The 72,089-nt window shown below is 46.3% G+C and overlaps 3 protein-coding genes across 3 annotated transcripts; all 3 read right to left on the bottom strand.

Annotated features, from left to right (window-relative positions):
• Positions 1 to 19,974: 19,974 nt before the first annotated feature.
• LOC136508973 (uncharacterized) lies at positions 19,975 to 20,744 on the bottom strand. The gene has a single exon (XM_066503754.1). It carries the CDS (start codon positions 20,558 to 20,560, stop codon positions 20,192 to 20,194), a length of 369 nt encoding a protein of 122 aa, XP_066359851.1. The 5' UTR covers positions 20,561 to 20,744; the 3' UTR covers positions 19,975 to 20,191.
• Positions 20,745 to 22,696: 1,952 nt separating this feature from the next.
• LOC136508966 (uncharacterized) lies at positions 22,697 to 24,860 on the bottom strand. Its single transcript, XM_066503746.1, has 3 exons — positions 24,644 to 24,860; positions 23,747 to 23,917; positions 22,697 to 22,937 (listed from the first exon to the last, which is right to left on the bottom strand). Exons 1-3 carry the CDS (start codon positions 24,731 to 24,733, stop codon positions 22,854 to 22,856), a joined length of 345 nt encoding a protein of 114 aa, XP_066359843.1. The 5' UTR covers positions 24,734 to 24,860; the 3' UTR covers positions 22,697 to 22,853.
• An 11,294-nt stretch (positions 24,861 to 36,154) lies between these two features.
• On the bottom strand, positions 36,155 to 43,565 carry LOC136508955 (NAC domain-containing protein 105-like). Its single transcript, XM_066503736.1, has 4 exons — positions 43,454 to 43,565; positions 38,848 to 39,039; positions 38,406 to 38,677; positions 36,155 to 36,835 (listed from the first exon to the last, which is right to left on the bottom strand). Exons 2-4 carry the CDS (start codon positions 39,008 to 39,010, stop codon positions 36,155 to 36,157), a joined length of 1,116 nt encoding a protein of 371 aa, XP_066359833.1. The 5' UTR covers positions 39,011 to 39,039; positions 43,454 to 43,565.
• Positions 43,566 to 72,089: the final 28,524 nt, after the last annotated feature.

Below are 72,089 nucleotides of genomic sequence, written 5' to 3'. Positions count from 1 at the left end.
CGCCACGTGGTCTATCGCTCTAAAGCCTCTAACTTACCCTTCACGCTTGCAACCGGTCCATCAAGCCAAGTCTTGTCTTGATCTTCTCCACCTTAGTCACATGACTCAATGTCATATCTCATATGCAATGAGCTCCTTCATCACATGTGTGAGTCTTGCAATAAATCCAAGCCATCTTCACCGTCATGGCATGAGTTGCTCACACAAGTGTACCTGTGGACTAATCACATGTGTATCTTATATTGAAATACATTAGTCCACCTAGGTTGTCACTCAATTACCAAAACCAAACAAGGACCTTTCACCGAGATGGTGTGGGAGGCTAGAATAGCCGTCTTGAGCTGGGAGACATGGAACACGGGGTGGATTGATGAAGATGTCGGTAATTGGAGCTTGTAAGCAACGGCGCCTATCTTCTCCATGACCTGAAAGGGGCCAAAAAAACTTGAAAGTAAATTTCTGGTTAGATCGTGGTGCCAATGAAGCCTGCACATAAGGCTGTAGCTTCAAGTAGACCCAATCGCCAATGGAGAATTGTCTTTCAGAGCATGACTTGTTTGCCTGAAGTCGCATGCACTCTTGGGCATGAGTAAGATGTTGCTGAATGAGTTCAGCCATCATGGATTTCTATGTACCCATTTAGACAGGTTGGTAGAGGTGACCGTTGTCTCTGCTGTGATCCGAAAGTGATGAGGCTGCTGTCCATACAGAACATAGAAGGGTGAAAATCCTAGAGATGAGTGCCAAGAAGTATTATACCAATACTTGGCCAAGTAGATCCAATCTAGCCATTTGTGAGGACAGGCATTGGCAAAGCATCTCAAGAATGCTTCCATACATTGGTTCACTCTTTTGGTTTGGCCGTCCGTCTACGAGTGATAGGCAGTGGACATCTTGAGAGAGACATCATCTAGATGAAACAGTTCTTGCCATAGCTAGCTGGTAAACACACGATCTTGATCACAAAATGATTGATGTTGGCAACCCATTGTAACATCTCGGGTGTTACGAGCTTGCTTAGCACCTAGGTTAAGGCCTTGGAGAATCTAGCAAAATAAGTTTTTGAGTTTTAAGATTTTAAAACACACGTGAAATGAAAATCCTAACAAAAAGAATAAAATAAGTAGTGTTAATGGTTTGGTATGGAAAACAATTTCTGTAAACAAAAATAAAATATGGCTTGTGTATGGCGCTTATGTAAAGATGCTAAGCAAATAGTGAAGATGGGAATGCAACTTTAATTTTGGAAAGTGAATATTGTTAACTAGTGTTTTTGGGAGCTCAAAAATCGAATCTGAAATTTAAATAGAACTTTTCATAGAATCAGCAAGAAGTTAAAATTGTAGTTAAAGTGTCATTTTTGGTGAATTATATTGAGCAAATTAGTTAAATAGTTCCTAAGCATTTTGCTCCTATGGGTTCGTATGAAGTATGGACTTTTGCGTGAAATACTTGTTGGTTGGAATTGATAGGGTTTAGGCCTCTTAAAAATTATGACAAAAGTGCTAATGGTTGTTTAGTTCTAACTGAACCCTTGCCCTTTTCTGAGTCTGAAAAGGATAGTAGACAATGCTATTTTGGTATTTAATTTCTAAACTAAAATGTTTAAATACTAGCTTCACGTTATTACACTATTGGTTGCATCTAAGTAAGTACTTGGGCATGGTATAGGTTGTAGGGGTGTTGAGTGGCATGTGTTTTCTTAAAAATTTTCCAAACTTCCTTAGAACGCACTGTGACCATGTTGTTGGTGCTCCGTTCATGAACCAGCGCTCAGTGTGACGAACCCATGTTGGCACCTCTCTATCTCCCTCTTTGGTCGCTCTTTGGATGTGAGGTTTGCTTCGCCGGCTAGGTGTTAGTATCGACTTTGGGTTCATGGAGTTGGTTGAGCCTTCATCGAGTTAGTAAGTAGTTTTTGGCTCGCTTTAATAAGCACGCATGTCACTGTTTTGTCTGTTTGGCCCCATAGGCATGGTCGCCTCATGCGCGTGCGCAGCTGGTGCCAAGCTTGGCCCATGGCTAGTCGTGGCCTTTCCCTATAGGCCAGTGCTGCCTGCCGGGACAACACCGCGATGCGCCTCTCACCTCGCCCTGCCCTCTTTCTATCCAAGCCGTGCCGAGCCGCTGTGCCACATGTAGGGCCAAGGCGACGCTACGACTATCGTCGCTCGGTCATCGAGGCGTTTTCCCCCGCCCTCTGATTCACCTCAACACTATAGCGCTCGCCCTCCACCTCTCAACCCACCTACCACGCCCTAATCTTGACGTCGTTGCGTGGCCTACCGTATCACGATGTCGTGCTGCTGCTTGCACGTGGCCACGCGTGGGCACACCTTTATGGCTCCATCCGAGCACTAACCAATGCGCCCCCTACCTCTCACTCGTGTGGTCATGTCCCTGCGCTGCCATGCTCTTGTCGGGTCTTGGCTAGGCCGCTTAAGCCATCACCACTCTCCGCAATGTGGCAGTGGCAATGCACCCTTCCCTCTTCCTTCATATTCACTAGCTCATGGGTTCTTAGCCCAATTCCTTGTGCCAGTGAGTAGCATGGGAAGTTAGCTAGATGCCCCATTCTCATTGGGCCTAGCCATGGTCTATCTGCAGCCAATTTTGTTTTTCCTCGCTACCGGCCACGAGCGCCGCCGTGGCTAGGGGTTTGGGGGTAAGCCACGACCTAAAGGTAAAAACTCAATTGGTTGTGTTTCTGGACTCGTCTTGATCCCCTCTAGCTGGTGCTTGTGTCAGATTGGCTCGGGTTTCCGCCGAAGGTGTGGTATCGCATCGGTGTTTGCCTCAGAGTGCTGCCACACGGTGTGGGCGCATGCGTCCAGGCTTCCTCGGTCTTTTTGAAAGCTCTAGTTTGGTTTTGGTGAATTAATGAAACCCTAACTGCTAACCTAGTTTATCAAAGTGATCATGAGATAGGTAGCACATTCCAAGTGGTGAAGCAAATGAAGATTATGACATGATGATGGTGATGCCATGGTGATGATCAAGTGCTTGGACTTAAAAAGAAGAAAGAGAAAAATAAAAGGCTCAAGATAAAGGTATAAATGGTAGGAGCCATTTTGTTTTGGTGATCGAGACACTTAGTCAGTGTGATCATATTTAGGATCGATAGCCGTACTATTAAGAGAGGTAAAACTCGTATCAAAATACGATTATCAAAGTGCCACTAGATGCTCTAACTCATTGCATATACATTTTGGATCTAGTTGAGTGCTAACACCCTTGAAAATGTTTGTGAAAATTATGCTAACACACATGCATAAAAGTGATACACATTGTGTTTAGAACTTGGGAGCAAAGGTAAGAAACTTCACCGGCGGAGTGTCCGCCCGTAGAGTGCGGACAGTCCAACGGTGCCATTGACACCCTGTATAGAGAAGACAGGGTTTCACAGAGTGGACTGGACGCTGGTCTCAACTGGACCGGCACATCCGGTCAGTGGAAGCAGTGAAGATGCTGGCGTCAGTCTTTGACCGGACGCTGGGTCACTTTATGACTGGACACTGGCAGGGTGCGTTCGGTCCTACTGATGTGGCAGCGCATAGAGTAGACAAAGTGTGACCGGACGCTGGGTGAGTCCGGTCGGGCATGACCAAACATGTCTGGTCGTGAGTGGAGGCTTACTAGAAATGACTGGATGCTGGGGTCCTACGTCCGGTCATGATCAAACTGATGCATCTGGTCGCAGCTGGAACCTTACTGGAAGTGACCGAACGCTGGGGCCCTACGTTTGGTTGTGGCACTATGCTACGTCCGGTCATCACTTGACCATTGGGATCGGGTGCTCAGTATTTGAAGAGAGGGATGATGTGGCAACCATCCGTTGATCGGATGCTGGCAGGGTACGTTTGGTTGATCTGACCAGAGCGTTCGGTCACCCTGAGTAGTGCCCAGTAAAGGGGTATAATGGCTCTATTTTGTGGGGGCTTCTATTTAAGCCCTATGGTCGGCTCTAGCTCACTCTCTTGGCCATTTGCATTGACATAGCAATCATGTGAGCTTAGCCAAAGCCCTCCCACTCATCTCCATCATAGATTCATCATCTTTGTGAGATTGTGAGTGAATCTAAGTGCATTGCTTGAGTGTTTGCATCTAGAGGCACTTGGTGTTCGTGTTTCACTATGGGATTTGTTGTTACCCTTGGTGGTTGCCGCCACCTAGATGGCTTGGAGTAGTGAGGATCGTCGAGCAGAGGTTGGTGATTGTCTCCGGCTCCGATCGTGGTGCTTATAAGGGGTTCTTGACTTTTCCCTAGTGGAGAGCTAAAAAGTACTCTATTAGATTGCTCGTGGCTTGTGTGATCCTCATCTTGTGTTGGTTGTGCGGCACCCTATTAAGGGTTTGTCATGTGATGCCAATTAGCGTGTAAACCTCTAAGTGAGTGAATCCCCACAATAAGGACTAGCTTGCCAGCAAGCAAGTGAACCTCGATAAGAAATCATTGTGTCATTATTTAATTCTGAGGTGATTGGTCTTCATTGATATTCATTCTTGTGATTGATCGGCTCTTTCCTCGACACGGTGGTATAACCATCTTGCTCACTCTCTCTACATTACCGCAAACTAGTTGTTAAGCTCTTTAGTGTAGCTAGTTGTGAGAGCTTGTTAGTTTGGTTAGTGTGGCTCTTTAGTTAGCCTTTGAGAACACACTAACTTAGTGTAGTGACATAGTTATTGTATGGATAGAAACTACATAAACTAGAATTGTGGTTGGTGGCTTGCTTTTTAGTAGGCTAGCGCAACACTTACTTCACCTCATAATTGTCTAATCGGTTTGTTAAGTGTTGTTGTAGAAATTTTTAATAGGCTATTCACCCCCCCTCTAGCCATTAGGACCTTTCACTTTCCTCATCTCAACCGGTGGCGTGGCTGGCTTCATGGTAAGCCCTTTCTGCTTCCCCGTAACCTCTATCATCTCATGAGTCTTTAGGTTCATTGGAACAGCTTTGCCACTGACGTGAGAAGCGCTGACCCAGCTACCGCTGTGGTCGGCTATGCTGAAGTGCCTCTCTAGGTCTCTAACCGCCGTCTCTAGGAGCGCACCGTCGTAACTTAGATGCTCCACCATCATAGGTCACCGGAGACCCTTGCTGGTGGCCAGCGTAATCATGGTTTACCGACGGTCGCCGTGCCGTCGCACGTGGTGGCATCGGGGACCACCCTATTGTGAAGATGGGAGAGTTCGGGGACTTGTTTGCAAAACCGATGTCTGTATGAATAGTGCGCATAGTAGTTGTAGTAATATCTAAAAGCTTAGGGGCCTTTCTACAAAGCCGTCCGGCCTTGGGCCGTGCTGGGCCGTTGCAACGCGCGTGTAGTCACACCCCGTGCTAGGCTTTTGGGCCGAATTAGTTACCACCGGCCCTTTTCTTTTTCTAAAGCGTTTTCTAATTTAGATTTTAAGGTAAACTTGTAAATTCAATATAAATTTGTGTTGTTAACCAAAAATTGTGAAACTAAATTTGTTAGGTTACTAAAATCATGATCTATCTACTAGTATAATTGGTTCGCATAGCTACATAAGTATTTTCAAGAGTAATCTAATTAATTTAAGGTGCTTAATATTGTTAAGATATAAACTTGTAGGAATTGTTGTTATAAAGTGGTGATAGTGTTGTCTCTAAAACTTTCACAGTAAACTCCTAACATTATTAGATGCTCACGGTAATTTTTTTAGCTCCACAATAATCAGTTTGCTAAGGTAGCTAAATGACTTCCAGTTCAAATATATATGTTTGATCGATAAAATGCCTAAACACCCTGGTATTGTAAAACTAGAACATTTTCTGGGAAATGATGCCTTACTCGACAATGTGGATACATACCCTAGTATGTTAGTTGTTAGAGCTAGCTCGTTAGCTTGTGAGGCATAATCGTATTTTTAAGAGTAATGGTTGCCGTTGATTAATTACGCCTTTGTGTTGCATCCACGTATATAATAGGAACAACGACGGATTCCAGAGTCATCTGGAGTAGCAGAAAAGATGGTGTCTTGGTGATCGTGTTGCCACAATGGAATGCTAACTTTTGGTTATATCTTACCCAGACAAGCCTCGATGCACAACCCTTATTATTCTGCACTTTACCTTATGCTTATGCATTAAGTTTTAAGGACTTGAATGAAACCCATTTGCATATATATATATATATATATATATATATATATATATATATATATATATATATATATATATATATATATATATATATATCCTTATCCTATGAGTCCTACTAGTATGTCAGGATCGTGTAGATTCCTATGCTAAAGGATTCTGGTAGAAGTCGAGTGATTACCCGTCACTCGCGAGAGATAGGAAAAAATATTATTGTTACTATTATCATCACATGGAATATGAATGGATAATAATTGGGGACCGGGCAAAACTGTACTTTGGATTTGAAATTGGATTGTGTTGGGCAATCGAGCGAGGCTCTGGTTGCACTCGTTCCACCTATGTCGATTGAGGACCATCCGTTGTTGTGGATGGTAGTTAGGTCATAGACTTATTATTTTGAGCACATACTTACTTATATGAGCGGAAAGACTTGTTACTCTCTTGTCATGGGTTCTGGCTCTTTCCGGACCGACTTTTATGGGTGAATATTAGGTGGAGGTCTAAGCACCATATTGAGACCGAGTCTTAGCTATTGGGGGCTTGGAGTCCAAGTCTGGATGGGGACCTAGACCCCTTGACAGGAGTGTGTAAGAAAAATAGACCCTAGGCCCATTTACTTTTGGACTTTGGTGTTTGATGACCAACACGACCAAATTGGACTAATGAATTTGCAAGTGATTGTTTTGTAGTTCAATAGGGTGCAAGATGTGACTTGGACAAATGAGACGTGATGATCCGATGATCAACACCATGAGCAAGACCTTAGAATCACAAAAGAAGACTCAAGATATCAAGCAAAGTCCAAGCATGAAGATAGGAACCAAGCCTGGCGCAAGATCGCGAAGATATGAGCTCACAGAGGTGACCGGACGCTGGACCAGATGCTAGAAGGCGATCGACTGGAAGCTCCGATCAGTGACTCAACTACAATAGGCGTCAGCAGCAGTGACCAGATGCTGGACCAGACGCTGATGACAAATCAACCGGACGCAGAACTACAGCGTCCGATCGAGTAGAGAAAGGTTCCAGAGCGGTGAAATTGCGACCAGACGCTGGTAGCGTCCGATCAGTTGATCGCGGCTCTAATGGTTGGGATGACCAGACACGTCCGATTAGAACGTGATCAGCATCTGGTCAGTAGTAGAAAAGTGGGATTTCATCCCCGATGGCTACTTTCTTAGTGGGGCTTATAAATAAACCCCTAACCAGCCATTTGAAGTGTGTGGAGCTGAGGAAACATATCAAGGGTGTTGATACACCATTTTAGCAATCTCCACTTGTATAGTGCTTAGTGATTCATTAGGTGATTAGCGTAGGTGCTTTACGAAGTGCTTAGGTTGATTAGACCACCGTTTATGCGCTTGCTCTAGGTTTAGGCCTAGTGTTTAATGAGGTTTGCATACCTTTTACCGCTAGGTACTTGCGCGCACCATTGTTGTACATTAGAGGGGCTTGTAGTCTTATGAGATCACACCAACTACGTTTGTGGTGTGGCCGCCACCATGTACCGGAGGAAACAAGGCCCATGGCATTTTGGCCGGAAGCTTGATAGTGAAGATGATTGGGAGCATCTAGGAGAGGCTTGTCGGAAGGCACGTCAGCGACCCACTTGCTCATAGGGAAGGCCCAAGGCTATCCATGGAGTTACCTAACTAGGAGCTTGGCCCTTACGAGGGATTCCTTGCGAGGGGCTCCAACGAGGACTAGGAAGAAGCTTGGGTGCTTCTCGATACCTCGGTAAAAATACTGAAGTCATCAACGGGAGTTTGCATATCTCTACCTTGCTCTTTAGCTTCCACATTTACATTGATTGTATTACTCCTTTTGCGATAGAGATAGCAACACACTAGCAAACCGTAGTTGCACATTTAGATGGTTTATCTTTTGTATAGGTTTTGCTAAGGTTAGAAAAAGAGGCCAAAGTTTAGAAGTAGAATTTTAATTTGCCTAATTCACCCCCCTCTTAGACGTCATGGTCCCCAACAAGTGGTATCAGAGCCAGGTTTGCTCATTTTGGACCTTTGGCTTAACCACCGTTGAGCTGACGCTATTTAGAGTAATTGGGATGGATACCTCTAGGCCTCCATAGTTTGATGGCACTAACTTTCCCTATTATAAAGCTAGAATGGCTTGCTACCTTGAGACGGTTGATTTGAGAGTTTGGAGAGTCACTCGTGATGGGATGAAACCCATTAAGAATCTCGATAAATCCACAAAGAGTGAAGAAAAGGAAATATATTTCAATGCTAGAGCTAAGAATTGCTTGTTTGAATCTTTTAGCATGGATGTGTTTAACCAAGTGTTCACTTTAAATACGACACATAAAATTTGGTTAAAACTCCGAGAGCTCCATGACGACACATCTAATATCCGTGAGTAAAAATATTGTCTAGCTAAACAAAATTATGATTCATTTACAATGAATGATGATAAGCTTGTTCGTGATATGTATTCTTGTTTGAATCTAATTATCGATGAGCTCCATTCAATAGGACTAACAAAGCTAGATGATGCGGACATCATGAGGAAGATTATCTCTGTGCTACCACAAAAGAAATATGCAAGCATCATCACCATCCTTCACAACACGGAGGACTTGAGCACCATGACCCCGGCCATAATCATTGGCATGATAGTGGCATTTGAAATGTCATACAATATGGGTCAAGAAGAAGCCTCTTCATCAAGCAAAGGCAAAGCTCTTGCATGTAGCGAGAAAAAAAAAAGATGAAGGGCAAGCAAGTTGAGACAAGCTCAAGCTCAAGCTCCTCAAGTGAAGATGAAGAAGAAGATGATGAAGATGACGATGATGATGAAGATTCAAGTGATGATAATCAATCTTCCTCCTCCACCTCTGACCTTGATGAATAATCTATCAAACTTATCAACAAGGTGGAGAAGATGATCCAAAGGCTCAATGTCAAGGGTGTGCCCATCCAAATTCAAGATATCATCTTCACCAATCAAAGAAATGTGCAAAGAAAGAGAGGATGCTATGGATGCGGCGAGTTGGGACACTTTATGGAAGTTTGTCCAAACAAGCCCACACCCAAGATAAAGGAGAAGGTATGCAAGAACTAAGCCCTCACATCAATAAGGTCATGGGATGATTCTTCAAGTGAAGAAGAACACCATCACAAGAGGCGAGGACGCAAGCACTCATCATCAAGCTCTTCTTGTATGTGCCTTATGGTATAAGGTAACGAAAGCTCATCCTCTAGTGAGTAATAGTGATGATGAAATGCCTTCTTATGATGAAACTGTGCAACAAAATCTTAATTATGCTAAAGTTTGCACTAGTCAACAAAAGAAGCTTGAAAAATTAAAAGAAAAGCTAGATAGTTCATAAGAAGCATACAAAACTTTGCTTAAACAATATGAGAACTTTGCTAATCTCAATGTTGAACTATCACTAAAATTGAGCGACTTGAGGCTAGTGCAACAACAAATGCATGCACAATCAATGATGAGCAACTTGTAAAGAAAAATAAAAAATTAAAAGAAAAGTTAGCTAGCTCACAAGATGCTTATAAAAGTTTGCTTGCTAAAATGGAAACCATGTGCAAACATTGTGATGAGCTAACTAATAAAGTTGCTAATCTTAAAGCCGTTAGTACAACCCCCACAAAGGCATCTAAAAAGAAAAGTTCTATCTTTAATATGCCTAAAAAGGATGCCTCTACTTCTTGTAATGATTTATATTTAGACTCATCTTTGTGCAACTAAGTTTATGTTGAGAAAGTTGTTGTAGATACATGCACACAAGAGGTTGCAAAGGAGAATGAGCAACTCAAGCAAGAAGTAGCTTGCCTCACCAAGGACTTGACTCAAGTAAAAGGCAAGGCGAAGCAAGCCCAACTTCATCAAGATAACACTGTCAAGGGAGTGAAGAAGCTTGATGAAGGACAAACTGTGGTTTGCTACGTATGCCACAAGGAACAAGTCCTATAAGTGCAAGGTGAACAATGGGGGAGGAGCAAAGAAGAAAGAGAAGAAGCAAACAAGCAAGCTCTCCAACACCTACACCAACAAGGTGGACAAGAAGGCTTCCACACCATACTTGTTAAAGAAGAAGAAAAATAACAAGGTGGTGGCCATCAAGGTGAACAAGCAAGCCATCAATGGGGTCAAACACTTTTGGGTGTTAAAGGAAATCATTTTCAACATGAAGAGCACCAAGAAGGTTTGGATCCCGAAAGGGAAGTGAGAAGTCCAATGGACTTCGAGGAATTTGGAGACTTACCAAAGTATGGGTGCATTTCATGAGGTGCATCATGATGGACAAAATTATTGCCAAGTGGGTTAGTGAATACTATGGACCCAAATTCCCCTTCCCATGTTAGGTAACTAGATTTAATTTCCTTCAAGTAGTATCAATTTGCATTTTCTACAAGTGGTATTTCTTACAAATTGGTATCTTTAAGCATCTAGTTACTTTTCATGCCTATGTTTGTATTTGCATGCTTATATCTTTTGTCATGCATACACTAGGTATATCTTATGGTAGGCTTGCTCGGTTTCATTCTTAACCCTTGGAGCAAAACTATATAGTTTAAAATTGTTTAGGAGTACGACACATAGATTGTCTTACAATTGTTCATCTAATATGTGTCAAAGTTCAAATTATAGATAACTTTTCCTGAATATCGCCTTTGAAAATGACTCTCACATTCATGTGATATCATTTTTCAAGTGGTATTTTTTATTCTAAAATCAATGTGCATGTTTCCTACAAGTATTCTATACTTGTGTGCACAAATTTAGGAGGAGATTACTCTACAAGTTGGATGTTTTGAGACTAACACATTTTTAAGCTTATCATATGTGTAGTAGTCTTATTGCAAGAAAAATGGAGTCCCCAGAGTTAAGCATCATACTTCAAATATCCACCACCTATTGTAAGTGGTAGAAATCAAATTGATTTCCACATGTGGTATTTCTAAACCGATATCATCCTGTTGACTTTATTTTGATATTTATATGCTTTCTCCATGCATTATATAGATTAAATTCCCTTGAGTAATAATTTACTAATTATGCATGTGCTTTGCCTTCTACCAGCATATATTTAGGGGGAGCTTAGTCTATATAATGTAAGAGTTAAATTTTGTGACCTATTCCAATCCACATACAAAGGATCACAAAGTTTGACCCTCCCTTGTGCTACTAATGTCTTCCTTTTTGGTGTTTGATTCCAAAAGGGGAGAATTTAGAGGACCAAAAGCAAACATTAATTTGTAGTACCAAAAGGACCAAAAGCTAGATCATAATAATTTGCAAGTGGTAATGGTCTTCAAGTGGTAATGGTTCGAGAAAGGGATGATAGTGGATTATGGATTAGCTTATGTAATGGGGAGAATTTGTAGAATGCAAGGCTTAAATCCATAATGCCACATAGGGACATTTGCAAGGGCAAGTTAAATTTTTATGTAGTATATTTTTAGTCTGATAGGTAGTATCTTTTAGCATCATATAACCTTGCCCCTTGTATTGCATCCTAGCTAGTAGGTAGTTTTCAAATTTCAAAATGATATTATTTGCCTGCTTTGGTCGTGTTGTCATCAATCATCAAAAAGGGGGAGATTGTAAGGAAAATAGACCCTAGGCCCATTTACTTTTGGATTTTGGTGTTTGATGACCAACACGACCAAAGGAGTCATCTGGAGTAGCAGAAAAGATGGTGTCTTGGTGATTGTGTTGCCACGATGGAATGCTAATTTTTGGTTATATCTTACCTAGATAAGCATCGGTGCACAACCCTTATTATTCTGCACTTTACCTTATGCTTGTGCATTAAGTTTTAAGGAGTTGAATAAAACCCATTTGCATATATATATCCTTATCCTATGAGTCCTACTAGTATGTCAGGATCGTGTAGATTGCTATGCTAAAGGATTCTGGTAGAAGTCGAGTGATTACCCGTCAGGATCGTGTAGATTGCTATGCTAAAGGATTCTGGTAGAAGTCCAAGCATGAAGATAGGAACCAAGCCCGACGCAAGATCGTGAAGATACGAGCTCACAGAGGTGACCGGACGCTGGAAGGCGATCGACTGGATGTTCCGATCAGTGACTCAACTACAATAGGCGTCAGCAGTAGTGACCGGACGCTGGACCGAACGCTGGCGGCAAATTGACCGGACATAGAACTACAGCGTCCGATCGAGTAGATAAAGGTTCCAGAGCGGTAAAATTACGTCCGGACGCGTCTGGTGGCATGTGACCGGACGCTGGCAGCGTCCGATCAGTTGATCGCGGCTCTAACGGTCAGGACGACCGGACGCGTCCGATTAGGACGTGATCAGCGTCCGGTCAGTAGTAGAAAAGCGGGTTTTCGTCCCCAACGGCTACTTTCTCAGTAGGGCTTATAAATAGACCCCAACCGGCCATTTGAAGTGTGTGGAGCTGAGAAAACATATCAAGGGTGTTGATACACCATTTTAGCGATCTCCACTTGTATAGTGCTTAGTGATTCATTAGGTGATTAGCGTAGGTGCTTTGCGAAGTGCTTAGGTTGATTAGACCACCGCTTATACGCTTGCTCTAGGTTTAGGCCTAGTGTTTAGTGAGGTTTGCATACCTTTTACCACTAGGTGCTTACGCGCACCATTGTTGTACATTGGAGGGGCTTGTAGTCTTGTGAGATCACACCAACCATGTTTGTGGTGTGGCTGCCACCGTGTACCAGAGGGAACAAGGCCCGTGGTGTTTCGGTCGGAAGCTTGATAGTGAAGACGGCGGGGAGCATCCAGGAGAGACTTGTCGAAAGGCATGTCGGAGACCCACTTGCTCGTAGGGAAGGCCCGAGGCTATCCACGGAGTTACCTGACTAGGAGCTTGGCCCTTGCGAGGGGCTCCAACGAGGAATAGGGGGAAGCTTGGGTGCTTCTCGATATCTCGGTAAAAATACTGAAGTCGTTGATGGGAGTTTGCATATCTCTACCTTGCTCTTTAGCTTCCACATTTACATTGATTGTATTACTCCTTTTGCGGTAGAGATAGCAACACACTAGCAAAACCGTAGTTACACATTTAGATAGTTTATCTTTTGCATAGGTTTTGCTAAGGTTAAAAAAAGAGGCCAAAGTTTAGAAGTAGAATTTTAAGTTGCCTAATTCACCCTCACCTCTCTTAGGCGTCACGGTCCCCAACAGAGTGGAACGGTTGGTCTTGTTTATGTCTGGGGTACAAGCGAGACGTGTGTTTCAGGGTACCCAGCTGGGATATATTGATTCGTGAATCACCGTTTCTGTGAGACAATACGACTTGGCTATGGTCTAACACCATAGTAAGAACTGAAATATAAAAGATGGTAAAATGGTTCTGATTGCTTACCACGTGCTTGAAAGTAGCATAGGTGCTTACATATAATGGTTAGTTAATGAACTAATGATAACTGCTAATAAAATTGAATATAAGGATACGCGTTTAGTAATGCTTCCTGTAGATGCAATAACCCACAAGCCAGATAGCCTTGCATATCCTTAGAGTCTTTTATTTTTCTCCTGTCGGGTAAGTCTTGCTGAGTACAATCGAGTACTCAGGGTTTTATTTCCCCTGTTGCAGGTGACCGGAGGATACATAGATCTGACTTTTGTGCGTGGAAACCTCCTGGTGGGCTCAGAGATGATTCCTTTTACGCTACGACCGTAGTGTTTATTTATAACCCTCACTAAAAGTTTTGAGAAGAAAAATTTTATGATCTGTCATCATATCTGGTTTATAAATGTTCACTATGTTAATGATTCACCATTAACCTTTATTTTCGCTGTAACTCTGATCATATGTTGTTCTCCGCTGCAAGATAAAAATGTGAACCTAAAATGTATAAACTCTTTTACAAGTAAAACTGTCTTAATTCCTATATTACATTCAACTTGTTTAAGTACTCTAATACTGTAATAAAGTGATGTAAGAAATGATTAAGAATGTTGTAAATTTTATTCTTTCATTTATGATCCTGACGGAAGAATGTGGATTTTCGAGTTCTCCCTTAGGGTGTGCTCGATGGAACGGCATGATTTAGTGCACTCTCTTAGATACTTGGTGTCTAATGAAAAATAAGTACTCTTAGGAGGACATTATATTAGGTGGTTCTGCCACACCATGAAGGCGATAGACATGCTGAAGGAAAAGCTTGGCAACAGTTAGTGCAGTAAACGGGTGCGACATCGGAATGAAATGAGCATGCTTTGAAAACCGATCAACGATCACCAAAATGCATTTCTTGCCCCCTGAAGAAGGTAAACCCTCGACAAAATCTATGGATATGCTTTGCCAAGCCATTGTAGGCACAGGTAAAGGTTGAAGGAGGCCGGGGTACCTGGCTCGGTCCGGTTTTGATTGCTGACATGTTGGACAGGAGGCCACGAATTGTTGTACAACAGTTTTGAGGCCAGTCCAAGAGAACAACTGCTTGATGCGTTGATATGTGGCTGGGAACCCCGAGTGGCCGCCGATGGCAGTCATAAAATGCCGCTATGATGCGTTGCTGAAGAGAGGTGCCAGCACCAATCCAAATGCGCCCATGGTGCCTCAGCAACCCTTGCTGAAGTGAGAAATTGGGACCGGCGGAACCGGCAACCGAGAGCTTTGCGAGCAATTCTTGAGCCTTGGGATCAGAAGCATAACTTGCAGTAATATCATCAAGCCAAGAAGGAACTGCAGTAGATATGGACAACAAGTCAACAGGATGGCTGCGGCGGGACAGGGCGTCAGCGACCCGATTGTCAGTTCCTGGCTTGTACACTATCCGATACTGGAGACCGAGGAGTCGAGTGAACACTTTTTGCTGCCAAGCCGTGTTCAGACGTTGATCATTCAGGTGAGTAAGGCTTTTTCTGATATGTGAAAATAATGAATTCCCCAAGCTGAAGATAGGAACGCCAGTGATCAACAGCTATTAAAATGGCCATGTACTCTTTCTCGTAAGCAGATAGTCCTTGATTCTTGGGGCCGAGAGCTCGACTGAGAAAGGCGAGTGGTCTGCCGTTTTGCAGGAGCACAACACCGACCCCCGTGTTAGACGCGTCCGTTTCAATGCAGAACTGCTGCGAGAAATCAGGTAGTGCCAAGATTAGCACTGAACTTAGACGCTATTTAAGTGTGACGAACGTCGTCTCATGCTCTGCTGTCCAGACAAACAAGGTGTGCTTCTTCAGTAGTAGGGTAAGAGGCTTGGAGATGACAGCATAGTGGCGGACAAAGCGTCGATAGAAACCAGCAAGGCCGAGAAAACTTCGTAACTCTTTGACATTTGTAGGTGTTGGCCAGGACAGAACTGCATGAACCTTGGAGCTGTCTGTAGCAATGCCATGAGCGTTGACAGTATGCCCCAGATAGGAGATCTCATTCTGGGCAGATCGACACTTGGAAAGCTTGATGTGCCAGTGATCTTTCTCTAACAGAGTCAGGACTTGTCGGAGATGTTCCGCATGGTCTTCAAAGGTTTTGGAGTAGATGAGTATATCATCGAAAAATACAATAGCACACCCACGGCTGGGGCGCCCGACAAGCCAAAGGCAACGACATTGAACTCATAGTGACCGACATGGGTTGAGAAGGCCGTCTTGTACTCTTGACCTTCCTGGAGCCGGATCTGATGATATCCGGAAAGCAAATCAAGGGTGGAGAACCACTGTGCACCGGCGAGCTCATCCATCAGTTGTTCAAATATAGGAATTGGAAACAAAGTCTTGATGGTGAGCGCGTTCAGATAACGGTAGTCCACACAAAAACGCGACGTTCCGTCCTTCTTACGGACCAACAGCACTGGTGAGTTGAATGGCGCCGTGCTTGGTCGGATGAGGCCTTGCTGAAGCATAGCTTCCACTTGTGCTTCAATCTCATCTTTGAGGGCTGGCGGACACCGATACGGCCTGACATTGACAGGTCTTGCGCCCTCGATAAGAGGAATGGCATGGTCACAATCACGCTTGGGTGGCAACTCAGAAGGCGGAGCAACGACTTCAGAAAACTGTGAAAGAAGCTGAGTGATAACCGGTGGAATGTCAGGACTGTCAACCGACTGAGAATCTGACAAACTGAAAATCTGAACCAGCAGCTCATCCTCACTGTCAACAGAATGTACTGGTGAGCCATATAGCCGCACAGTTGATCCCTGGTATGGAATTGCAAGCCACCGTTGGCGCCAGTCGATTTTCATCGGGCTAAACAACAGGAGCCAATCCATGCCAAGTATGACATCATAAGTATGGAGGGGCAAGATGTTCAAATTATGCTTGAATGTGCAACTGTCAATAGTCCAGACTGCAGAGGAAACCATAGCGGAACACTGTAGAGTATTTCCATTAGCAACACGAACAGTGAACTCCGGGCACTGGACTGGAACAATATTGAGCCGAGTCACTAGGGACTGACCAATAAAAGAGGCTGAACTGCCCGAATCCAAAAGGATCAGTATAGCCATGTTTTGCATTGCGACTTGGAATTGAAGAGTTTTCACTGACGTTGCTGTACCAGATGCATCAGCAGACAAGCAAAGACAGGTTTCCTCGGATGTTTCTTCTGCTTGCTCTGAACTGTCAGGCTGCTCCTCTGGACTGAATAAGGCATACAGCTCGTCCAACACATGTAGGCCAACCTGAGCAGCGCACTTGTGGTCGCGACTCCATTTGTCCCCACAATGGTCGCACAATCCGCGGGCTCGACGATAGGCCTTGAGGTCAGCTAGCCTCCGATCAACATGGGCACAATGGCTTTCTGCAGATAGACTCCACCCAAATTGCGAGTAAACTCGCTTAGTAGAGAGGTGCGTCCCTCTCTCATTTGTTTGAGTATAAAACGACGTATCCACATGACACATCCATACCCATCTGTAGAATTTTACATTTATATCTACATCACTGGGTGAAATTTTATACATATATCACATTGTCGGGTCTAAAGTCCTATTGGTATTTGAATCCATCGAGCTAATAATTAGCTTCTTTAGATCCAAACGAGTCCGGCTAATAGTCTAGCTAAATATTAGGTAGTATCCAGCTAATAATTATTTCACTAGTTGGACCGAACCAGCTATTAGCAACTAATATTAACTATGAGCTATATTAATTAGCTACTGCTAACTATTACTAGCAGCTAGTGGATCCAAACAAGTTCTAATTAATATATCTATGGACGCTGGTAGCATCATGAATCATGATTGAGTTGAATCAAACTATGCCGACGTCGTGGTCAACCATGGGGCAGGCTATGACTGGAATGGTATCCCGGTTGGACCCCCGGAGCTGGATTTATATATGGTGCTCTATGATGACATGATTTGTTGATTATTAGTTCCTCAACATTCAACAACTACAGCTAGAGTCGTGACATTAACTAGATATCGTAAGCCAACTTACTTATGATTGTAAGGATTTGTTGTTGGTGCTGATCTTTTGCTCTAGAAAGTCCGGAAACTGAGGTAAATTCAGGTTGTCACCATGTCCTGTGCAGAAAGAAGGATGAATCCGAGTTCATTTGTGGTCGCCCAAGTCTGAATCCTTAAATTGTGAGTCCGATAAATTTAGTTTAGAAAGGATTTTAGTGTTTGTTCAAGCCTGACTTCTGTTGAATCAGGGAGTCATGTTTGGTCGAGTTCCCCCCCCCCCCCCCCCCCCCCCCTTTTTTTATTGTTAGAAAAAATGCGATGTCAACAGACTAAAACGAGCCCAGGCTTTGAGAAGGCCCTTGGTCCCGGCCCATAGTAGGACATCAATATAAATAGAAATAGGCGTAGCCCATTTATTGGTGGATTCGCCAGGTATGACCGTATGACACATGACACATGACACGTTGACACCCAATAAATCAAAAGATCACTTCCAACACTTCAGCTTTTCATTTTCTTCTTTCACTTAGCTCTCCGATCCAGGATGCTATAAAAAGAAACGGTGCATGCGATCGGCAGCGCAAGGCTGCCTGTGTACGTGTACTGCCGTTTGCTGAATAAGGTGCGGTGACGTACACTAAAGGCAGGTAGCCAACACAGCCGGAGCAGAAGAACGTGCACGTCATTCAGCCTGTTCGTTTGGTTGTGGCTTGTCGTAAACGATCGTAAATTTTCAGCTAAAACAGTATTTTTCTCTCACACAAATCAGCCAGCAGTATTTCTTCACAAACCAGCAACGATACGAACCAGCCAACCGGACAGGCTGATTGTATTCGCGATGAGGTCGTCCCACGCGGTCAACCTCCACGTCCATGCCTGCAGAAAGTGAAACAAAGCGAGGTCAGCTTTCCGGGCTGCAGCCGGCTGACCCGCCCCGGGGTGGCACCGGCCCAGGACGCGCGCGCCCGGATGCAAATGCGTATGCATGCACCGCTGACCGCTCCCTGCCCGACGCCCGTGACTCTGCTCTGCTGCGTGCTGCCGGCTGCCGCCGTCTCCGTCGGTCCGTCCGCCCGCTCGCCGCCTACGCCTGCGCCTTGCGTGATCGCTGGCAGCGTCATCGTAACTCGGAGCCATTTGGAGTAACCCGGCATCGGAACTCGCAGGTGGTGGTGGTGGTGCAGTGTCACCAATGTTTTCAGGCTTGCCCCGGTAGGTTTCAGGCTTCACCGTTGAGGAAAAAGAGATGAATGAGATGCTGCGGCTCCGAGCCACTTCAGCTATCAAGTGGGGGTGGGCCGGTGGGGTGATCGTCTGCTTGAGCTGATCAGAATCCTCCTCCTCCCTCCTCTGTTTGTCTGTTACAGTGCTCCTATTTGCAGAGAGGCGAACCTAACCCGCGCCGCCCGTCTTCTCTGACCAAGCTTTTGACAGAATGAGATGCCCATTCTTTTTGTGCTCATACCGATGCGACGCAACCGTTCCTCCTTATTTGATTCTGAAATCATGTCACGTGCCCAGCAGCACTCCCGTCCACATCTTTCCATGACCTGGACATTCATTCCAACTCTTACCAAGCCTAGCGAGTGTGACATGTAGACATGGGCGGAGCCAGGATCGGCGCTGCTCGAGCCGTGGGCCGTGGCAGCGGTTTTGGCCTCTAAAACGGTAAAACTCATGTATCTACAAGAGATAAATATAGCTGAAAATCAACTTTAATTCTTTTTAATTCAATTTAGCTTCTCTTCTCTACTCTAGCATCTTCTTTCGAGCTTTCTTGGCTCCGCCAGTGCATGTAAGCCACTAAGCCAGGAACTTGGACACACAGAGACCGGAGAGTCCGGCACCTTGGGCCCGAGAGTGCCGCCGCATCGACGGTGGCGGCGGCAAGGCGAGGCGAGGTCTGCATTGCATGATTGACGGCGATCAACGACTGTTGCTGATGGAGCTACAAGCCTAAAACCGGAGGGAGTGTAGCCATCATGCCTGCGTCTGCTAAATGCTCACTAGCAGGAGTAGTGTAAAGAAAGAACAAGAAAGAGACCTACGGGTATCATCATGATCTACAATGGCCAAGTACTTGTGTTCCAATCACTCAGCCATGGAACACTTTGCCTTCTCGTGACATTCTGTCGACTTGTGGTAAACATAGTATCAAAGAAAGAAACTCTAGCTCTTCCCATTCAGACTTCGTTTATTGTGAATTTGTGCAAGTACCAAGACTGTTTCTTCACAAATCTGGGATTCTGACATTACCGGCCTACAATTGAAGTATTGAACCACCGAATATTTCTGCAAGTACAACATGTAGTACACGCATTTGCAAACCCAAATCCATGTGAAAAGAGTTAGGGGTAGTATCATTTGTGGAACGCGGAAGTTCAGTGGGGTGTTTTCATGTTCATCAGGTGTAAATTTCTACTACATCTGAATTTCGTAGTCAAATGGAAACCCGCGTTTATAAACGGCCCAACATGCATGTGGCATACCAACTAACCAAAATCCACGCAACCGATCAAAGAAAGCATCTTGCAATTTACAACACTTTGCCTAGTTGTGCTACTAGCAAGCTGTTGTTCGTTCCGATTCACACAAGAACAGGGGAATAAAAGAAGAGATCGGAGGAAAAAAAATGTACACCCAAGGCAAGGCCCGCCAGCCTCTACTGAATCTGCGATCGTGCATGCCGCCGGACGCCGGACGCGCACGCGCACGGAGCATCATCATCGTCATCATCGCTCCGGGTCCGGGGCAGGGCGGACGGGCGGTGGCTGGTGGTCGCGGAGGCGGTCGATCCAGCGGCAAGCGCCGGAGGCGAAGAGGGAGAGCCAGGCGAGGAGCGGCGTGCCGAGGAGGACGAGGCCGACGGGCACCATCCACAGCTGCTGGTGCGCCGGGTGGAACGCCAGCGCCCACCACACCAGCACGCCGGCACCCGCCAGCCCCACGCCCGCCACGGCCGCCCCGCACGCCCACGTCGTCGTCGTCGTCGTCGCCGCCGCCCTCTGCTCCCCCACGCCGCCGCCCATCTCCAGCGCGACGTGCCCCCCGCCGCCGGCCGCCGCCGCCGCCTTACCCGCACGCGCCTCGCGCTGCGCCATGACACACGGCGCGCAGGCAGGCTAGGCTACGTGAACGTCGTCAAGTGAAGCAAGCGAGGAGAGCTCGCCCGCCCGGGTCCGTGCTCCGTGGGTCGCGCGTGCTGGAATATACAGTGGGGGTGTGAGTACGTGGGGGAGGATCATGTGGGCGGGGTTATCTGGTGACGCCAACCCTGGGCCAGGCCGCTCGCTCTCGGACTCGTTTCACGCGGCGCGGCACAGGGGCTTTTAATCCAGTTTCCACGTCAGGAGAGGGCCGGCGGAAATCGCCCCGATCGCCTGCCTGCCTGGCTCAGCCTAGTTTAGATTAAAACTGGCAGGTCTCCTTTCGGTTGCTCCGGATAACAAAGCGTTTTGACCGCGCCGCGGACAAGGGTGACAGACAGCAGGAGCAGGGCGGCGTCGAGCTCTGCCGTGGCCGCCGGCGTCTCTTGTTTGTCCACTTGCCCGGCGACCTGCCCTGCCCTGCCTTGCCCCGAGAGGACGGACGGCGCTTATCTCGTCGGCGTTGTGTACGTGAGGGTGGGAGCCGAGTGAGACGGCGGCGCACCATGCGGAACGGTGTGACGCGGCTTGGTGCCACGCAGAGCTCGCGTCTAGCTCGTCACGTCACGTGCAGCGGGGTGCCTGAACCACTGGAGCCTGGAAGCAGAGCGTGTGGTGGGTCCGCGCTGGAGTATTTTGTCAGGTGCCGGCTGTTCTTCGCTCATTCCTTCTGCAGCAGTACTCTTGTACGGGGTATTGGTAAGACCGTAGGAATCTGGATTTCTTGGGATTAATTAACGGGTGCACTAAATCGGGCATTTTATCGTCAATGCATACACCAGCTATGCTGGACTGGGACCATTGTTGAACCAGTAGACTAGATAGATAAAACAGATATGGCATTGCTGCAGAATCGAAGCCTGTCGTCTGAGGCCGGTCCTACTCCGTCTGTTGCCTAGGAATGTTTGCTCTAGGCCGAACCACCACTGATGCTGACATATGATGTGCTGCATTACATCTGTTCAGGGGCAGGAGCACATCTCGCCAAAACCTGCTCGGAGGGGAGTAGATGACGGGCATGACGCCTGTGTTCCTGCACTATGGCTGATGGCTAGTGGCTGCCCACCATTTCTTTCTACGTATTCTCTGAAATGTTTTTTTTCCTGAACAACGACGCCCCGTGTCCGGCGCAGTTTCAGGTTTCAGCAACAGAAACTAGAACAGCACGCTGGCCCCGGGAGCCGGGAATATGGAATATTTCAGGTAAGAGATCACTCGATACGAATGCATGACAAGTTGACATCACGAAAATGTTGCGGTCGTTCAATCATCCAGCCAGCCGAGAGGAGGAGGAGGAGGACGACGACGACGAGACGATTCCCCTCCACGGTCCTCTCTGTCCTTTTTCAGTTTTTCTCCACATCACACACCAGTAATTTTCTGGCGTTTTTCTTTTCCACACCGACCGCTGGACGTCGCTGCCTCCTAATTGATTCCTACGCCGATTGATGGCAGCTTAGCTACACATGAAGCTTTCTTCCGTGGAAATTATGGTGTTGCTCACTGATTCCTCTTGAACTGACGGATCAGAGCAAGCTGTGACCTGACAGTTACCTGATGACGCGAGCTTTCAGCTATGTCAGCAAGCTGCACACACAACATTCTCCGCCGCTCGTTGTAGGAGTACTAGTTTCCCAGTGCCTACCGCAACTCCTCTGCTCCCAATAAAATTGCAGCCTAGTGGCTACGGCACTACAGCACTTGGAATCACATGCTAATACTACAATACTCCTCCATTGTAAAGTGAAGATCGGGCAGTGAAAGCTCCTCGGTAGGTTTTCTTCAGCGGGTAAAAAGTCTTTTAACGTCATTGCGCACTGGCTCTGTTCTAGGCTTCTAGCCGACCTGTCGAAATCCTCTAAAAAAATCCGACCTGTCGAAAGCCCATTTGATATGCTCTCCTCATGTGGCAGATAACGTAAGCGTGAAAGAACCGACCAGGCACTAGCATACAATTACAACTTGATTTGTCTCACCATGAAATAAAAATAAAATCAATTCACCACATACATACAATTACAGCGATAATTCTCAATGTACCAGCACCATGGGGAATGTCAAATGTCCTAGTTAGGAGAGGAGCTGTACTACTGAACAAATAATAAGCTGAAGTGACAGCTTGCAGAACATAATTGGTACATTGTGTTAGCCGAATGACAAAGTCATGGTCGAATTGGGAAAAATAAAAGAAATATATAAGCAGGCTCAGCTTATGTTACAGCTAACGCTAGTGGTAAAAAACTTCCTCCTAATCTGAGTTCTGTTTATCCTCGATGCTTGACTTGCTGAGAATAAAGACGCCAAGAATGATGAGACTGGCACCTGCAAACCACTGCATAAACGTGTCTCATGTCAAAAAAAAAAAAGGGAGCTGTGTTCAGAGAATTAGAAAGTAGTCTCTAAACAATTATGCCAATTAAAGAAAAGAAAATAAGCAAACATCTGTAAGAATTAACAAATAACTGAAATCACGTTAAATCTTGCAATAGTCGATTTGTCGATTATGGCAAGGCTTAATGGCATAGACCATGTAGTATTTCAGATACAGATCTTAAAGTATCATGGTGTATATCAAATGCAAATGACCAATGATTCACCTTTCTGAAGCAAGCTAGTGTGCTAGATCATTTTTGTTGTCTAGCAATTAGCTGTTCCAGTGTGTTATTATTGCTAAAAAATAGTCTTAAATCTTAAGATACCACTGTCAGAAGAGGAAACTAAATTGAAAATCCTTTTTATCATGAGACTCATCGCATAAGCAATAATGGAATGCTTTCTTCGACTAACTGGAAGAAAAGACTTATGACTTGTTTGGCTGGGGTTGGGAGGGATTGAGATGCAAAATACACATGGCAGAAACCACCCAAACAAGTTCAAAATGCTGCACTTGATGGAGTCCGGTTAAATTCTACACCCCCTGCTGTGTGTGTGTGCGGGGGGGTGGGGGGGGGGGGGGGGGTTCTCTGTAAATCCTTGTATTTACCTCATCTATAGGTTGCTTGGAATTTCAATCAAAGGGGGAATTAGAAAGTTAGAGAGAGATCATATATAGAACAAATAAAGTCCGATTATGTTCACTTCTCTTTATGCTGATCCTCATGATGCAACATATAAAAACCGAGAATTCCTGTGTTATGTTACCTTAGAAGGCAAGGGCTCTTCAAACAGGAAATACCCTGCAAGCCCAGACGAGATGAAGTTGGCGGCGAAGTTTGTCACTGTTGCCTGGAGGGATGACAAAGCTTTGAGGCTGTTGACATAGCACCCCCACATTGTCACATTGAAAAGTATCACCATGCCATATTTCAGTAACTGCATTAGATCCGATCAGAGTAAGTGACAGAGTAAACTGTGTCAGTGTCATGAATCAGGGGACAGAAAGTCGGTGCCATGAATCAGGGAACAGAAAGCAATGGCATATTATAAGAAGAGTTATTTTGAGTTTCCCTTGATAAAGGAGTGCATGCTTGTTTTTCCATTTTCCGGATAGATGGCATTTTTCATCTCTTGTCCAAGATAAACTTTAGCAACAAAGGCTTGAGATTTGAACTCCAGATTAAGTTGATAATGTGCTGGTTATTGGCCCATTAGGAGGAACCCCCCTTTCTTTTGAAGCAGACATTCCCTTTTTTCAGTTTCTTTGTAAGGATATATGAGTATATATCTGCACTTTTAGCTTAGGAAATGGTTCTACCTCATCTGCACTATAAAGCAGGGATACCATTGGATAAATACAAACTAGTGAGCTATTCGTCACAAACTGAAGTTAATACTCTAGCGAATAATAAAAACCGATTGAATTGTAATTTCTACCTGTGATCCCATTTGTGTTCAGTATAAACAAAGAGGCTCAAACCTACGGTCAAATCGTCCGACACAAACTTCCGGATTTAGGAAACTAGTTCATGACCCCGAACTCATCATCCAAACTCATTTACTAGCCCGAAGCTCCGAAGCCGAAACCAAAAAGGAATCTCGGATCGTATAGGGAGGGCGAGCTGTAGATAGGGAGGAAGCGGTAGGTTGGTAGCACGGTACCAGAGTGGCGAAGAACTTAGCGGAGATGGCGGCGAGCGCGGCGTTGAAACCCGCCGCGAGGGCCCACCCGTAGCCGCTGCCGTTCGCCATCCCTTGACTTCGCCGGAGATCCGCTCCGCCGACTGGTGCCGCTGCTGGACCGGTGGTGGAAAGGAAACCATGAGGACGAGGGGGACCGAAAGGGCCGGACGAAGACGGGAAGCGCGCGCTGCTGGGCTCAGGAGGACCAAATGTGAGGCCCGAACGCCGTGCTTTTAAGCGTGGTACATGGGCTCTCCTATATAAAACACAATGGCGGTGGCAGTAAGGCCTGCTTCGCTTTTGATCAACAAGGCCCGTACGCATACCGCGCGCCGGTCGTGACTCGTGACTCGTGACTCTCGTGAGTCGATCGTCGAGAACTCGTCGGTTAAGGGCCTTTTCGTTTAGGCAAGGATGGGCCCGGGAATCGTTCCAGCTGCTGATAGCTTATGTAAATATAGCAAACAATCCGGCCAGGAATGGTTCCAGTGATCGGTCCGCGGGGTGGCGCGCTTGGGGTCGTCGTCCCCACGCCCGCCCAGCCGCGCCCCGCGCCGGCGGTGCCCTACCCATACATGAACCACAGGCAACTGATTCGGCTACTGCAATAAATAGGTAAGCGATCTAAACTTCGACGCCTTGCTTGTGTTGTGTCCATAACTTCTCCTAAACAAGCAGCGAAATTCTGATGATCGCGAAGGAGGGAAATACATTTTGATGGGGGCGCGTGGGGATGTGGAGGAACCCACATGTTTGGGATGGTGGCAAGCTTTGTCTTGGCCTGCGCCGGTAGGGTTTGGGAAAGCAACTTTTGCTCCTGTTTGGCCTGCCGTAAGAATTTGCTAGCCGAGACAAACTAGCAGCCTAGGAACCAAGCGACAACGCATCATTTTGCAGAGAACCGATGAGCGACTACGCATCATTTTCCACCACCGATGCAGGGATGCTAGTCTGGACTTATTTCCTCTATCACTAAAGCTTTGTTATCATCATTTGCAAGGAAGAAGCATCTGTATATGTTGAACATTGAACTCAAATCTCTTATCTTCAATTCAGATGTAAGATTCAGATGTCGATTGGCATTTTCTACGGCACAACTCTTTCAGAACAAATTATTTCACACTCCGCCTTATTCCAATAATCACAAGTTTATAATCATAAATAATATTATATATAATAAATGAAAAGGCGACAATGATTTATAATCACAAGTTTATAATCATAAATTTCAAGACGATGATTTTGATCCTTAAGAATGTAGAGACACCAAGCCCCCCAAACAACTTTTGGCAAGAAAATGTGGTCCCAAGCAATCAAACATTTCGACCCATAACATTTTTCATCCTAGGTCCCGAGGAAGACCATCTCTATCCATCTTAGGGAGGAGCATACTGGTTTTCTCTCTTTTTCCGGTTGTAAAAGGGTTCATTGGCTCGTATCCTTGTTGAGAAGAAGCAGTTTTTAAGCTTGACTTGATTGGTCAAGAAGACAATAGGTAGGATTTGAACTCCCTTGTTTATTTGGAGCCCAAGGATTCCACTCACTTGCTACATGCTTGCTGGTTTCAAACTAATGTCGGATCATTCGTGGTTTTCTTTTTTCGGGTTTATCTCCTCACATGTTGGAGCAACAGATAGAGAATTGGGAGGCTGCCTATGACATTCACAAGAATGATCCCCTGATTTTTTTTTGAAGGAACGATCCCCTTAATTGTGTTGTCATTCAATCCACCAAAACCCACTAAAATGCTAGATGCACTTATACGGCGGTAGATGAGCGAATAGTGCATAAGGATAGGTCACAAGCAGTGAGTACACCCCATATCGAGCCAACAAGATCTAGCACAACAGAGTTAATTTTGCCCTTGGAGGCATGTGCCCCATCCCCTGTGTATATTTTTCTAACCAATTTTAGATATTATTACATTTATACACAGTTAGTACCAGAGCTATAATAAGTGTTTAAAGCTTGCAATCCTTTTCTAAACTAAAATTTGACCAGCAAAAGGCTTTGAAAATTTTATAGGATGCATGTAATTAAGTATCTATAAGCCCTAAAATATGGTTAAGTACTAGGAGTGGATAAGTATACTAACTTTTGGACAAACTATCCTTGACAGGTACGCTAACTTGTGAATGTATTAATGCGATAGCATTGCGTTTAGTTATATAAAGAGTGTACGTGTTTATGCCATGACTAGAACAATATACCACTATATGTTGGTAATAATTTTATTTTGGTAAGAGTGAATAGGGCGTGCATGCATCATGTCATATGCATTTTAGATCACTTGCATTATTAAGGTTTTATTTTTGTCTAATACAGTCCTTGTTTAAACAGATGTCGCTAGGAATGGAAGCCGCTTGGAGGAGTCAGTGCACCTACCACAACACGTTGTGCAGCAGCGGTTTTCCTAGACTTCTTTGGGACGTTTTGAAGTACTTCGGCTACAAGTCATGACTAGAGTACTTTGGACGAGAGGAGGACGAGTACGTTTTACGTGTGATCAAGGTGGAGATAGTAGTGCTAGACTCAGGTTTTCCCTTGGTCACTAAGAAAGGTCCAGAGCCCTATAGGGGATGGGGGACATGCCTGAAGGGGACCGTGATGCCTAAGAGGGGGGGTGAATTAGGCAACTTAAAAATTCTAACTCTAAACTATGGCCTCTTGTTCTAACCCTAGAAAAACCTATGCAATAGATAAACTATCTAGATGTGCAACTATAGTTTTGCTAGTGTGTTGCTATCTCTACCGCAAACGTAGTAAAGTAATCAATGTAAATGCGGAAGCTAAAGAGCAAGGTAGAGATATGCAAACTCCCGTCGATGACTCCGGTATTTTTATCGAGGTATCGAGAAGCACGCAAGCTTCCCCCTAGTCCTTGTTGGAGCCCCTCACAAGGAATCCCTCGCAAGGGCCAAGCTCCCGGTCGGGTAACTCCGTGGATAGCCTCGGGCCTTCCCCATGCGCAAGTGGGTCTCCGACGTGCCTTCCGGCAAGCCTCTCCCGGATGCTCCCCGCCGTCTTCACTATCAAGCTTCCGGCCAAAATGCCGTGGGCCTTGTTCCCTCCGGTACACGGTGGCGGCCACACCACAAACGCGGTTGGTGTGATCTCGCAAGACTTCAAGCCCCTCCGATATACAACAATGGTGCTCACAAGCACCGAGTGATAAGAGGTATGCAAACCTCACTAAACACTAGGTCTAAACCTAGAGCAAGCGCATGAGCGGTAGTCTAATCAACCTAAGCACTTCGCAAAGCACCTACGCTAATCACCTAATGAATCACTAAGCTCTATGCAAATGGAGATCACTAAAATGGTGTATCAACACCCTTGGTATGTTTCCTCAGCTCCACACTTCTCAAATGGCCGGTTGGGGTTGTATTTATAAGCCCCACTGAGAAAGTAGCCATTGGGGTCGAACTCCCGCAATTCTGCTACTGACCGGACGCGAAAGTCGTCCTGACCGGACGCGTCCGGTCGTCCCGACCGTTGAACTGCGAACCACTGATCGGACGTTGCCAGCGTCCGGTCACCTACCACCGGACGCATCCGGTCGTAGTTTCGCCGTTCTAGAACCTCTCTGTACTCGATCGGACGCTGCTTCCCTGCGTCCGGTCGGTTTCACGCCCACGTCCGGTCGTCCCGACTGCAGAGCCACCGGTCCAGCGTCCGGTTGTCTCGACTGCAGAGCCACTGGTCCAGCGTCCAGTTGTCCCGACTATCGAGCCACCGATCCAGCGTCCGGTCGTCCCGACTGCCGAGCCACCAGCATCCGGTCGCCTCTACAAGCTTGTTTCTTCGTGATCTTGCATACGGCTTGGTTCCTATCTTCATGCTTGGACTTTGCTTGATATCTTGGGTCTTTTCTTATGCGCCTAAGGTCTTGCTTAAGGTGTTGATCATCGGATCATCACGTCGCCTTCGTCCAAGTCACGTCTTGCATCCTATTGAACTACAAAACAAACACTTGCAAATTCATCAGTCCAATTTGGTTGTGTTAGTCATCAAACACCAAAATCCAAAGTAAATGGGCCTAGGGTTCATTTTCCTTACAATCTCCCCCTTTTTGGTGATTGATGCCAACACGACCGAAGCAAGCAAATAATAAAAAAATTTAAATTTAAAAAATATCTACTTGCTAGGATGCAATGCAAAGGGTAAGGTTATATGATGCTAGAATATCCTACTTAGATACCAATTGAAGACCATCTTGCCCTTGCAAATGTCCCCATGTGGCATTATGGATTTAAGCCTTGCTTTCTACAAAATTTTCAATACATAAGCAATCCATAATCCACTATCCTCTCTTTTTCGGACCATTACACCTTATTTTAATGCTTGCCTTTGGTCCTCTAAATTCTCCCCCTTTGGAATCAAACACCAAAAAGAAAGACATTAGTGGCACAAGGGAGGGTCAAACTTTGTGATCCTTTGAATGTAGAATGGAATAGATCACAAAATTTGACTCTCACATTATATAGATTAAGCTCCCCCTAAATATATGCATACATGTGATAGAAAGAAAAGTATATGCATAATTAGCACATTATTGCACAAGAGAATTTAATCTATATAATGCATGGAGAAAGCATATAAATGCCAAAATGAAGTCAACATGATGATATTGGTTTAGAAATACCACATGTGGAAACCAAATTGATTTCTACCACTTGCAATAGGTTGTGGATATTTGAAGTATGATGCTTAGCTCTGGGGACTCCATTTTTCTTGCAATGAGACTACTACACACATGATAAGATTGAAAAGGTGTTAGTCTCAAGGCATCCAACTTGTAGAGTAATCCCCCCCTAAATTTGTGCACACAAATATAGAATACTTTGTAGGAATCATGCACATTGTTTTTAGAATCAAAATACCACTTGAAAGATGACATCTCATGAATGTGAGAATCATTTTCAAAAATGATATTCAGGAGAGATTATCTACAATTTAGACTTTGGCGCATATTAGATAAACAAAAGTAAGACAAGCTATGTGTCATGCTTCTAAGCAATTTTAAACCATGTAGGTTTGCTCCAAGGGTTAAGAATGAGACCGAGCAAGCCTACCATAAGATATACCTAGTGTATGCATGACAAAAGATATAAGCATGCAAATGCAAACCTAGGCATGAAGAGTAACTAGATGCTCAAAGATACCAATTGTAGAAAAATCTAATTGCAAGATGTACCAATTGAAAAGTAATAACATCTAGTTACCTAACATGGGAAGGGGAATTTGGGTCCATAGTATTCACTAACCCACTTGGCAATGATTTTGTCCATCATGATGCACCCCCATGAAATGCACCCATACTTTGCTAAGTCTCCAAATTCCCTGAAGTCCAACGGACTTCTCACTTCCCTTTTGGGATCCAAATCTTTTTGGTGCTCTTCATGTTTGAAATAATTTTCTTTGGCACCCAAAAGCGTTTGACCCTATTATTGGCTTGCTTGTTCACCTTGATGGCCACCACCTTGTCATTTTTTTTCTTCTTCAAGAGATAAGGTGTGGAGGCCTTCTTGTCCACCTTGTTGGTGTAGGTGTTGGAGAGCTTGCTTGTTTGCTTTTTCTCCTTCTTCTTTGCTCCTCCCCCATTCTTCACCTTGCACTCATAGGACTTGTGACCTTCCTTGTGGCACACGTAACAAACCACGGTTTGTCCTTCATCAAGCTTCTTCACTCCCTTGATGGTGTTATCTTGATGAAGTTGGGTTTGCTTCGCCTTGCCTTTCACTTGAGTCAAGTCCTTGGTGAGGCGAGCTACTTCTTGCTTGAGTTGCTCATTCTCCTTTGCAACCTCTTGTGTGCATGCATCTACAACAACTTTCTCAACACAAACTTGGTTGCACAAAGGTGAGTCTAAACATAAATCATTACAAGAAGTAGAGGCATCCTTTTTATATATGTTAAAGATAGAACTTTTCTTTTTAGATGCCTTGGTGGGGGTTGTGCTAATGGCTTTAAGATTAGCAACTTTATTAGTTAGCTCATCACAATGTTTGCACATGGTTTCCATTTTAGCAAGCAAACTATTATATGCTTCTTGTGAGCTAGCTAACTTTTCTTTTAATTTTTCATTTTTCTTTAAGAGTTGCTCACCATTGATTGTGCATGCATTTGTTGTTGCACTAGTCTCAAGTTTCTCAATTTTAGTAGATAGTTCAACATTGAGATTAGCAAAGTTCTCATATTGTTCAAGCAAGGTTTTATATGCTTTTTGTGAATTATCTAGCTTTTCTTTTAAATTTTTGAGCTTCTTTTGTTGACTAGTGCAAGCTTTAGCATAATTAAGATTTTCTTGCATAAGTTCATGATAAGAAGGCATATCATCATCACTATCATTCTCACTAGAGGAAGAGCTTTCGTTACCTTGTGCCATAAGGCACACACGAGAAGAGCTTGATGATGAGTGCTTGCGGCCTCACCTCTTGTGATGGGGTTCTTCTTCACTTGAAGAATCATCCCATGATCTTATTGATATGAGGGCTTGGTTCTTGCATGCCTTCTTCTTTGTCTTGGGTGTAGGCTTGTTTGGACAAACTTCCACAAAGTGCCCCAACTCGCCGCATCCATAGCATCCTATCTTTCTTTGCTCATTTCTTTGATTTGTGAAAATGAAATCTTGAATTTGGATGGGCACACCCTTGACATTGAGCCTTTGGATCATCTTCTCCACCTTGTTGATCACTTTGATTGATTCTTCATCAAGGTCGGAGGTGGAGGAGGAAGATTGATCATCACTTGAATCATCATCATCATCATCATCGTCCTCATCTTCTTCTTCATCTTCACTTGAGGAACTTGAGCTTGAGCTTGAGCTTGTCTCAACTCGCTTGCCCTTTATCTTCTTTTTCTCGCTACAAGCGAGAGCTTTGTATTTGCTTGATGAAGAAGCTTCTTCTTGACCCATCTTATGTGACATTTCAAATGCCACTAACTTGTCAATGGTTATGCCCGGGGTCATGTTGCTCAAGTCCTCCATGTTGTGAAGGATGGTGATGATGCTTGCATATTTCTTTTGTGGTAGCACGGAGATGATCTTCCTCACGATGTCCGCATCATCTAGGTTTAATAATCCTATAGAACAGAGCTCATTGATAATTAGATTCAAACGAGAATACATATCACGAACAAACTCATCATCATTCATAGTAAAGGAATCATAGTTTTGCTTTGCTAGACAATGTTTTTGCTCACGGACATTGCTTGTGCCGTCATGGAGCTCTTGGAGTTTTAACCAAATTTTATGTGCTGTATTTAAAGTGAATACTTAGTTAAAAACATCCATACTAAGTGATTCAAACAAGCAATTTTTAGCTCTAGCATTGAAGTGCATTTCTTTTTCATCACTCTTTGTGAGTTTTTTGGGATTCTTGATGGATTTCATCCCGTCACGAGTGACTCTCCATACACCCAAATCAACTACCTCAAGGTGGCAAGCCATTCTAGCTTTATAGTATGGGAAGTTAGTGCCATCAAAGTGCGGAGGCCTAGCGGTATCTATCCCAACCACTCTAAATAATGTCGGCACAACGGCGGTTAAGCCAAAGGTCCAAATTGAGCCAACCGGCTCTGATACCAATTGAAGGGGACTGTGACGCCTAAGAGGAGGGGAGGGTGAATTAGGCAACTTAAAAATTCTAACTCTAAACTATGGCCTCTTGTTCTAACCCTAGCAAAACCTATGCAATAGATAAACTATCTAGATGTGCAACTATAGTTTTACTAGTGTGTTGCTATCTCTACCGCAAATATAGTAAAGTAATCAATGTAAATACGGAAGCTAAAGAGCAAGGTAGAGATATGCAAACTCCCATCGACGACTCTGATATTTTTACCGAGGTATCGAGAAGCGCACAAGCTTCCCCCTAGTCCTTATTGGAGCCCCTCACAAGGAATCCCTCGCAAGGGCCGCCCACGCACAAGTGGGTCTCTGACGTGCCTTCCGACAAGCCTCTCTCGGATGCTCCCCGCCGTCTTCACTATCAAGCTTCCGGCCGAAACGCCGCGGGCCTTGTTCCCTCCGGTACACGGTGGCGGCCACACCACAAACGCGGTTGGTGTGATCTCGCAAGACTTCAAGCCCCTCCGATGTACAACAATGGTGCTCACAAGCACCGAGTGATAAGAGATATGCAAACCTCACTAAACACTAGGCCTAAACCTAGAGCAAGCGCATGAACGGTGGTCTAATCAACCTAAGCACTTCGCAAAGCACCTACGCTAATCACCTAATGAATCACTAAGCTCTATGCAAGTGGAGATCACTAAAATGGTGTATCAACACCCTTGGTATGTTTCCTCAGCTCCACACTCCTCAAATGGTCGGTTGGGGGTTGTATTTATAAGCCCCACTGAGAAAGTAGCCATTGGGGTCGAACTCCCGCAATTCTGCTACTGACCGGACGCGTCTGGTCGTCCCGACCGTTGAACCGCGAACCACTGATCGGACGCTGCCAGCGTCTGGTCACCTGCCACCGGACACGTCCGGTCGCAGTTTCGCTGTTCTAGAACCTCTCTATACTCGATCGGACGCTGCTTCCCTGTGTTCGGTCGGTTTCGCTACCCACGTCCGGTCATCCCGACTGCAGAGCCACCGGTCCAGTGTCTGGTTGTCCCAACTGCAGAGCCACCGGTCCAGCGTCCGGTTGTCCCGACTGCCGAGTCACCGGTCCAGCGTTCGGTCGTCCCAACTGCCGAGCCACCAGCGTCCAGTCGCCTCTGTGAGCTTGTTTCTTCGCGATCTTGCGTACGGCTTGGTTCCTATCTTCATGCTTAGACTTTGCTTGATATCTTAGGTCTTTTCTTGTGCTCCTAAGGTCTTGCTTAAGGTGTTGATCATCGAATCATCACGTCGCCTTCGTCCAAGTCACGTCTTGCATCCTATTGAACTACAAAATAAACACTTGCAAATTCATTAGTCCAATTTGGTTGTGTTAGTCATCAAACACCAAAATCCAAAGTAAATGGGCCTAGGGTCTATTTTCCTTACAATGCCCCTAAGAGAAAAAGAACGCCTCAGATCTAGCACCTTTAGACAGACAGAAGAGAGAAAGTTGCGCCTTTTGAAGGGGTCTATTGCAGACATGATTTATTCATAAAGCTAAAGGAAGCATTGATTCATAGAACAAACCACGACATTACAAGGGCCACCTCTAAACCCAGACTCCACCATGAGAAAGGGAGAAAACAAACACACTTGGGTAGCATAGCTGTAGTACCTAATATAGAACATAACTTGTACCTGGGAGATTGCTGGAGGCCGGCATATCACACAACAAAAAGGTGCTCGTGCCTACCGACTAACTAGGAGCTTGATCCCGCACACTAGGGCGAGACGAGGGAGCCGGGAGGATGAAAATGAGCACACAGATGACGCTCAAGGACAGTAGCATTCTCTAGAGCTTTGACCAGCCTTGCCGAAGCCTTACAGAGGTTAGGCTTGGCCGCTTGGACCCTAGATGCCTTTGATGTAGCATCCTCATAGAAAGAGGTCTCCTTGGTTGCCAAATGACGCCTATGCAGCTTGGAGGCGCTGACTGTTGCACACTTGCATTACGCATGACAACGGCGCACATTGACCTCAAGTTCCTCCTCAGCTAGAAGGTCCTCCAAGGCAGGAACACAGGAGCATGGTTGGATGTGGGGGTCGCCTCTAGCTCCAAGATCTCTGGGAGCAGGAGAGAGGCCCGAGCAGGGGGTAGACAAGAGTCGCTGGGTCTCTACTGACGACGATCTAAGGGAGCCTTGCCCCCTACCAAACCAGAGAACCCTCCAGACAAAAGAGAAAGAAGATGACAAAAAGATTCAAAGCGGTACCGAGGGGTACAACATAGGCCCTAGGTTGTTGGAGAAGGCATGTTGTCTCCAGTGGTGCTGAACCATGGAAGAGGTTGTGAGCAAACTAAACAAAAATTATTTGGATATGAGTTAAATAAACAAGCTTCTTCTAAAGAGCAATGTGGGAGCGCTCCTAGCCATGGATTCTTCATGAGAATCACTTCTACGTAGCCAAATGAGTGAAGTACAATTAGATTTCGATAATATACTCACATCGCTCTCCATCCAGTTTATATCAGAATCACTCCATAATCACTTTCCCACCTGTGATGATTATGTGGTCCACGGATATCGTCATAGAGGACAAAATTGACCATAACGTATATTTAGATGTGTAACAAAAGCTATTTAAAAAATAGCAAGAACGAGCTATAAGATGGAATGGAGGGAGTAGTAATGTAACCACTCTAATCGTTATTACTCTCCAATACTCTTGACATATACGGTGCGCAAGCAATAAAATATAAACTCTATGTGTTGTGTGCTACCATCCATATTTGTTGCGCGCTCTCCATACCATGTTCCAGCACTAGAATCAGTCCATAGAATTAGTAAGCTAGAGCTAAGAACTAGGGAGCGAAGCTCTACCAAACAAGCCTTAAACTTTTTCTAGATTCTTAACTTGGTTCATAAACGCTCAATAAAGTGAGGATCCAAATCCTTACTAAACTTTCTAAGTGATTCATAGCTAGACATATATAGACTTGAAACATATCTAAAAGTATGTTCCTCACTTCTTAGGTGAAAAGATCTAAGGCCCTGTTTGGATCCTTGGAATTAAATTTATTTTAATAATCATACTTTAGACAAAGATTAATTAAGTTAATATGGTTGTATATGGAATATATTTGTATATTATTGTGGGTCATACGAGAGAGATGCTTATGCGTAGGGGAGCGAGTTGAAGAGCGTGTTATAAGTTGCAAAGTAGAAACATAGCACGGTGATCTATAGAATCAATTTCCATTTCTCACATTATGAATTTGAGAAAGGCTTATATGGGAACACTAGAAAGTTCTGAAATATTAAATTCCAAGCCAAGTAGCCTAGTCTATTCATTAAGTAGACTCTAATTCCCCAAAATGAAAGGATCCAAATTACCCTAAGCGAAAATCAGAAAATGGAAAACCTAAGGACCCAAGCGCATGCATGCATTTCACTCCAAGACAATGTCACCCTGGCCTATTACTATTCCCTTGGCATCTTATTATTATTTCTGTTAGACGGATTCAGAATGCATACGGGAACTCTTTAAGTATTTTTCCTGCTAACGTATTCCGGCCTGTTGTGAACGGTAATAAGCTATTATGTCTCTCTGTGCCACCCACCTGGTGACGATGAAGTCAGAAGTGCTATATATATCATATATGCATGTTAGGCCACATCAACGAAAAGAAATCACATCTGCCGGAATGGCATGCATCTTATGACTCTGCACAAAGACAGATGAAAATTACAATCACATTTGTTGGCAAACATACAAAGGGAAGTAGAAGGGAAAAAAGAAGAAGAAGAGAGAGAGAGAGAACCAACTTTCAGCTATAATAACCATATAATATATCACATGCACCAACCCATATGTATGCATGCATGCACCCGCGCCACACCGTGCACGCGCGCGGCGCGCCGGCCGTCCGCCGCTCATTTCTCGAACACACACAGTCCAAAGTCGCCGTCCCCGCCGGCCGGGCCGAGCAGCCCCGCCCACCTCTCCGCTTCCTCCCTCCCGTCGATGTTGAGGAACAGCAATGCCGCCATGTCATCATCCTCACCGTGGTCCAGCTGCGAGCAGGCCACGGTGCTGGCGGCGACCGTCGACGCTGCTGCTGCGGCCGCCTCCAAGCTGCCGCTGCACTCCGCCGCGGGGCTGAGCTGTGACGCGACGAACTTGTCGAGTGCCCTCCAGTCTGTGTCCACCTTATCAGCCCGCGCCTTCTTTCCCGGCCGCCGACCACTGTCGGCGCCGTCGACCACCTCATCAGCGGCTGACGCTTGGCTCGGGTTGGCCGGCGCGAGCGGCGCCGACGGGCTCTCGAGCTGCGGCAGCTCGACTAGGTGGCTGGAGGAGTACTGCAGCAACGCGGCGGCGGCGCCATCCAGCTCGGCCTCCTGCGTGAAGCGCGCGCTCTTGTTGGACTGGCGCCTGATCTGCGCGTAGGCCGCGTTGGGGTCCACGAACGCCGCCGCTGTCTCCGCAGCCGCCGCCGCGCCCATGGCGCTGACCTCGCGGTAGGCGTAGCTGGGGTCCCATGCCATCGCCATGCTCCTTGCTGGGTACGCTGTTCTCTTCTTGAACGCGCGGCACACCACCCAGCCTTCTTCCTGCAGCACGCGGAAGTTAAATTTGTTAATTAGATTGTTAATCAGGCGCGGAGTGAGATTTGCAACAGTATGTAGTGAAAGGGATTAGAAGAGGTTAATCAGAAAGTTTGCCTTTATTATCGCCTATCTCCACTTTGTGCGCGATAGTGGAGTGCCGAAACATTACCATCAGTACTTTGATGAGTACTAGCAGTACTCCAGTAGTCTAGATTAGATAGTTGCATACAGCTCGTAAACAATGGCGCGTGCAACAATGTTCACACTGGGGAAACCCTAATTAGGACATGCATGCGGCATCGATATACGAAAAGTTTTTGTGAGTGGTGAGGCCGGGATGAGGCCTGCATATGCTGCCTACTCCCTATGTCCTGTAATACAGTGTATTATAGGAATTTTAAGACAAATTAAGAGAGAATATAAGAGACGCATGTACCCTCTTTTATTTCCTAATCAGATGCTATTATCAACGTGATTAATGGTGATTGGTTGATAAATGGAAAGTATTTAATGTAAAATTAGTTTTTATCCCTAGAATGCATTATATTTTAAGACAAATTTTGAAGGTTAGAATGCACTATATTACAGGACGGAGGACCCTCCGTCCTCAAATACAATGCATTCTGGCTATTTTCAGACAAAATAAGGGAGAGTGCAATAGACGCATGCACCCCTCACTTGCCTTCCTAATGTATTCAAATCTGATTCTTTTTCGCATGATTAAAGGGTGAACTATTAGTCTCCTTATACAAAATATGGCAAGTACATGAATTACTTTTCTTATACGAAATAATCATGTATTTTATTTAAGTAAACATTATATTTTTGTTCCCTGAATGTATTATATTTGAGTACAAATTTCAAATGCCAGAATGCACCCTATTTCAGGACGGGGGAGTAACTTTATTCAGAAGAATAGAAGTCTTTGGAAGTTTCAAGGGTCAAGTCTCACAAAACGGAGACTTATCTTCTGAGAGCTAGAAAGCAATTAGCAACTATTCTTGTGCTGCTTTATTTTCTACTGGTGTTAGGGTCCATCAATACTATTACTGGCGCATGAGCATGACACGCATCTTGGACTTAGCAGATTTGTGCGCACTACTTTAAAGAGGTCGATCTCTTGGTCTCTGTAACTGAGACATTAAGCTTATCATATAGGAGTATATATTAATATATTAACCTGAAGGCTGAGAACTCAAGATGGGGTATATAGATAAGGTAAACCAAGATATGATATAGTTAACTTAGTATGGAGTTTAATAATTAAGTGTACTCTCAACTATGGCAGGTAGCCAAGTACTCTTTCTTTTGAAAGGTTAGCCAAGTACTCTTCAGTAGTATCAACTATGAGGGACTTTATTTTTTTTTTTCTTAATTAGCATGTTTCACCTTACATGGGTAATTTCCATTGAACACTATGTCCTAAAAATCTTAAAACACCAGATTTTTTGGACAGAGGTAGTAGAGTAGAATTTAAACAGAAGAGTATGCTTAGTGCATCTAAGTTGAGTAATACTAATACTACATGGATAATTTAAGGTATGATCACTAAGATCATGGTGAGGGAGCTTGCCTGTGGCGGCGCATTCTCGTCGGTCTCGAGCCGGTACTCGTGCATGATCCAGTCGGTCTTCTGCCCGTTGGGCGCCCTTCCCTTGTAGAAGACGAGCGTCTTCCTCATGCCGATGAGGCGGCTTTTGTCGTGCACCGCCTTGTCCCTGCCCGTCGCCTTCCAGAACCCGGCCATGGTGGCCCTGTTGGTCCGCGTCCCCGTTGGGTACTTGCGGTCCTTGTAGCTGAAGAAGTACCACTCGTTCTGCTCATCGTACCCGATCCCGCAATGTTCTTCAGTTTATTAATTTGCAGCCAGGAAATTTAAGATGGTCAGTTCAGACAAGAACATGGAGCTATATATATACTCCATTAGAGCTTGCTAACTGCAAGCATGCATGCACATATATATACTTGAACAGTTGAACTGAAACCCTTTATTTAAGCTAGCTGCTATAGCATACCTTGGAGATCCCATGGCTCGATGCGGTAGAGATCGATGTCGCGTATGACGTCGAGGTCGATCTTCTGGGAGGCGACCTTCTTCCTGAGGTAGTAGCCGACGAGCTCCTCGTCGGTGGGGTGGAACCTGAAGCCCGGGGGCACGCATGATTCCATGGAGTCCATATGATCACCTCCACCACCTGAACCTGCACCTGCGTAGTAGTATGTGCATCAGATTCAGCGACGACGCCTGCTCAGGCTCAGCCCCTAAATGATATAGCTCGCGAGTGGCATATGCATGCACTACTAAAGAAAGAAAGCGGCAAGTGCTCACATCATTCGATGCAAGCCTGCTGAATTTTTTATAGTGGAAACGCCGGGCAGGGCAACAGCCAACAGCGAGTGCTCGCAGGAGCGAAGATGATATACTAGTATACTACACTGAATGAGGCCTCGTGTAGATTGAGGTTAAGAATCAGTATTTGGTACTGTAGCACTTTCGTTTGTATTTGATAATTATTGTCCAATCATGACCTAACTAGGCTCAAAAGATTCGTCTCGTAATTTACAATCAAACTGTGTAATTAGTTATTTTTTTATCTACATTTAATATTTCATGCATGTGTCCAAAGATTTAATGTGACGGAGAGAGAGTGAAAAAACTTAGACCTGAGTAGCATGCAGTAGCGTAGAGAGACAGACTAGACTGGAGAGGCAGTGTAGTGTGTATGGGTCTCAGCGCTTTAGAAAAAATGCAGCCAAGCCATGCCTGTTGGGTCTGCACTGTAGCCTGTACTCTAGTCTCTGTAGGATATAGGACAAGGTACGGCAAAGCCTGGGCAGGACGCAGGGACAAAATGTAGGAAAGCTACAGGCCTGCGAATGATAGTGTCGACTGTGGAATCAGAGGCATGTGGGCTATAGTCCGCAGGGAATTATAGCGGCAGTGCAGCCGCAGGATGCATGGTCTGCCCTCTCTCGTGCAACTTGCAGTGATTTATTTCTTCAGTGTATGTACGACAATCTGTGCGCTGCTTCAAATAAGTTACTACTGCTACTCTAGAGATCACTGCATATGGGAGTAGTGCTGAATGAATGCATACGTATGCATGCTAATACTTATATATATATATATATGCTAGTTAGGAAACTGCTAATCATCTCCTTCTCATGGTGACCATAGTGCTTGCATAGAAAAAAGAGAGAACAGCTTATTTGCATTATTTGTGCTAAAACTGAAAACAAACAAAGGAATACAGTAGAGATAACAAAAGCTGATGGTGTTTGCTAGTTTTTGCCGACCGGATCGGAGTCGGAGGTAGCGCATGCACACGGCGCTTGCATGCATGCTTTGCTTGCCGCCGGCCGGCCGGGCGTCGTAGTCGTAGTAGTATAATAAGTAGTTAAAAAAACACCACGGATAACAGGCTGCGACGAAAAGGCGAATAGAAACGTGAGGAAGGGCGGCCCTTTTCTTGGATCAGGCCTGCAAAGTTACACAGCACTGCACTGGCCCCCCGCGCGGCCTCTCCTCCGCCGCCCGAGCGCGCGGGCAACACCGGGCGGGACACGCCGGGAGGCAAGGCAAGGCAGCCATGCAGAGAGAGAGAGAGAGACAGACAGACACCAGAGGACGGAGGAGAGGGAAGAGGGGAGCCACAGAAAAGGTAGGCAGCAGCGGGGGCCCGCCGCCGGGGCACACACGAGACTCTCGGTTGGTTTGCCTGCACTGCCTCTGACCGCGCTGTCTCTTTGTCGAGGAATTCCATGGCATTGGCACAATGGCACAGAAGGAGGCGAGAGCACCTCGTTTTTTTTCCGATCGTGCCGTGGCAACGTTTTTCATTAAGTAGGAGTAGAGTTTGTTACATCCTAAGGTAGCCACGGTAATCTAGTGATTACCGAGACCAACGACTGAACAACACACGTGGTTGTGATTACACAGTAATAAACCACGACAAACCGGCTAAGCACACGGGCCTACGTATCATCGGCGTCAAACCCGGCCAAATGTAAGTTCATGGCCCTGCCACCTCGTTCGGCGTTCGCGCCCTGGCCCTGCCTATATTTGCTGTGTGCGCCTGTACTACTACCAGTAGCTAGCTAGGAGCTGCGCTGCGCTTTGCCTTGACCCTGCTGGGAGTGGAATGGCTGGCTCATGGGGCATGCAGGCATGGCAACCCCCCAGTAGGATAGATGGAGAAGAGGAGCTATAGCTACTAGCTAGGTCCAGGCCAGGCCATGGGGAGTAAATCATTTTTGATGTTCCCCTTTGGCCTCTTGTGGGGTGCATGCTCATATGACTGCATGAGAGAGTAGAGAGATAACTTTCCATCCAGTCATCAGTGGTGGATCTCCTTCCATATTTCCTGCCCCACTAGGGAAACCATAAGTGAAAAAGGATCCTCTATTATATTTACCATGCCTTTTAGTTAGTATCCTTGTTCCAAATGTGGGATAGGAGATATATATGTATACAAAGGTCAATTTGAGGAGAAACTGTGTATCAACCCTATACTTAAAGGAAGAATGATATGGGGAAATATTGTGAAATGATCCAAGCACAAATGATTAATGAGACTCCTTATAATGTTAAGTTTATTAGAGCAAAAAGAAGGTAGAGAATGGCATGTCCATGAAGGCAACACAACTGAATGAAAATAACTTCATATATATATAAATCATCCCGTAAAGATTTCTCTTAACTACAATCTAGTGTAAAACGTTCGTCCTATGTGTGTTCCTCAAAGGTCTTACCAAGTACGTACTCCCTCCGTCCTAAAATAAGTTACACATCTCGCTTTTTGAAAAGTTAAATTTTTTAAGTCTAACTAAATATTACAATAATGGACTCATATTTACAATACGTAAAATTTTTAAGTCTAACTAAATATTACAAAAATGGACTAATAATCATATTAGGAGATACAAATGTTAATAATATTTTTCTATAATTCTAAAAAAAAGTTCTTCTCGAAAACGAGATGTGTGTAGTTATTTTGGGATGGAGAATACCTATTATTAATCCTCCATGTGGCAATGACAGGCATAAAGGGCAGGTAATTCTAAGGTTAATTGCACACATAAAAATTTTAGCTAGCATACAGTTCATTTTTCACATGATAAATAATAATATTTATAGACCCGTGAAGTACACCTACATATCTCGCACAATAGCTCTGTTGATTTTGAACTGATTACATCAGGTAGTGGTGAACGTACGTAATCTAAAAAATCAGGTAGTGGTGAAAGTTTTGGATAGGTGACTCTGCCCATGTCTTAAATATAAGGCAAATCAGAGTGAAGGTAATACTATATAGAGATGAATGGATGGAACCAATCGTGTGTAGGTGGTGAATCCTCGAAAGTTCTGTTACCAAAATGATGGATAGGGCTCACAAATTACAGTCACAGCTCAGGGAAAAGGGTTTACATGAAGCAGGGGTGGCAGAGAGATCTACTAGTTGATGGTGGTCCTGGCAATGTAGAATGTCATGTAGAGCCAATGAGCTGCATATAGCTTATATTTTCCTACTAGCATCACATATTTTCGGTTTGTATCTGCTGTGTTTAGTCACATATATACTCCTATTGCGCCAAATTAAACAACACACATGCAATGAAATCACACGTTTATTTTGAAACATGAAGATGTTCAAATACGACTATATATCATGTACATATCTTCTTTATTAATTTATGCACAATCTGATCATGTATGCAAAACATATATCGTTATGAACCTCTAGAGTGTTACCTCAAGTAATAACTAACCACCTTAAGAGTTAAGATTGATGTTGCTTGCCCCACCAAATTAGGTGCATATGGCAATGTAAATATTGCTGATTGCACCTAATCATTCATTTATCTTTTAAAATAAAGCAGATAAATGAATCGGGATGATCATGATATAAATGCTTTTTTTTCGGGGTGAGGAAATATTCATCATGCATTTTCTGAAAGAGAGATGAAAATATGATTGTACATGAGCTAAATCTCAGAAGAGCGTCCACACGCACATTCTGATTGTTTACAAAGGTAAATTTTGACTTACCAATAAAAATTCTAATCTTTGCCTATTATTTTGGTAGCAGGTACTGAAGGAAAAATATTGATATAGGAGTCTACTGTAGTTCCAAAAAAATCTCTGGATAAATACATGCATGCATATGAGTGAATTTAACAGTTATAACCATATGATTTTTTTAGTAACTGTTGCCTGAAAATATAGGCATATCTTTAGTTAGTTCTACTAATTAAAGTGCATTGATTTTCCTCTTACTATTCTTTCATTGATCGGTCTCGATACATATGGTACACAACACCGCGCCATGATGTAATAAGTTAATTAGGCTCTGACGGTGGGTCTCTGTATGTCTGGACTATTAAAGATCAAAGAAGGTGGTGAAGAGGAAATATGGGGGAGAGATCAAAGATACATGTCTTGGCATTCGTCTGTTAGTTATGATTCAAGCAGAAGGATAAAAGAAGAGATCAAATAGAATCAGATCAAAATGAAACAGACAAAGTAGCTAATAACATATCAACACATACACCTCACCGGATTGATCGGCCAAGCCATGTGCATAACCAGTACAATGAATTCTAAGCCTTGCATGAACTCACCTTGTTTAGATAGAGGATCGATCTATACTGCTGGTTAGTTGCAGAACAAGCGAGCTCTTGCCAGAGGAAGAGTGTGCGTATGTGTTCTTGATTTCTCAGAAGCTAGCTAGCTTATGTTTGGGAGAATAAATAGCATGAGGAGGAGAGGTTTGTGCCGGAGAGGCATAGATAGAACAGAATGAAGGAGAAAGGAGGGGGAGAAGGTGGCGAGTATAAAAAAGGGAGCAAGGAACGGGGTCGCCCTCCTTTCCGTCGCGCGTGGGCGAGGGGAATGAAGGCCTGTGGGCCCGCGCGGGCCCCGCAGGATGACATCACGCCTCCCTCTTCTTCGCTACTCTTCTCCCCCTTTATTTCAATTCCTCTCTCTGCTCTGGGACTGGTCGCTCTTGGATCTCCATGGTCCATGCATGTACTGCAGTACAGCCACAGAACAAAAGAACCTTGATAGCAGTAGCCTGTCTTGGATTGAGCCTGGCTGAAGTATACTGCGCATCTTGCCGATAGCAATATAGCATTCGCTTTGCTAGCTAAAGCAAGCCTAATTAGCTATTAGCGCAGCCACCAGTTTGCTAGCTACTTGGAAGCCACGTTTAACCTAGTTAGGGCTACTATTATACATCAGTCTCTCTCTCTCTCTCTCTCTCTCTCTCTCTCTCTCTCTCTATATATATATATATATATATATATATATATATATATATATATATATATATATATATATATATATATATATATATATATATATATGTACTGCGTGTATAATGTCGAGATTGAGCTCCGTAGATGCATGCATGATATTGTTATATTACTTCGCTAGAACTCTACCTTTTGCATTGTATGTGCTTAACTTAACATTTAATTTCTCGTTACTTATTGGCCTGACAATGCGCAATGGCATTTAACTATGAGTTCTTAGACACTTTCTTTGAAGAACTAGCATTCATGATTTTTTGTTGACATCTATCAACTAGTGCCAAGAGATCATAATAATAGAACATAAAACACATGCATGTTTGTAATTAATCTGTAATTAAGGATGTAATTCAGATTCTTCGTCATTTTCTTTCATGGTGAAATGGCCAAATGGGGCATATGGAGGCATGATTGTAAAAATGCTTTTCGTCTGCAGCTAAGCCTGTTTTTGTTGCAATCAAGTGTGTGGCCTTACAAACGGTACCACGCTGTGCTTTCAGCTGTTTATAGAGGACCATGCTGCCCGGGTGACAGATGAACAAATTACACTTGGCTAACTGAGAGCTGCAGGCCCCGTACAGTTGTCCAGGACTCCAGGTATCATGATGAATCCACTATATCATTGCACTAGCTAAGTTTCTGTCGAATGAACTCACAACTTGATCAATCTGCAATTATATTTTGTATGTGATATTTATATAAGCACAGGACCTTTTATTTAATCAAAGAACTGTTTTGATTATCTCATATAAATATATATAATTAATACTTCATGCCAACCTCCGATGCCTCAAGTTATTAGCTAATAACAGGCGGCAGTTGCATCACTTGTCAGAAACTGAAAATATCTTCTCTGCTAGCTTGTCATGCAATACACAGGCCGGCTCTTGCCTCATTCCTTGATTATCATGCTGTGTCCTACCTTGAAATTTGTGCTGTCAGCCTTAGAGCATGCACCAATCTGATGAGGGACTAATTGCATATGTTAGCCTTAGCCATTAGCATTTAATCGATTATACTTCCAGAAACATGATCAGTGCGAATTATGATGTCGATAACACTGGGGCGTAGGCATGCATTACAAAACATGCTGTGCAAAGTATGATGCCACCTACTACCACTGTTAGGGGGCAACAAGAAATCCTTGTTTGATAAGACTGAATCAAATTTGGGAACCCTCACATCATTCCGGTTCTCATTGCTTGCTAGCTAGCTAGCTGTTGATCAACTCATGATCAAAGAAAAGATATTTACAATGATGCAGTGAAAGTGACAGAACTTCACCTACATTAATTTGCGTGCTGCCTGAATTTTCTCTACTTATAATCTACTAATCTGTAAAAGTCATTTGCTAATAGTATGAACAATGCCGGAACTTCTATATGCCCCTGACCAACTTTACACTAGAATCCAACTATAACTAACGGTATCATTAGCTGAGTCATGGAAATCTACAGAGTAGCTAGTGTTGATTATTAATGATCATTATAAATGTGTGTCAATTCAACAAGACCACATATAAATAGATGATAAAGGCAAGGGTGGTCAAATTCTTGGGGTACGGTAGGGCACGCATATATCTATAGATCTTTTCTTTTTGTTCAAGCAAAGAAAGTTCAAAAGCAAAGAAAGTTCAAAGCTTCACCTTTCTTCAGTAATAAAACCTACCTTTTCAAGTTTACAAGGCCAGAGTCAAGGTACTAAAAATGTATACTCCCTCCGTCCACAAAAGATGCAATTCTTACTTTTCAATGAGCTAGTTAAACGATTTAAAGTATCACCAAAATTATATAAAAAAATAATGGTGTTTATAATACGAAATGAGTATCATTAAATTAATTATGAAATATATTTTCATAGTTAATATTATTCACTTTCAACCTGGTCAAGTTAAGCTAGTTTGACTTACGCACGAATCTCACAGTTGCATTCTTTTGTGAACGGATAGAGTATCTTTTTTGTGAATAGGAAAAGAGAGCTCTCTATGCCCGCCCTCCGTCCCAAAATAAATCAACTTCTATACTGTCTAATTACGTATGTAGCCAACTTCTATATTGTATAATTACGTATATAGCCAATTTCTATACCGTCTGATTACGTATATAGCCAGAAGTTGATTTATTTTGGAATAGACGAGTACTTGTCAAAAGCATGCACTTCTTGAACAAGTTATTATTGTATCCATGTTACATTGTCTTTTCTCTGCAAATTTTATAAATCTTTGATGTGTACTTGACCAACAAACTATAGTACTTACATAGAAACATGAGCCGGAGTAGTTGAGCAAATAGATTTGTTATATTGAATCCAATTATCTAGCATTGTCACTGCAAGAAAACAATGATGCGCTTTTGGTTTAGGGACCATGCACATGTGTCTACATCCAACAGTGCAGAACCCCTCAAGACCTAAAGATAGGTGTGTGTGTGTGCGCGCGCATATAGGCAAGCGAAAAAGATTATGGTGGACACAGGGCCCCGCCGGTTGCGCAATTTGCTTGGCCTCGGCATCATGTTCCTCGCGGGCGAGTGACTATAATAATTCCGCGCATACCGGCGCCGGCCCCTTCTGTTCGTTCGTTCGTTCCTCTCTCTCTCATCAGATCCATGCATCCATCACTTAGTCGATCACTTACTGGAACCAAACAACTGACACTGTTAGCTTAGCCATTAGTAGCTTTGAGATGGATGGATGGCCATGGATCGAGGTCAAACAGACACGAGATGTGGGCTATGAGCCAAGCCGGCCGGGGCCGGCAGCTGCTATAGCTAGCTGCTAATGATCATGCAGGCTCAAGAGCGATCTCACGCGCGCTGATCCCGAGGGAAGAACCTGCCGCATGCGAGCTCGTCACTGTCGGCGACATTCCCTGACGAGGATGGAGAATAATGCTCTTTTGCTCCCTGGGCGACACGTTTTCAGAGTCGATCTCTTCCTCCAGCTAGCAGGCTTGCTAAACTGGTGTTAATTAATTAATTCCACCGGCTGTATGTGGTAGACCCATCGTCTCTTCTTCTCTGCTTTGTTTGCATTGGGCCAGGATTAGCTAGTGCGTGGCAGGCCAGCCGGGTGCATGCTCAGCTCGCTTTTCGTGTTATCCCTTATTGTATTTTTTTTTTTTGGCTTCCATATATGTCGATCGGCCAGATATTTGTGTGCTTCGTCAAGCGGCCTCCTCCTCCATGACAAGCATATATATATTTTGCTGTTCGTTGTTCCTTCAGTCACAAACTAGGAAGTATTTATTGTACAATGGCATTAATAACCTGCTGACGATCTATAATATAGATCAATTCCAGGTAAAACAATCTGAAAAAGAAATCTACTAGTTTGTGATGGAATTGAGCAGGGACTCAACAAATTCATTCCCTGTATAGCTAGCTAGAGTAGTAGCACGCATATTGCTCAACATATCTATGATCTAGACCATGTTCTCTGGACCATCCATTTATTCGTTCAAATGAAGTACACTAGTAACTCATATTCGTCCATGTGAGTGCCAACGTACGCAGCAGCGCGCCGATCGCCACATGTCCCATAAAGCGCTGTGCTTTTCCATCTGTCACTGCACACTTGGTGGCCGGCCGGCGTTCTTTGTCCTCCTCTCCTCTCTCTTTTTTTCTTCTTAGCTTCCCCATCGGCCTGCCTATGGTGGAATAACAGGAACAGCAGACCAGCCGGCCGGCTGATCGATCGGAAAGCTGTAACGGCACGCCATGTTCTTTGTGTGCCGAGGCCGCAGCTGATGACTTGTCCTCCCGTCCAACAAGCACGCATGTAATGTAACAGCATCTCCCCAAAAAGGGCACTTAACAATAACAGGATAAGCTTAGGCAGCTGTTACGCTTGTGCCGTACAGGTCTGCAAAATACAGTGTGTGGCCACCGATTGGTCCTCCAGGTATATATTTTACTCATCATGGTACCTATACTCAAACCGGTAGTTAGTGAGGTCTCTCTAGAAACTAGGTAGTTGTAGCTAGCTGCTTCCATCTTACTCGTACAATGTATTTTAAGCTATCTCTGAAATCTAGCATTCTAGCTACTACAGGTAATAGTGTAGTATACTACTTGTACATGTATATGGCGCAGGAACATATAGACGAGCACCGTAAAGTGGATGGCAGATTGCAGACGTGTTCGTCGGAGAAGAAAAGGGCCGGCTCGGCCGGGGGTGCAAGCAACTAGCCAAGTTGCATGCAGCACTGAATCTGGCGCTGTCTGATGGGGCGCCGGCCGCCACCGCCAGGACCCTACCATGCAGTACCAGCAACTTATAGATGATGAAACGATGCAACTCCCGGCCGGCAACCTCTGAAACTGGACACGTAGCGCGCGGCAGCTGGTACGGTCGTCGCTGTCGTCGTCAGGGCAAAAGAGGCAGAGATAGAGACGATCGATCTAGAGGCTTTACGTGCAAGATACAGCAGCTAGCTAGTATGCACACACAGCTAGTACGCAGATCGTCCTTGTACTCGACGGCGTTTAGGGCTACGAGGACCTCCACTTTGTAATGTGTGCGATCGCGCATGAGCTCCTTCTGACAGTCGGTTATGTTGCTTCTGATTTCTGAACATGTGGCATGGCAGGTTATGTTGCTTCTGTACATGTGGCATGGCAGCAGTAGCAGAAACTAGAAGGCACAGCTAGCATAGCAATCACGAATTGGGGCACAGACGTCGCGACGGGGACTGCCATGGACATGTACGTGTTGTGCAGCCACAGGCCACTGCTATAGCTTCTTCTTCAGTGTATCGTCGCTGATGTGTTCTATGATCATTCAGAGATTCAGAAAGCAAGGTAGCTGTAAATATCTGGACCAGCGAGAGGGCAGCAAAGTCAAAAGCGGATCAGAACTTTCGGATGGAGCGTACTGCTTTTCCGGCGATGCGACGGGCACTGCAATGGATGCTGTTTGCTCGATCCATCGGTACTTGATCGCAGCTGGAGATGGAGGGGAGGACCGACGGAGGGGATATGCGTGCATGAAAGATGGATCCATCATCCATGAAAAGCTCTTGGTGCGGCCGTGAAGAACATTCACATTATGGCATGCATTTTGGAAGCAGTACTACTCGATCGAGTGATGTGTGTGTCATGCATGTCTTGGGGGGCTATACTGCTAGTAGCTACTCGGCTCTCGATCGCTTTGTGGTTCACTTTCAATAGTGGGCCGGCACGGCGGCGGCGTGTGCGTGTCTCTCCGGTGAGATGTGTGGTTACCACACAACAATACACCACTGCTAGCTGCTGCTTTGTAAATTAAATTAGCTGACGAGATCATGTGTATCCTGAGGGCATCACCCTACCATGAAGACGGGCTAACCATCCCTATCAGATGAATATTACTTTACTACTGCACTTTGTATTATTAGATAGCACTAGTAGTTACTGCAAATAGATTATTGTGTATCTGTCATGTACACTACAGACAGTGACACATTGTCGTATGTTAGTTACTCCACTAGTAGTTTCTTGTAGCTAGGTGATTTCCGGGAGGACGCATTGGCTTTGATTCTGAGCTTTGTTACAATGACCATAAAGATTTGTTAATTTCGGCGTGCCAACTTCTAGAAATCAGAGCAATGTAGTTCTTTATTTTCGCCTTCTGTTTAATTTGCGTAATGGTCAATAATGTTGAACACTATTCTGTTTTCCTCTTGAGTTGTACATTTATAGATAGCTGTCTCTTTAGTCACTACCTTTTCGTTTATCTACACTACTGCAGGCCCTCGCGCTCTTTTACACTACCTTTAGTCACTACCTTGAGTTGTAATTTGATTCCAGACTTGAAATGAGAACAGACCACGGACCTCTGACCCTGATCGAGTCAATCAAAACCTTGTGCTACTTGTACGTACGTTTACCTACAAATAGCGAGACAAAACTTCCCTTTGCATGCAGGGCCGGTCCTGGGGGTGGGCAGTGTGTGCCACCGCCCTAGGCCTCAAATTCCCATAGGCCTCATCCGAAGAGTAGTACTATACATTAGTATGTACTCCATATATTAGTATATGTATATACGTGGGTTGTTAGCTGTGGCCTAAGTGCCCAATGCAAAGAGCTGAAACAATATCAAGATTAAATGGTTTGTGACTTTATGCGTGGAGAAATTATTAGACGAGATCAACATCAATTGTATAATCAATGATTTTGCATCTCGAAATGTTAGAAGAAATTGTTCAAAATGATATCAAGTGACAAGTAAATACTCTCTTGGTTCAAAAAAAATGTAAATCTCATTTCTCGAAAAGTTAAACAATACCAAGTTTGACCAAATATTTATAAAAGTACTCCCTTTGTTCTAAATTATAGGACGTTTTGGCTCAGCTTTTGTAACGCACATAGACATTATGTCTAGATACAGAGTAAAAACTATGTATCTAGAAATGTCAAAACATTTTATAATTTGAAATACAGGGTGTTGGGTTCATAAACCCGGGGTCCCTCGCGGACCGGCTTCCCAACAGAGGCTCGGCCCAGCAGGCAACGTTGCAAACAAACACGCAACTCATAGGCCGGCCCAAGTACCTAAATGATAAGCCAAGAAGGGCAATCCAATCACCGACCGTAAGGACAGGCCGAGGAGGAACGGCGCCCGTTTCTCCGATCTCCAGCCCTCCTTCGGACGGCCTCTCCGACCGAAAGGCCTGGTCAAAGCACTACTTCCGACTCCGACCCACGTCTCTGACCGAGGATGCGCCAAAACCCTGCTCACTGCTCTTCTCTGACTGGCGCGATCAGAGCCGATTAGGACCAACCGACCGGAGACGCCCGCTCGGTAAGGACCAGGAAACGGACGGAGAAAGTAAGGTAGGGCGCATAAGTCAAACCATAATACCGGGGTCCGTACCTTGTACACCTGCGGAAACAGTACTCTGCGACCTCCCTGCCATGGCAGGGCCCAAGCAGTGTTGTAGGCGCTGACATTTTCCTCTACAGTGTTGTGGGCGCCATTAACTCCCATACGGTAAGGCTCCCCCCACATGCCTCTGGGCATCAACAGTGTTGTGGGCGCCGACATTTACCGTACCAGGCGAACATGGTGAAACCTCTTGCATGCCTCCAGGTATCGACAGTGTGGTAGGCGACGATGTCTGCCATACCCAAAGAGGACAACGCAACCTCCCACGTGCATCTGACATCCAACAGTGTTGTGGCCGCCTGCCATCATCCTGTACCCGTCGGCGTGGGCAACAAGGCTCAGTAGCATAATACTCTCTCCCTCTCACTTGTAAGGCCATCCCCTTCATCTACAAAAGGGGATGCGCTCTCTCCCAACATTCAAGTTGATTCAGATTGATCAGATCAATCAAGTTCACTAGTTCACAACCACAGAACCGCCAGGTTCGAACCTCAAGCACACGTTTGAACACTTAGCTCAAAGCGGGGCTCCCTTCACTCTCGGCCCTTCCGACTGGAGTCCGATCGGATCTCTTGTACCCCCATCTTTCTCCTTCTCGTTTGTAACCCCACTGCAAACTTCGAGCACCTGGGCTCAGAGATAAAGTCACCGACGGACTCAAACTGGACGTAGGGCACGTTGCCAGAGCCAGTATAAACCCTGTGTCATTGAGTGCTAGGCCACCTCCGATCACAACGTACGGCAAAACTATAAATATTTACTTGTTGGTCACTTTCTGCATCGACAGTTGGCGCCGTTCGTGGGGAAGATGTTGTACGTTCAACACTTTTTGGTCATCGGATGGCCCACTTTTCCGCCACCTTTGCCATGGCAGGCTCGGGCGATACGACCCGCTTTGGCTCACTCGAGTTTCCCGCACTCCCACCAGTTGGGATGTGGGTTCCACCCGTCTTTGAGCCATCCCAGGCCTTCCTCTTCGGAAGCCTTGACTTCGTCGCTGACCGGCTCGGCGTACTACACCTCCACGAGGAGACTCTCGTTCTGGCACCCATCGGAGTGGCGCCCTCCATCGGCTCTGGGACGTACGATGACTTCAACGACGAGGCATCTACGCTTCATTCCGAGCAAACTCTCTGCTCAAACCCCGCTATGAGTAATATGCATATTGTTATTTACTCTCTATTTACTATCTCCCACCGATTATCCGGAGGGACTGTATTGACCGCATCGCGGACATCGTACGATCGGTTCCCCAACGGCCTCGCATCCCCCGTGGACGCGTGCTCTTAGGGGCTCCGAGGGACACTACCGCCAGCCCCCCTCACATCTGAATTCGTGGGAATGACGAGCTATGCTCCTACAACTTTCCATGAACTTTCGGATAACGAGGGTGAGAGCGACGGCTCCAGCATCGGTGATGTGGCACCTAGCCACCGACTATCCTAGGAGTGCGCTATGGTGGATGCTCTGGGACAGCCGCTAGTCGGTTCAGAGTCCACACAAACTCACACCCCTCCAGACCCACGTGCGAGGGCCCTCGTGTTTGCGCAAGGGCACGCCGAGGAAGTACAACAACGGCAGCAGAACCAGCCACCGCCTGCGCCGGCACACTCGGTGCAGCACGTTGCGCCTCATGCGCATAACCCGACGGGCGGCGCCTAGGGTCGTGCCCGCTAGGTCCAACACGACATCATGAACGAGGGGAACGATCTCCCACAGTTCACTCGGGCTATCCAAAACATCGCTGCTGCAGCAATGCTTTTGTGCGGCGTTCTTGAGCCCATCGAGCCCCAGGAGCAGACGGTCTACCAGAACCTCCGAGTTCTGGTAGAAGCCACCGCCATTCAACAGGCAAAAAGCTCCGCATCGTGACTCCGACAAGCGCCCTCTCTCCCCACCGGGGACACTCCAGACGAATTGCTCCATCCACTCGCTGCTACAGCCGCCAGGTGCGGCTCAGGAGGCAGCTGCTGCACCGTGGTCCAACTTGGCACCTGCTCCGCACCGACCACCGGTACATGAATGGCCCAGTCCGCACCAGGACGCTCGCAGTGTCATTAGCAACCGACATCAGGCCCGACATGATGATGACGTCCATCGGGCAGCGGTGAGAGCAGGCAACATAGAGCCCGGCCAAACCATCGAGGAGAGCAGTGAAACACGCCCCAGGCACGGTCGCTGGCCAGACGACCGGAGTCCTAGCCCTGAGGGCCCGGGACCATGGGCCTTTGACTGGTGTATCTGGAGAGTGCCGTTCCCACAGCACTTTTGACCACCCACCAACATCACCAAGTACACTGGGAAGATAAACCCCGGTATTTGGCTCAAAGATTTCCGACTCACCTACCGAGCTAGAGGGGTGGATGATGACTATTTCATCATTCAGTATCTCCCCATCTACGTGGGGGAACATGCTCGGGCATGGCTTGAATTCCTCCTGCCCGACAGCATCCGTGACTGGGCGGACCTCAAGAGGGTCTTCGTCAGAAATTTCAAGGGGACATATGTCTGCCCTAAAAACTCCTAGGATCTCAAGAGTTGCCAGTAGGAGCCCAGCGAGTCCCTGCGGGATTACATCCATAGGTTCTCCCAACGATGCAACTTCCTCCCTGATGTTGTCGACATGGACATCATCAGCGCATTCCTCTTTGGGACAACCTACAAGTCCCTGGTCCATAAGCTTGGATGCTTGGAACCCCGTACCACCGACGACCTGCTCGATGTTGCCACTAACCGCGCCTCTGGCGAGGAGGTGGTTAGAGCGGTCTTCAACGGGGGCCAAGACAAAGGGAAGGCCAATCGCATGGACCAAGATGAGGGCCCCTCCACACAGAGGGGCAAGAAGAACAAAAAGGATCAGCGCCGATTGGACAACACTATGTTGGTCGACATAGCTGGTCGCACGGGCAAGCAGCCCTAACAGGGACTGCCTGACCACTTCAACAAGCTCATGGACAGTCCATGCACCAACCACGCCTACCCTTTCAAACACCTCTATAAGGACTGTGAGCTCTTCAAATGTTTCCTATGACAGGCCGGCGGGCCAAAAGAAGGAGACGGCAAAGAGGTGGCAGCCAAGAAAGGAGGCGCGGTGAGCAAGGATGGAGACGGCTTCTCTGACCCTGAGGAATGCATCATGATCTTTGACGAATCCGATGCCATCTGGTCCAAGCGCCAGCACAAGGTGCGCTATAGGGAGGCATGCGTCGCCGAGACGGCCGTCCCCTCCTTCATCAGCTGGTCAAAATCTCCGATCATCTTCGATTAGAGGGACCATCCCTCCCATGTCGTGAGACCGGGACATTACCCGCTCGTCATCGACCCCATCATTCGCAAGAAGTGCCTCACCAAGGTGCTAATGGACAGAGGCGACAGCCTCAACATCCTCTATGTCGACACCCTCAATGCCATGCGCATCCCCCAGTCAGAACTCCACCTGGCGGGCTCTCCCTTCCATGGGGTGATCCCAGGAGCACAGGCATACCCGCTCAGACAGATCGATCTGCCCATCACGTTTGGCAACTAACCCAACTTCCACTCGGAGGTCCTCGCCTTTGAAGTGGTGGACTTTCTAGGGTCCTACCACGCCATCTTGGGGTGGCCATGCTACACCAAATTCATGGCAATCCCCAACTACACCTACCTCAAGCTAAAGATGCCAGGACCAAACGACGTCATCACCGTGAGCAGCGCCTTCTCACATGCCTTCACATGTGACCATGAGCATTTTGAGCTCGCCACCACGGTCGTCAACTTGTCCAAGCTCCTGTTGCTCGGGGAATCATCGATCCCGGTAGTTCCAAACAACAACAAACCAACCTTCTCGGCGACCTTCCGTCCGCTCGAGGAAACCAAGGTGGTGGGAATCAACCCCACCGACCTAGCCAAGATGGTACGGATCGGGACCCAGCTCCCGACCAAATAGGAATGCGAGCTCATCGACTTCATGCGCGCCAATCATAATGTCTTCGCATGGTAGTCCTCTAACATGCTGACCATACCACGGGAGGTCATCGAGCACGCACTGCGCCTCGTCCCAAGCTCGACGCCCACCAAGCAACGCCTATGCTGGTTCGATGGTGAAAGGTGTAGAGCCATAGGCGAAGAGATTACTAAACTCCTGGCAGCCAGATTTATCAGAGAGGTATTCCACTCTAACTGGCTTGCCAATCCTGTTCTTGTTAAAAAGAAGATCGGGAAATGGAGAATGTGTGTTGATTATACTGGCCTCAACAAAGTGTGTCCAAAGGATCATTTCCCTTTACCACGCAAAGACCGGATAGTCGACTCCACCTCGGGTTGTGAGATCCTCTCCTTTCTAGATGCCTACTCTAGCTATCACCTTATCGTGATGAAAGAGTCCGATCAGCTCGTGACCTCATTCATCACCCTGTATGGTTTGTACTGCTACATAACCATGCCTTTTGGCCTAAAGAACACTGGCACCACCTACCAAAGGTGCAAGCAGTAATACTTCGCCTACCAAATCTACCCGCTCGATCAGCCTGATCAAGCCAAGCAGCCAAGACCAACGATCGCCATCTATGTTGATGACATAGTGGTCAAAACGACTCGAGCTTGTGACCTGATCGTAAATTTGGCCACAACATTCGTAAACCTCCAAAGGTTAAACATCAGATTGAATCCCGATAAATGTGTTTTTGGGGTTCCTAAGGCGAAGCTGCTAGGATACATTGTGTTCGAGCGCGGCATCGAGGCCAACCCTAAAAAAATCATGGCCATTTCCAACATGGGCCCCATACGCAACGTCAAGGGCATGCAAAGGCTCGCCGACTGTCTAGCCGCTTTGAGCCGATTCATCTCTCGGCTTGGCGAACGAGGGATGCCACTCTACAAGCTCCTCAAAAAGACGGACGCCTTCGTCTAGACTGAGGAAGCTCAGCAGGCTCTAGAGAGCCTTAAAGTGTCCCTAACATCGGCTCCAATCCTCGTCGCTCCCAAACGAGGAGAACCCCTCCTCCTCTACGTTGCGGCCAGCAACCATGTGGTAAGCCCCACCCTGGTTGTCGAAAGGGAGGAACCAGGACACCACCTTAAGGTCCAGCGGACTATATACTTCATCGAGTAGGTACTCACCGACCCCAAGGTCCAGTACCCCCAGGTGCAGAAGCTCCTATACGCTGTACTGATGGCGACCCAAAAACTCCTACACTACTTCACCGACCATGAAGTCACGGTCGTCACTTCATACCCACTCGGAGACATCATCCACAACCATGATGCCGCAGGATGGATCTCCAAGTGGGCACTCGAACTCATGGGCCACGACATCAGGTACATCCCCCATACCGCCATTAAGTCTCAAGCTCTCACAAATTTTGTTGCTGAATAGACGAAGGTCTAGCTACCGACCCTAGACATCACCCATGAGTATTGGACAATGTACTTTGACGAGTCCGTCATGGTGCCTAGATCGGGGGCTGGAGTGGTTCTGATCTCCCAGACAAGAGTAGGCTTTGCTACGCCATCCGCCTCCACTTTTTAGCCTCGAACAATGCCATGGAGTACGAGGCCCTCATCAATAGACTATGCATCACCATCGAACTTGGTGCTACACTATGTTCGTGGCGACTCAGAGCTTGTCATCAATCAGGTCATGAAGGAGTCCTCCTGCAAAAGCCCCCTCATGGTGACATACTACCAAGAGGTGCGCAAGCTCGAGGACAAATTCTAGGGAATCGAGCTGCATAACATCCCCCAAAAAAACAACGATGCCACCGATTTTCTCGCAAAACTGGCCGCTAGGCGGGATCCGTCCCCGAGCGGGGTCTTCATCAACGATCTCCATGAACCATCCGCCCGCATCCTGGAAGGTCCGATCTAGACACACCCCAACGCCAAGCCGACACCCGGGGGCTCCGACCTCGACATCAAGCCAGCGCTCAGGGGCTCTAACCCCAGTACCTTTATGATGATGTCACCCGCTGACGTTGCCGTATTGGCACTCGATCAAACTAGCTGGTGAGCGCCGCTACTCGCTTACCTCCTCGAGGAGGTTCTCCCACCCGAAAGGACTGAAGCTCGATGAATTGTTTGATGCGCCAAGACCTTTGTCACGCTTGGTGATGAACTCTACAAACAGAGTCCATTGGGGGTACTCATAAAGTGCATCCCCACCAACCAGGGGAAGCAGCTCCTTGAGGTCCATGCCGGGATCTGTGGACACCACGTAGCCCCAAGGTCACTGGTCGGAAAAGCCTCTCGCCAAGGTTTTTACTGGCCCACCGCACTATGAGATGAAGAGGAGGTCATCCATAGGTGTGAGGGATGCCAATTCTATGCTTGATAAACTCATTTGCCGGCACAGGAACTTCAAAACATCCCCATCACCTAGCCATTCATGGTCTGGGGCCTCGACATGGTAGGACCCCTCAAAAAGGGCCCGGGCAGCTTCACTCACCTACTCGTAGCAGTCGACAAGTTCACCAAGTGGATAGAGGCCAAGCCCATCACCAATATCCGCTCAGAAGAGGCAGTCAAATTCTTCCTCGACATCATCTATCGGTTCGGCGTTCCTAACTATATCATCACTGACCATGGGACTAACTTCATCGGAAAGAAGTTTCTAGACTTCAGTAATGGATATGGCATCAGGATCGACTAGGCCTCTGTCAGACATCCACGAACTAACGGTCAGGTCGAATGTGCCAATGGCATGGTCCTCCAAGGATTTAAGTCACGCATCTTCGACCGACTTAACAAGTACGCCGGGTGATGGGTTGTAGAGGTCCCAGCGATCCTCTAGAGCCTAAGAATGACCCAAACTGATCTACAGGGTTCACACCCTTCTTCCTAGCCTACAGAGCCGAGGTAGTGCTGCCCTCCGACCTCGACCACGGCGCCCCAAGAGTGAAGGCTTCCGACCGCGACCGAGCCATGGAGGCTCAGCAAGACACAGTCGACCTGCTCGAAGAGGTCCGTGAGACGACCGTCATTCGCTCCGCTCACTACCAACAAACCCTCCGCAGGTACCACGAAAGGAAGATAAGGGGAGGATACTCGAAGTCGGCGATCTCATACTCTGGAGGACCCAATCAACAAAGGAAAAACACAAACTCTCTCCACCATGGGAAGGGTCCTATACGGTGACCGAAGTAATCCACCCAGGCACCTACCGACTAGAGGACGACAATGGTAATGTTCTCACCAACACTTGGAACATTGAACAGCTATGTCGTTTTCCCCCTAAATTTGGTCTTACAGCTTTTTATTCAACACTTGCTCCTATAAAGCACCCTAGCCCGAACATTTTTAGCCCAGGTCGCTCGGGGGCTCCATGAGGGTACAATACTAAATACTACCTCTCTTTTTTACTATCACATGGTAACAACTTTGTCCCCGAACAGAAGTGCATTCCATTCCTTTGATTGCCCTACATGACTTTGTTCTTACTCCCAACCGAACGCACCCTACCATGACCTACGGTTACGAGCAGCCAAGCCCTGTGGGCCATCCCCAGGTTCTTAACAGCTGCAGCCTACGGAACTAACGGGCAGGTGCGAAAAAGAAAGGATAAAAACAAAAGTTATGTCAGGATAAAAAACAAGGAACGAATAGTGGTTCTATCACAAGAACAGAACTGATGGATTCATTGATACGAAAACTGCTCACACGGAGGCTCACCCACAACTATTACATTTTCTAACCACTTCTAATCCAAATACTACTGTGGCCCCTCAACGACATTGCTTGATGCCAAAGGAGAGACCATGTCACATGCCGCTAGATGTAACCACCGCTACAAGGGCCCCGACCGGTTCTGTTCCCTCGACTTTGGTGAGCACAACGGGTACCTCAAGGGACCCGCCCGGTTCTATCCCCTCAACTTCGGCGAGTGCAACGGGTACCTCAAGGGCGTCGCACCCATAGATGCTCAGCGGATGAACATGGAGCTCCTGACCTTCTCATGTAGTTGAGGCAGCTCCTGGGCAAGGACACTACTACCGAGGTATGGCCATCATGGCTGGAAGAGATCTCATCAAACTTTATGAACTAGCCAACCTGAGCAGCTGCAGGCGTGGAACTCGACACTGGCACGATCCTAGGCAACTTCCCCTCCGACAAGGCTCGCTCGGTGAAGATCCACCGGAGAAAATCCACACACGGCTCCATCCCAAAAAAGGCCTCGCAGATGAATCCAGCACGCCACCCCCTTCAGCGCAAGCCACCCTTTCTTAGGCAAAGATGGCCAACACCGCCTCGGGCAGCCTCCAGCTTGACATCGCGCTCTAGATTCATGAAAGGATCTATAAGTCCTCCTCCACGCTTACCCTCTCTCTCACTTAGGAACCGCTGCAGCATACAGGCACTCTCGGTGAGGAGGAAGAAGCAGGAGAGACAATAGTTGGAGAATAGGCAAAGGACTATGATGGAGAGCCCTCTCCCTCCCCCTATTTAAGGAGAAAACGTGACAGCTAAAGAGGGGCAAAAGATTAGAGCGAAAACTCTCTCCCTTCCCCCATTCAATATGGATGGGAAACAATGGGATGCACCCTGACCGATGGGACTCACACTGACCGATGGAACAACGCCTGATCAGACGGAATGCCGCCTGGTAAGACAGGACGTGGCCTAGGTATGGCCTACCACTATCGCACACCGGGCGTGAAAACCAAAGCGTCACCACGCGTAGGCAGCTCTCCACCTCCCTAGGTGGGACTTGGAAAAAACCCAAAATGAGATCTCTGCCAGGAGAGACCGTCGGGCTTCCTAAGTCAATCAAACAGCTCAGGAAAAATATCAAGCGACAGGTAAGGAGCAAAGGGACGCCCCATGTAGGCCATGCCGACTCCGTTATGAACGATGAGCACAGGTCCCGGTCGGACATCTCCTAATGGAGCTCTTCAAACCCCGTCACTCGAGTCATCAAGATAACACTACCAACCCCCGCTATTTCTTTATAATCATTTCATACATCTATACACGCATTCATTCCATACGCCCGTGCCCCCTGGACGATTCAGGCCCTGAACCGCCTGGGGGCTTGAGAACTAAAGCATCGCACGTGCAGCAAAATGCATCACAACGCTCTGTGTTGCGTCACGAAGCGGCAGTTTCCTCATTCGACATGAGCAACGACCGACCGGGGTTCGAAAGGCCAACCCACGAAGGGCTCAGGGCCACCCCATGTCAAATAGAGCCAGGGGAGAAAAACACAGATGAGCCCCATGTGGCCCTCGCCCAGTCTGCCCCAAAGCAGACAGGGTCATCTCAACCTTCTTATTTGATCCTACACCTCTAGCCAAGCCCACAGAATCTTCATCGAGGGGAGGCTAGTAGGCCACCCAGGTCGGTCTCCGAAACGACCCAGGCATCTACCGTGTTGCAGGTAAAGGAGCAGTGGAATGTCACAAGAGGGCTATGCCGACCCTGTCACGAACGGCGGACCCGGATTCAACTCGATCATACCTATTAGCGAACTCACCGAGCGCGTCACTCAAGCCCGAGCGATCGAGGCAAGCGACAAAGCTCAGCCCCTCCGGTTGTGAGAAACCGAGGATGGGGTAATGCACACAACTCAAACCGATCCCTACCAAAGCCCAACGGGGCTCAAGGGCTCAAGACACTCAAAACACCTGGGTCTATGACCCCAAACTCGCCCCATCCATTAGCTATGCTTCGACTGCACACCAAACGCCTGGGTCTATGACCCCAAACTCGCCCCATCCATCGGCTACGCTTTGACTGCACACCAAAATGCCTGGGTCTGCGACCCCAAACTCGCCCCATCCATCGGCTGCGCTTCAACTACACACCAAACACCTAGGTCTGTGACCCCGAACTCGCCCCATCCATCGGCTACACTTCGACTGCACACCAAACACCTAGGTCTGTGACCTCGAACTCACCCCGTCAAGATCCGTGAGCTCCGGCTCACCCGATCCCTAAACTAACTGACTAACTGCCTCGGCTACACGGGCTGCAACGAGACCAGGATACCCGACTCCGACTCCCCCGATCCCACGGCGTGCACCGACACCAGGATCCGTGAGCTCCATCTCGTCTGATCCCTAAAAATAACTGCCTCGACCGATCCCACGGCGCGCACCGACGCTAGGATCCGCGAGCTCCGTTTCTCCCGGTCCCTAAAACTAAACCGCCTCGGCTGCACAACGACGCCTTGGTTGATGACTCCGTCTCAACTAGAAAACACGAACACACGTCCGTTAACAAACACCCCCAGACGATTATGCCCGAATCGCCCAGGGGCTTTGGCGCTACACCCACAGGTGCGCTCACGCGCACCCGCTGACCAAACGAAAACCTCCCCCGCTAGCAACATGAAAAAACCCCAGACGGTTCTACCCGAACCGCCCAGGGGCTCGGGGGCTACACCCACGAGTGTCCTCGCGCGCACCCGTCGTCAAGACAAAAAAAAATCCCTAGACGATTCTACCCGAATCGCCTGGGAGCTTAGGGGCTCCTGTCGGGTTCATAAACCCGGGGTCCCTCGCGGACTGGCTTCCCAATAGAGGCTCAGCCCAGCAGGCAACGCTGCAAACAAACACGCAACTCATGGGCCGGCCCAAGTACCTAAACGACATGCCATAAAGGGCAATCCAATCACTGACTGGAAGGACAGGTCGAGGAGGAACGACGCCCATTTCTCTGACTCCGACCGGAGCGCTCGCTTCGATCTCCAGCCCACCTCCGGACAGCCTCTCCAACCAGAAGGCCTAGCCAAAGCACTACTTTTGACTTCGACCCGCGTCTTCGACCGGGGATGCGCCAAAACCTTGCTCACTGCTCTTCACCGACTGGTGTGATCAGAGCCAACTAGGACCAACTGACCGGGGACACCCGCTCGGTAAGGACCAGGAAACGGACGGAGAAAGTAAGGCAGGGCGCACAAGTCAAACCGCAATACCGGGGTTTGTACCCTGTACACCTGCAGAAATAGTACTCTGCGACCTCCCTGCCATGGCAGAGCCCGAGTAGTGTTGTAGACGCCGACATTTTCCTCTACGGTGTTGTGGACGCCATTAACTCCTATACGGTAAGGCTCCCCCACATGCCTCTGGGCATCAACAATGTTGTGGGCATCGGCATTTACCGTACCAGGCGAACATGGTGAAACCCCTTGCATGCCTCCAGGTATCGACAGTGTGGTAGGCGCCGATGTCTGCCATACCCGAAGAGGACAACGCAACCTCCCACGTGCATCTGACATCCAACAGTGTTGTGGGTGCCTGCCATCATCCTGTACCCGTCGGCGTGGGCAACAAGGCTCAATAGCATATATACTCTCTCCATCTCACTTGTAAGGCCATCCCCTTCATCTATAAAAGGGGATACGCTCTCTCCCAACATTCAAGTTGATTCAGATTGATCAAATCGATCAAGTTCACTACTTCACAACCACAGAACCGTCATGTTCGAACCTTAAGCACACACTTGAACACTTAGCTCATAGCGGAGCTCCCGTCACTCTCAGCCCTTCCAACCGGACCTCTTGTACCCCCATCTTTCTTATTCTCGTTTGTAACCCCACTGCAAACTTCAAGCACTTGGGCTCAGGAATAAAGTCACCGACCGACTCAAACTGGACGTAGGGCACATTGCCTGAGCCAGTATAAACCCTGTGTCATTGAGTGCTAGGCCATCTCCGATCACAACGTACGGCAAAACTACAAATATTTACTTATTGGTCACTTTCTGCATCGACACAGGGAGTATATTGCTATTTATGATTTGAAAAGGTATCATTAGATTTAGGATTAAATATATTTTAGCTATAATTTTTTCTGTAAATATAGTCAAACTTAAAAAAAATTGACTTATTGGAAAACAAGATTTACATTTTTTGTGGGCGGAAGGAGTATTTTATCATTATATTTATCTATTTATGAACATCGAGGAAGTGAAATAGGCCTCTGTATTAGTTCTGGACCTAGGTCTAAAAAAAAGAACTCAGGACCGGCCCTGAATTGCATGCATGAGCAGCATGACCCAAAAACTTTGGAGTCAAGGCCTTGTTTAAATTGTAAGTTTTTTTACTCTCTCTCCATCACATTAAATCTTTGGACACATGTATGGAGTATTAAATGTAGATAAAAAATAACTAATTACACAGTTTGATTGTAAATTACGAGACGAATCTTTTGAGCCTAGTTAAGCCATGATTGGATAATAATTATCAAATACAAACGAAAATGATACAGTGTCAAATACTGATTCCTAACCTCAATCTAAACAGGACCGATAGTCACTCTCACTGAACTGTCCGAACATGCGTGCATGCAAGTGCGCCATCCTGCCAAAAACAAGCAGAAATAAACATGCAGAGAACAGAAACCAGAGATCGAGTGAACACGACTATGCATGTAGCGTGCCCCCGTAGGCCCCCGTACTTATCCGGCCGGCAGCAAAGTGGGGCGGTGCAGTGCGGATGGGGATGGCTCGTCGATCGGCTGACCGCCGCCCACTCCTAGCCTCCTGACCTCCTCACGGCCATGCATGCCCGGATCGCACATCGGTTGACCCCATGGAGACCAACCGGGCGGCCGGCCGGCCCATCCGCCCGCCCCAATCATACGCAGCGCGCTCGCTCACGGCATGATTGTCCCCGACCCCGGCCGAACGGATTGGTCGGAGTGTGCGCGACGAGCACCGCCAGCCCGCAGGAGGCCCCGCCGCCCACCACCACCGACGTGCGTGCGATGCCCCGGCCGCGCCCTCCGCGTTGCGCAATCCACAATCCAGTCACCGTCGGGCCGGCCCGCCCGCGCACCCACGCGCCGAGAGACAGTCGATCACTTAACGCCATGCAAAACTGAATCCACAAGCTGCGGTATTGATGGAGCACATAATGTATAGTATTGAGTTGTATGCACAAACTTTATAGTTCAACAGAGATAGGAGACACCTACGGGGTGCAATCTCTCTTGGAGCCTTTTCTTTGTCAATCTAGCTCGGAACTGAACTGACAGAAGGTTATGTGCGTTGCAAGTCGTTTTGGTTTGGTGAGGAAAGGCCGGCGGCAGGCATGCGCAAACAGCATACGACGGTAACATGTGTGAGATCCGAGGCGAGGGATCGATCCTGCGGCATCCTACTAGCTTGGCGTAAGCGGCAAAAAGGCTAGGCTAGCTAGCCAACCACAGTGAAGCCTAGCAGCATGCATGTACCGGCGGCAGTACTGTCGTATCAGCTCCCCTTGAAGGAAAAGCAAAAGGCTGTTTTGCCTTTCCTTGTAAAAGCTACCGAGTGTGTAGTGTAGCTTGAGCTATAGCGATGCCGCGCGTGAGTGCTTATGGTTGTTATAGCAGTACTTGTAATTTCATCAAGCTAATCTTCAATTCAGCATGCAGGAAAAGAAAGCGATTGGGAGCTGGAGTGGTGTTTTTTCTTTTGTTGGCTCAACTCAACACACAGTGGCTGCCTGCAGCCCGGCACCACTGATGAATTTGGCGGCACGCTAGCTAGCAGAGAACTAGCAGCTAGTGTGATGTGCATGCATATAAGAGCCGGCCAGAAGAATGCATGCCTGATCTCTAGCTAGTGGATGGAGGGGTGAACGCCAAGGGATGAAGAAATGGCCATCGCATTGCAAGTTATCACAAACAAGCCGTCAGGGAGCGATCATAGGCTGCTACAGGTAACTATTGTTTTGGTCCTACGTGGCGGAAGGCGGCGATGGTGTTTGGTGAAGCGAAAGGGACCGCACAACACGCACGTTACGTTGGGCTCTGGCTGGCTGGCTGGCTACTGGTCATCGAAAAAATGCAAAAGAGAGAGAGAGAGAGAGAGAGAGAGAGAGAGAGAGAGAGAGAGAGAGAGAGAGAGAGAGAGTGCAAAAAGGGTAGGTGATGTAGGATAGGGAGAGATAGATAGATATATATCGGATAGAAAGATAGATACTTGTGGCACACTCTTACCACTTTTGATAATACACATGTGATGTGAGCATCAAGCTGCTTCTTCTCCCGCCCGCGTTCCATCCATCTCTTCCTTTCCTCCTCCCTCTCATGCATGCATTCCCTGCTCCTCGCGCTGTACATGCATGCTGTGTGTCCCTGCATGCATGCATGCATGGCCTCTCGCTCGATGCTTCCAGGCCATCATTGCTCGATCGCCTCCACGCACTCCATTCCGATCCCTGCCGTTTCAGGGCATGGAGCGCCATGGCGCAGAGTGCGTGGCTGCATGCCTCGCCTCGAACGAAAGCTCTCTCGATCGCACGAGCATGGCAATCAGTTGCCAGACGACCATTGCCATGGCAATGCTTCATTCATGCACGCACGCGCGGTAGCTAGTCACATCGACTACTGAATATATATTGTAAAACGAAAAACTACTGGATATATATTGTAAAAAGAAAAACAGAGAACAGAAGGTAGTGCGTGATATCATTCGTCGTCGATCGGCAGCTTCTTGATGACCTGAACAACCTTCTTCCTGCTTGAATCATGTGTAGGCAGTGGCAGCGCCCCCTGTCGATGCGCGTTCGTGTGCCATCGATGGATCTCGTGGACTAATAACCGGCGGAATGATCGGTCCTCCATCCACACCGTCGTCGCTCATGACGACCAACAGACTAAAGAGACGAAATGATACGGCACACAAAAGCACACGACACGGCAGCAGCAGCTAGCTAGCTTGCTCACATCATCGAGTGGGAGTAGTTCTTCGTCTCGCGGCCAGCTGCATGTTTGGGCCTAATGGCAGACAAGTGGATCGCTACCCATCCTATGCAGTGTATTTCTCTCGGTCTAAAAAATAGAATACAATTCTGACATAATGCCAAGTCCGATCATTTTAAGTTTGATCAAATTTATATAGAATATATCAATATTTATGATACTAAATAACTATCATTGGACTCATCATGTACTATATATTTTCATGATATACTTAGTTTGTATCATAAGTATTGATACTTTGACTAAGGACAAAACTATAATATATTCTTTTCGGGGCGGATGCAGTACAATACAATATATGTTGTGCATTTACATGACAATGTACAACTAACTAGTGCTCACACGATCGGAAGTTCGGAACTGGTGCTATTGCAGGGACAGTACGTCCACTCTAATGATCCTGCACATCATCGGAATAGTCCAGAATCATATGTTTAGGAGCTGTTTTACAATGGTTGGGAAAGTACCACGGTACTTATACAGGTACTTTTGTTTTTTCTATTTTCATTTTTTTTTTTTGTTATTGAGAGTAAAATGGTTTTTTTTCCTCTTTCTGTCACGGGGCATCACGCGTGTACAGCACAACAGACCTAGTGCAGACCAAAACGAAGTTAATGCCAATAGTCATCTGTGGGATTGTCCCCATGCGTTGGTCACTTGGTCTCGCTGATCAAAACGGAACGGAGGGATTAGCTTTTGAAGGACAAGCATGAGAAGAGTATCGTTTGACATCTGCTCGCTTTTTCTGGTCTCCGGACGGCGGACTCTCTCATGCACGGTGAAAATGGTACGGATATTTTCCGACCGTATTTGAGACCGAATCTGTTTAGAGGAGTTTAGATCTATCAGTATCCGAGTCCTGATATTCAATATCCGATACCGTATTCGTATCTGAATACTCAAATTACATATTTATGATATCGATACTTAATCGTATCCTATCCGGCATGGTTGACACTATTCGTATTCGAATCCGAATCCGAACAGAAATATGGAAACAAATGTAATACCGGTGACATCCGTCCGTAACCGATCCGTTTTCATCCCTGTTCCCTCCCCTCCCCCTGAAGTCCAAGCCCAAGACCCCATCGACCGATGTTGTCTTCCAGACGGAACTCAAGCGCACGGAGACTGATGTGCACCTCGTGGCGTAGCTGAGACTGACAGGTGACAGCACCCCTTGCGATCTCACTCGTCGCCGTGTGTCCGACGATAAATATTTGCGCCATCGACCAGCAAGGGCAATGGGCAATGAGTGGCGCTGGAGTCGTGAGATTTTGGGTGCAGTGGATCGGAGTTGTGGCGGAGAGTGAGTTGGCGCGCTAGGGAGAGCTGCCGGCGGCGACGACACAAGCAGTTGCTAGGGCGGGGAGAAGAGTGAGGGCCGAGATGATGGGATAGAAAATTCCACTTTTACCCTCGGTGAAGATGAAAAATTTACCGTTTTACCATTAGTAGTTGAATATAATTAAATAATAAAAATTAAACTCTAGTCCCATTCATTTTGCTGCTGGGCCCACCTACTTTGATACTATCCCCACCTATTTTGGTACTTCTGTGTACTTCTCTATGTTTAGATGTTAAACTTTCCTTTTTTGAAGTTGACCGGTCATTTTTTTTATCTTTAGTGTAAGTTAGACTGCTATCTTCAGGGACAAGCAATCCAATCAAGAACGGGAAGCTTTGTACAATCATGTGTTGCTTGCACGCTTGCTTTGTACTATGCTTCTCCACTTATAAATACAAGCCGGCAACGGATCTTTCATAAAAAAAACTAGTGCTCCCGATCTTGATGCGAACAAACATGACGGAGTTCCCAAAACCTCAATTCAATATTTGAAAGTTTCCGGTCCCGCTTTGAAGGCTACAAAGAGGCAGTGATGTGGGGATGCCAGTGCCAGGATTCAATCATCGATCCTTTTACCATGGTGGATCACCATTTGTTTAGAGACGTGGTTAGGGTGCTACAAAGCTAGCAACAAAGAAAAACTGCCACGTCGAGCAGCAATTGCTGGTGGCGAGAGAAGTCATCCTTCAGCTCGACTGAGCACAGGAAGTTGTGGGACGAGGGATGTGGCGCTAAGAAAAGAGCTTAAGCTTATGCCTAGGCTTAGCTTTGCTAGAAAGAACCATCGCCCGTCAGAAATCATGGTTAACTTAGCTTTGTGAGGGAGATGCTAATACAAAGTACTTTCATACAATGGCACGTGGACGCAAAACAAAGAAACCACATCGCTAGGATCATCTCACGCAAATCGGTCGACGATGTTGCAAGAAGATAAGGAGTAGATATTACTGGAACACTTCACTAACATCTATGGAACAAACACTGAGAGACAAAACAAGCTCAATTTCGAGGCATTGGGCATTCAACCGATTTTCTTACCCTAGATTTCTCGTTCACTAAGGATGAAGTTTGGGCAACAGTTAGGGAACTGCCAGCAGACAATGCGTTGGGTCAAGATGGGTTTACCGAGGCCTTCTACCATTATGATTGTGCCTAGCACATCATCAAGGGTGAACTGATCGTGGTCATCAATGCCTTTGCTAAGGCAGACGGTCCTTAACCAGTCCAACGAGCTATGTCATTCAAGAGCTTCTATCTTGCCATTACCTAATTCTTCGCTGGTCCTCAGGTCAAATTCAACGTGTGGATCAAGTTTTAGATCATTGTTCAATTTGATGTTGATTAGTGGACAAACAATTCCTATATGGTATGAACGGTGAGAAACCCATCACCAATTCATCTTCTATCGTGTCTAAGCAAACTAAGCATGTGTTGAGTTCTAAAAAGTAAAATAATTAATACTTCAAGATAAATGGTATCAAAACAAGGGTGGAGGCTCAACTAGGTGCTGATGTGATCTAGCCATATTGTACACAGAGATGCATATGCATAACACCTAATCAATCATGCAATTAGAAAAAAAAGTCAAGATGCTTAGGTGCCTCCCTGGTGATTGGGCAATGCTCCAATAGCTTGGGACGTTGCTCGAAGTTTCTCAGACTTTGCGTACCTAAATGCATGCATATGTTGTATGGGATGTGATGTATGCAAGTCTATGTAAAATATGAAAGATATAAGGTAAAGCACGAGACGAGAGAGGCTTGGTGTGTGGCTCACTAGCTCCTAGGTGAGAGCAAGGTGCAAGAGAGTAAACATGGTGCTTATGCTGGGTATGATATGCTTGAAAGATAACATGATTAGGTACAAAAGCATGTGGCATAACACAGGTGTAGGTCAGTAGGTATGTATATAACATATGTGCTATAGTGTGAACAAATATGTGTTGTTGAGCTTTTTGGACAGTCCGATAGATGGGATTGGGCCATCCTATGAAATCTAGACTATGAGGTCTCAAGGTTGGAATGGTCCAAAGGGCTTGGGCTGTCCCAATAGACTAAGTGTTGAGCCTATCGGACCATCTGATGAGTGGGATCAGACCGTCCTATAACTCATATAGGTTTCTAGTGCTATCGGGTTTTGAGGTGATGAAATTATTCATCCGATATTGAATACCGAAGTGTTTGATGGATCCCAATGCAGGTGTTCAAAGTGGTTTTGTGTGGGTGAAAAGTGTGGTGGTAACTTTTTGCACGTGCATGGGGCTATGCAAGGGTGTTCCTAAGGTGCTTGGAACTTTAGAAGTCCATCTAACAGGGTGCATCTGCTCATTGCGCAAGGGTGAAGCTATAAGCCATGTATTTGTTGTGGTTTCTAGTGTTGGGTCATTATGTGAAGCCTAAGATATGCCATGTGCATATATGTAATGAGATGATTGACAAAACTTGTTTTCTAGATATCCTATGCTTAAGGGAAGCTAATAAAACTGGTTCCATGATTTTTGAAGTTCTAGGAAGTAGCTATTCATTCAATGAACAGGAATGGATTCACAAATTTTGTTGAAATTATAAATATAGTTTTGGAGTCAAACATGCTTTTAGCGATAAAGAATTTCATAAGGAAACCAACAAAATTTGTATCATAATTTAGGGAGTTAAAATGAATTTTATAAGATCATGCCGCTGGGCGCCAATGGCTAGTTTCAAATGGTAACTACACGTGGCATGCGTAGAGGTCATTGGACCTTGGCCGATGGTTCGACGCAAGGGCATCGATCGGTCCGACGGTGCCATTTTTTGGGCAATGAAGAGCCAACGACTTTTCTGGCTCAAGGGGGTCTATAAATAGATGTTGGTCGACTCATGACCGGCTCTCTTGGCACTTTGACATATCATACACCCTTGTAAGCCTGAGCAAACACCTCCCACTCATCTTCTTGGCCATTGCGTGATCCTAAGTGAGATCAGGGGTGATTCTAGTGCATTTGCATTGTGTTGTTGCATCTAGTGGCATTAGAGATTGTTTGAGGTGCGGGTTTCTTGTTACTCTTGGTGGTTGCCACCACCTAGATGGCTTTGGAGGCAGTGGAGGATTGTTGAGCGGCTTTGGTGATTTTTGCCGGCTCCGATCGATTGATCGTAAGGGGCTCTTGTGCTCATCCCCTCGGGAGATCGCAAAGAGCAACTCTAATGGAATCGTGGCTAGTTAGAGTGCACTTCTTGAGTGGTTCTTGTGGCACCCAAGTTGTGGGTTTGGTGTGTGAGGCCAATTAGTGGGCAAACCATCAAGTTGTGACTCGCCACAACAAGGAGGACGTAGGTTGCCGGCAAACAACCAAACCTCGGGGATATATCCTGTGTCATCACTTGCCCCATGCGGTTTGCATACTTCTTCTCACTTGTATTTACTTTGTGGTTACTTGTTCTTGTGAGTAGTTGTTGCTTGTCTTGCTAGCTTGAGTAGCCTAGTGGTAACAGTAGCTAGTTGTAGTTTCTTTTGTTAGTAGTTCTTGCTAATTTTGCTAGTGTAGTTTGTATGCTTGTGTGACATAGATTAGAGACCAAGGTACTAGTAATGTTTAGGGGCTTGCATTGGGTGAATTAGATCTAGAGCAAGTAGTTGCTATTAGGACCTCATATTGTACTAATCACTTGTCTCTAGTGTATGTGGCTTTGTAGAAGAATTTTTATAGGCTATTTACCCCCTTTAGCCATCTAGATCCTATCACCATCCTAGGGGCATTGGATTATCTGATAGGACTCGTCCAGCACGCAGAATTGATGCCAGGAGTTCAATCTAGGTGTTAGATTCATCATGCATGGTGTATGTGGAGCTTGAGATCATCCATGGGGGTGGTGGTTATGGATAAACTTGAAGCTCAAGGGGAGGCTTAGGACTTCCTTACCATGTCATGGGGAAGCTCCAACCACATCAACTTGGCTCGAGATGGCTTGGGGAGGGAGATTGACTCGAGGTCTTCATGAGAGCTTGAGAAAAAATGATGAAGCTTTGGGGCTTTCCTCTTTCAACTTCGACAAAATTGTTGGCATGGGTGTGGTATAGCAAGTCACTGGTGATGCGTCCTTCGACATAAGGGTGGCCTATTCCTTATTTCTTCCTCGTTCTTCTTCCTTCTTCTCTTCTCCTGGCTCTCTCTTATGTGCACGTGAAAGAACGAGAGGGAGAGAGTGGGAGAAATGAGAGAGGGGAGGAGGCCTAGTGGTGTTATGTGTGTACCCAAGTGAGGTGAGGAAGAGACACTTCACATGGTTCATGGGCTTTATCGAATTGTCACATGTGTAGCATCGGACCATTCGATGAGGAGATGTGTTGTGTAGAATTGTATAGACTTGTCAGGTCTGTTGAGGTTTTATTGAGCCGTTTGACGAGTGATATCGAACTATCTGCTAAATATCGAATAATCTAGAAAGTGTAGAAACTAATATGTAACCTTTCAAAAATATAAAATTTTAAGTGTATATTATGATTATGAGTTTATGACGTGCTTATGATAAATAAGTTAACATAATCGGGTTGTGATAACTTCTAAAAAAGAAACTATTTGACAGATAACTTCTTACTAAACAATCTACTTGATGAATCTTTTCCTAGATAGTAATGCTCCCATGAGGACTTTCAGACAGATGGATGTGGCCTCCCACTCACTACCACATCATCTGCTCGTTCCCGTCTATGCCCCTTTAAAAAATCTCTCTACCCATACCCAGTTGTGCTTGCAGGTGTGCTCGTGCTTGCCAGCCAGCGGGTGCTCACCAGTTGTTGGCAGCAGGTGGTGTTTGTGCTTGCCAACCAGGGTGCTTGCTAGTTGCTGACTTGCTCATTCTCACTAGGCAGAGGGTACTCGCCGACTGTAGGCCGCTCGCCAGGGGTGCTTCAGGGGGTGCTCGCTGAGCAGGCCACCATGCTCGCCAGGTGCTCCTCGCATAGGTGCTCACCCAGCACTGCTCTTGTGGCCCCATGTAGGTGCTTGCCTAGTGCAGTGCCTCTATTGGGGCACCGATGAGCTCCATGCGCTGCCGCCGACCTCAGCTTCGGCGTTGAGCTTCGCAAT

This window comes from Miscanthus floridulus, chromosome 1, assembly GCF_019320115.1.
Source record: "Miscanthus floridulus cultivar M001 chromosome 1, ASM1932011v1, whole genome shotgun sequence".
In the NCBI taxonomy this organism is placed as follows: domain Eukaryota; kingdom Viridiplantae; phylum Streptophyta; class Magnoliopsida; order Poales; family Poaceae; genus Miscanthus; species Miscanthus floridulus.
Note: the sequence above shows the minus strand (reverse complement) of the source record. Positions and strands in the feature narration are given on the sequence as shown.

Coding starts and splice junctions, on each gene's coding strand:
- LOC136508973 (XM_066503754.1), bottom strand. CDS start 20,560: ATGGCGCAGCGCGAGGCGCGTGCGGGTAAGGCGGCGGCGGCGGCCGGC.
- LOC136508966 (XM_066503746.1), bottom strand. CDS start 24,733: ATGGCGAACGGCAGCGGCTACGGGTGGGCCCTCGCGGCGGGTTTCAAC. Junction 23,918..24,643: donor CTAAGTTCTTCGCCACTCTG/GTACCGTGCTAC, acceptor GATCTAATGCAG/TTACTGAAATATGGCATGGT. Junction 22,938..23,746: donor AAGAGCCCTTGCCTTCTAAG/GTAACATAACAC, acceptor ACGTTTATGCAG/TGGTTTGCAGGTGCCAGTCT.
- LOC136508955 (XM_066503736.1), bottom strand. CDS start 39,010: ATGGACTCCATGGAATCATGCGTGCCCCCGGGCTTCAGGTTCCACCCC. Junction 38,678..38,847: donor CGAGCCATGGGATCTCCAAG/GTATGCTATAGC, acceptor AATAAACTGAAG/AACATTGCGGGATCGGGTAC. Junction 36,836..38,405: donor ACGAGAATGCGCCGCCACAG/GCAAGCTCCCTC, acceptor CGCGTGCTGCAG/GAAGAAGGCTGGGTGGTGTG.